This window comes from Oncorhynchus kisutch, linkage group LG5, assembly GCF_002021735.2.
Source record: "Oncorhynchus kisutch isolate 150728-3 linkage group LG5, Okis_V2, whole genome shotgun sequence".
NCBI lineage: Eukaryota > Metazoa > Chordata > Actinopteri > Salmoniformes > Salmonidae > Oncorhynchus > Oncorhynchus kisutch.
Genome location: NC_034178.2, coordinates 67,566,108 through 67,638,196, shown reverse-complemented (window position 1 = coordinate 67,638,196; position 72,089 = coordinate 67,566,108). Strand labels below are relative to the sequence as shown.

Below are 72,089 nucleotides of genomic sequence, written 5' to 3'. Positions count from 1 at the left end.
TAGCTGGTCTGTCATAATATAATAGAGACAGTAGATCTAGCTGGTCTGTCATAATATAATAGAGACAGTAGATCTAGCTGGTCTGTCATAATATAATAGAGACAGTAGATCTAGCTGGTCTGTCATAATATAATAGAGACAGTAGATCTAGCTGGTCTGTCATAATATAATAGAGACAGTAGATCTAGCTGGTCTGTCATAATATAATAGAGACAGTAGATCTAGCTGGTCTGTCATAATATAATAGAGACAGTAGATCTAGCTGGTCTGTCATAATATAATAGAGACAGTAGATCTAGCTGGTCTGTCATAATATAATAGAGACAGTAGATCTAGCTGGTCTGTCATAATATAATAGAGACAGTAGATCTAGCTGGCTGGTCTATAATTATAATAGAGACAGTAGATCTAGCTGGTCTGTCATAATAATAGAGACAGTAGATCTAGCTGGTCTGTCATAATATAATAGAGACAGTAGATCTAGCTGGTCTGTCATAATATAATAGAGACAGTAGATCTAGCTGGTCTGTCATAATATAATAGAGACAGTAGATCTAGCTGGTCTGTCATAATAATAGAGACAGTAGATCTAGCTGGTCTGTCATAATATAATAGAGACAGTAGATCTAGCTGGTCTGTCATAATATAATAGAGACAGTAGATCTAGCTGGTCTGTCAAATATAATAGAGACAGTAGATCTAGCTGGTCTGTCATAATATAATAGAGACAGTAGATCTAGCTGGTCTGTCATAATATAATAGAGACAGTAGATCTAGCTGGTCTGTCATAATATAATAGAGACAGTAGATCTAGCTGGTCTGTCATAATATAATAGAGACAGTAGATCTAGCTGGTCTGTCATAATATAATAGAGACAGTAGATCTAGCTGGTCTGTCATAATATAATAGAGACAGTAGATCTAGCTGGTCTGTCATAATATAATAGAGACAGTAGATCTAGCTGGTCTGTCATAATATAATAGAGACAGTAGATCTAGCTGGTCTGTCATATTAATAGAGACAGTAGATCTAGCTGGTCTAATATAATAGAGACAGTAGATCTAGCTGGTCTGTCATAATATATAGAGACAGTAGATCTAGCTGGTCTGTCATAATATAATAGAGACAGTAGATCTAGCTGGTCTGTCATAATATAATAGAGACAGTAGATCTAGCTGGTCTGTCATAATATAATAGAGACAGTAGATCTAGCTGGTCTGTCATAATATAATAGAGACAGTAGATCTAGCTGGTCTGTCATAAATATGAGACAGTAGATCTAGCTGGTCTGTCATAATATAATAGAGACAGTAGATCTAGCTGGTCTGTCATAATATAATAGAGACAGTAGATCTAGCTGGTCTGTCATAATATAATAGAGACAGTAGATCTAGCTGGTCTGTCATATATAATAGAGAGGTAGATCTAGCTGGTCTGTCATAATATAATAGAGACAGTAGATCTAGCTGGTCTGTCATAATATAATGAGACAGTAGATCTAGCTGGTCTGTCATAATATAATAGAGACAGTAGATCTAGCTGGTCTGTCATAATATAATAGAGACAGTAGATCTAGCTGGTCTGTCATAATATAATAGAGACAGAGATCTAGCTGGTCTGTCATAATATAATAGAGACAGTAGATCTAGCTGGTCTGTCATAATATAATAGAGACAGTAGATCTAGCTGGTCTGTCATAATATAATAGAGACAGTAGATCTAGCTGGTCTGTCATAATATAATAGAGACAGTAGATCTAGCTGGTCTGTCATAATATAATAGAGACAGTAGATCTAGCTGGTCTGTCATAATATAATAGAGACAGTAGATCTAGCTGGTCTGTCATATATAATAGAGACAGTAGATCTAGCTGGTCTGTCATAATATAATAGAGACAGTAGATCTAGCTGGTCTGTCATAATATATAGAGACAGTAGATCTAGCTGGTCTGTCATAATATAATAGAGACAGTAGATCTAGCTGGTCTGTCATAATATAATGAGACAGTAGATCTAGCTGGTCTGTCATAATATAATAGAGACAGTAGATCTAGCTGGTCTGTCATAATATAATAGAGACAGTAGATCTAGCTGGTCTGTCATAATATAATAGAGACAGTAGATCTAGCTGGTCTGTCATAATATAATAGAGACAGTAGATCTAGCTGGTCTGTCATAATATAATAGAGACAGTAGATCTAGCTGGTCTGTCATAATATAATAGAGACAGTAGATCTAGCTGGTCTGTCATAATATAATAGAGACAGTAGATCTAGCTGGTCTGTCATAATATAATAGAGACAGTAGATCTAGCTGGTCTGTCATAATATAATAGAGACAGTAGATCTAGCTGGTCTGTCATATATAATAGAGACAGTAGATCTAGCTGGTCTGTCATAATAATAGAGACAGTAGATCTAGCTGGTCTGTCATAATATAATAGAGACAGTAGATCTAGCTGGTCTGTCATAATATAATAGAGACAGTAGATCTAGCTGGTCTGTCATAATATAATAGAGACAGTAGATCTAGCTGGTCTGTCATAATATAATAGAGACAGTAGATCTAGCTGGTCTGTCATAATATAATAGAGACAGTAGATCTAGCTGGTCTGTCATAATATAATAGAGACAGTAGATCTAGCTGGTCTGTCAAATATAATAGAGACAGTAGATCTAGCTGGTCTGTCATAATATAATAGAGACAGTAGATCTACTGGTCTGTCATAATATAATGAGACAGTAGATCTAGCTGGTCTGTCATAATATAATGAGACAGTAGATCTAGCTGGTCTGTCATAATATAATAGAGACAGTAGATCTAGCTGGTCTGTCATAATATAATAGAGACAGTAGATCTAGCTGGTCTGTCATAATATAATAGAGACAGTAGATCTAGCTGGTCTGTCATAATATAATAGAGACAGTAGATCTAGCTGGTCTGTCATAATATAATAGAGACAGTAGATCTAGCTGGTCTGTCATAATAATTGAGACAGTAGATCTAGCTGGTCTGTCATAATATAATGAGACAGTTATCTAGCTGGTCTGTCATAATATAATAGAGACAGTAGATCTAGCTGGTCTGTCATAATATAATAGAGACAGTAGATCTAGCTGGTCTGTCATAATATATATAGAGACAGTAGATCTAGCTGGTCTGTCATAATATAATAGAGACAGTAGATCTAGCTGGTCTGTCATAATATATAGAGACAGTAGATCTAGCTGGTCTGTCATAATATAATAGAGACAGTAGATCTAGCTGGTCTGTCATAATATAATAGAGACAGTAGATCTAGCTGGTCTGTCATAATATAATAGAGACAGTAGATCTAGCTGGTCTGTCATATATAATAAAGTAGAGCTCTAGGCTGTCATAATATAATAAGAGAAGTAGATCTAGCTGGTCTGTCATAATATAATAGAGACAGTAGATCTAGCTGGTCTGTCATAATATAATAGAGACAGTAGATCTAGCTGGTCTGTCATAATATAATAGAGACAGTAGATCTAGCTGGTCTGTCATAATATAATAGAGACAGTAGATCTAGCTGGTCTGTCATAATATAATAGAGACAGTAGATCTAGCTGGTCTGTCATAATAATAGAGACAGTAGATCTAGCTGGTCTGTCATAATATAATAGAGACAGTAGATCTAGCTGGTCTGTCATAATATATAGAGACAGTAGATCTAGCTGGTCTGTCATAATATAATAGAGACAGTAGATCTAGCTGGTCTGTCATAATATAATAGAGACAGTAGATCTAGCTGGTCTGTCATAATATAATAGAGACAGTAGATCTAGCTGGTCTGTCATAATATAATAGAGACAGTAGATCTAGCTGGTCTGTCATAATATAATAGAGACAGTAGATCTAGCTGGTCTGTCATAATATAATAGAGACAGTAGATCTAGCTGGTCTGTCATAATATAATAGAGACAGTAGATCTAGCTGGTCTGTCATAATATAATAGAGACAGTAGATCTAGCTGGTCTGTCATAATATAATAGAGACAGTAGATCTAGCTGGTCTGTCATAATATAATAGAGACAGTAGATCTAGCTGGTCTGTCATAATATAATAGAGACAGTAGATCTAGCTGGTCTGTCATAATATAATAGAGACAGTAGATCTAGCTGGTCTGTCATAATTATAATAGAGACAGTAGATCTAGCTGGTCTGTCATAATATAATAGAGACAGTAGATCTAGCTGGTCTGTCATAATATAATAGAGACAGTAGATCTAGCTGGTCTGTCATAATAATAGAGACAGTAGATCTAGCTGGTCTGTCATAATAATAGAGACAGTAGATCTAGCTGGTCTGTCATAATATAATAGAGACAGTAGATCTAGCTGGTCTGTCTTAATATAATAGAGACAGTAGATCTAGCTGGTCTGTCATAATATAATAGAGACAGTAGATCTAGCTGGTCTGTCATAATATAATAGAGACAGTAGATCTAGCTGGTCTGTCATAATATAATAGAGACAGTAGATCTAGCTGGTCTGTCATAATATAGAGACAGTAGATCTAGCTGGTCTGTCATAATATAATAGAGACAGTAGATCTAGCTGGTCTGTCATAATATAATAGAGACAGTAGATCTAGCTGGTCTGTCATAATATAATAGAGACAGTAGATCTAGCTGGTCTGTCATAATATAATAGAGACAGTAGATCTAGCTGGTCTGTCATAATATAATAGAGACAGTAGATCTAGCTGGTCTGTCATAATATAATAGAGACAGTAGATCTAGCTGGTCTGTCATAATATAATAGAGACAGTAGATCTAGCTGGTCTGTCATAATATAATAGAGACAGTAGATCTAGCTGGTCTGTCATAATATAATAGAGACAGTAGATCTAGCTGGTCTGTCATAATATAATAGAGACAGTAGATCTAGCTGGTCTGTCATAATATAATAGAGACAGTAGATCTAGCTGGTCTGTCATAATATAAAAGACAGTAGATCTAGCTGGTCTGTCATAATATAATAGAGACAGTAGATCTAGCTGGTCTGTCATTATATAATTGACAGTAGATCTAGCTGGTCTGTCATAATATAATAGAGACAGTAGATCTAGCTGGTCTGTCATAATATAATAGAGACATTAGATCTAGCTGGTCTGTCATAATATATAGAGACAGTAGATCTAGCTGGTCTGTCATAATATAATAGAGACAGTAGATCTAGCTGGTCTGTCATAATATAATAGAGACAGTAGATCTAGCTGGTCTGTCATAATATAATAGAGACAGTAGATCTAGCTGGTCTGTCATAATATAATAGAGACAGTAGATCTAGCTGGTCTGTCATAATATAATAGAGACAGTAGATCTAGCTGGTCTGTCATAATATAGAGACAGTAGATCTAGCTGGTCTGTCATAATATAATAGAGACAGTAGATCTAGCTGGTCTGTCATATGTAATAGAGACAGTAGATCTAGCTGGTCTGTCATATATAATAGAGACAGTAGATCTAGCTGGTCCNCTAGCTGGTCTGTCATAATATAGTAGATCCCTGTAAGTTTCTAGCTGGTCTGTCATAATATAATAGAGACAGTAGATCTAGCTGGTCTGTCATAATATAATAGAGACAGTAGATCTAGCTGGTCTGTCATAATATAATAGAGACAGTAGATCTAGCTGGTCTGTCATAATATAATAGAGACAGTAGATCTAGATCTGGCTGTCATAATATAATAGAACAGTAGATCTAGCTGTCTGTCTATATAATTGAGACAGTTGATCTAGCTGTCTGTCATAATATAATAGAGACAGTAGATCTAGCTGGTCTGTCATAATATAATAGAGACAGTATATCTAGCTGGTCTGTCATATAAATACAAAAAGAAAAGAGGTATAATTAGCTGGATCTGTCATAATATAATAGAGACAGTAGATTCTAGCTGGTCTGTCATAAATATATAGAGACAGTAGATCTAGCGTCTGTCATAATATAATAGAGACGTAGATCTAGCTGGTCTGTCATATATAATAGAGACAGTAGATCTAGCTGGTCTGTCATAATATAATAGAGACAGTAGATCTAGCTGGTCTGTCATAATATAATAGAGACAGTAGATCTAGCTGGTCTGTCATAATATAATAGAGACAGTAGATCTAGCTGGTCTGTCATAATATAATAGAGACAGTAGATCTAGCTGGTCTGTCATAACATAATATAATAGAGACAGTAGATCTAGCTGGTCTGTCATAATATAATAGAGACAGTAGATCTAGCTGGTCTGTCATAATATAATAGAGACAGTAGATCTAGCTGGTCTGTCATAATTAATTAGACAGTAGATCTAGCTGGTCTGTCATAATATAATAGAGACAGTAGATCTAGCTGGTCTGTCATAATATAATAGAGACAGTAGATATCTGGTCTGTCATAATATAATAGAGACAGTAGATCTAGCTGGTCTGTCATAATATAATAGAGACAGTAGATCTAGCTGGTCTGTCATAATATAATAGAGACAGTAGATCTAGCTGGTCTGTCATAATATAATAGAGACAGTAGATCTAGCTGGTCTGTCATAATTAATAGAGACAGTAGATCTAGCTGGTCTGTCATAATATAATAGAGACAGTAGATCTAGCTGGTCTGTCATAATATAATAGACAGTAGATCTAGCTGGTCTGTCATAATATAATAGAGACAGTAGATCTAGCTGGTCTGTCATAATATAATAGAGACAGTAGATCTAGCTGGTCTGTCATAATATAATAGAGACAGTAGATCTAGCTGGTCTGTCATAATATAATAGAGACAGTAGATCTAGCTGGTCTGTCATAATATAATAGAGACAGTAGATCTAGCTGGTCTGTCATAATAAATAGAGACAGTAGATCTAGCTGGTCTGTCATAAATAATAAGACAGTAGATCTAGCTGGTCTGTCATAATATAATAGAGACAGTAGATCTAGCTGGTCTGTCAAATATAATAGAGACAGTAGATCTAGCTGGTCTGTCATAATATAATAGAGACAGTAGATCTAGCTGGTCTGTCATTATTAATAGAGACAGTAGATCTAGCTGGTCTGTCATAATATAATAGAGACAGTAGATCTAGCTGGTCTGTCATAATATAATAGAGACAGTAGATCTAGCTGGTCTGTCATAATATAATAGAGACAGTAGATCTAGCTGGTCTGTCATAATATAATAGAGACAGTAGATCTAGCTGGTCTGTCATAATATAATAGAGACAGTAGATCTAGCTGGTCTGTCATATATATAGAGACAGTAGATCTAGCTGGTCTGTCATATATAATAGAGACAGTAGATCTAGCTGGTCTGTCATAATATAATAGAGACAGTAGATCTAGCTGGTCTGTCATAATATAATAGAGACAGTAGATCTAGCTGGTCTGTCATATTAATAGAGACAGTAGATCTAGCTGGTCTGTCATAATATAATAGAGACAGTAGATCTAGCTGGTCTGTCATAATATAATAGAGACAGTAGATCTAGCTGGTCTGTCATAATATAATAAGACAGTAGATCTAGCTGGTCTGTCATAATATAATAGAGACAGTAGATCTAGCTGGTCTGTCATAATATAATAGAGACAGTAGATCTAGCTGGTCTGTCATAATATAATAGAGACAGTAGATCTAGCTGGTCTGTCATAATATAATAGAGACAGTAGATCTAGCTGGTCTGTCATAATATAATAGAGACAGTAGATCTAGCTGGTCTGTCATAATATAATAGAGACAGTAGATCTAGCTGGTCTGTCATAATATAATAGAGACAGTAGATCTAGCTGGTCTGTCATAATATAATAGAGACAGTAGATCTAGCTGGTCTGTCATAATATAATAGAGACAGTAGATCTAGCTGGTCTGTCATAATATAATAGAGACAGTAGATCTAGCTGGTCTGTCATAATATAATAGAGACAGTAGATCTAGCTGGTCTGTCATAATATAATAGAGACAGTAGATCTAGCTGGTCTGTCATAATATAATAGAGAGTAGATCTAGCTGGTCTGTCATAATATAATAGAGACAGTAGATCTAGCTGGTCTGTCATAATATAATAGAGACAGTAGATCTAGCTGGTCTGTCATATATAAGACAGTAGATCTAGCTGGTCTGTCATAATATAATAGAGACAGTAGATCTAGCTGGTCTGTCATAATATAATAGAGACAGTAGATCTAGCTGGTCTGTCATAATATAATAGAGACAGTAGATCTAGCTGGTCTGTCATAATATAATAGAGACAGTAGATCTAGCTGGTCTGTCATATATAATAGAGACAGTAGATCTAGCTGGTCTGTCATAATATAATAGAGACAGTAGATCTAGCTGGTCTGTCATATATAATAGAGACAGTAGATCTAGCTGGTCTGTCATAATATAATAGAGACAGTAGATCTAGCTGGTCTGTCATAATATAATAGAGACAGTAGATCTAGCTGGTCTGTCATAATATAATAGAGACAGTAGATCTAGCTGGTCTGTCATAATATAATAGAGACAGTAGATCTAGCTGGTCTGTCATAATATAATAGAGACAGTAGATCTAGCTGGTCTGTCATAATATAATAGAGACAGTAGATCTAGCTGGTCTGTCATAATATAATAGAGACAGTAGATCTAGCTGGTCTGTCATAATATAATAGAGACAGTAGATCTAGCTGGTCTGTCATAATATAATAGAGACAGTAGATCTAGCTGGTCTGTCATAATATAATAGAGACAGTAGATCTAGCTGGTCTGTCATAATAATAGAGACAGTAGATCTAGCTGGTCTGTCATAATATAATAGAGACAGTAGATCTAGCTGGTCTGTCATAATATAATAGAGACAGTAGATCTAGCTGGTCTGTCATAATATAATAGAGACAGTAGATCTAGCTGGTCTGTCATAATATAATAGAGACAGTAGATCTAGCTGGTCTGTCATAATATAATAGAGACAGTAGATCTAGCTGGTCTGTCATAATAATAGAGACAGTAGATCTAGCTGGTCTGTCATAATATAATAGAGACAGTAGATCTAGCTGGTCTGTCATAATATATCAGAGACAGTAGATCTAGCTGGTCTGTCATAATATAATAGAGACAGTAGATCTAGCTGGTCTGTCATAATATAATAGAGACAGTAGATCTAGCTGGTCTGTCATAATATAATAGAGACAGTAGATCTAGCTGGTCTGTCATAATATAATAGAGACAGTAGATCTAGCTGGTCTGTCATAATATAATAGAGACAGTAGATCTAGCTGGTCTGTCATATATAATAGAGACAGTAGATCTAGCTGGTCTGTCATAATATAATAGAGACAGTAGATCTAGCTGGTCTGTCATAATATAATAGAGACAGTAGATCTAGCTGGTCTGTCATAATATAATAGAGACAGTAGATCTAGCTGGTCTGTCATAATATAATAGAGACAGTAGATCTAGCTGGTCTGTCATAATATAATAGAGACAGTAGATCTAGCTGGTCTGTCATAATATAATAGAGACAGTAGATCTAGCTGGTCTGTCATAATATAATAGAGACAGTAGATCTAGCTGGTCTGTCATAATATAATAGAGACAGTAGATCTAGCTGGTCTGTCATAATATAATAGAGACAGTAGATCTAGCTGGTCTGTCATAATATAATAGAGACAGTAGATCTAGCTGGTCTGTCATAATATAATAGAGACAGTAGATCTAGCTGGTCTGTCATAATATAATAGAGACAGTAGATCTAGCTGGTCTGTCATAATATAATAGAGACAGTAGATCTAGCTGGTCTGTCATAATATAATAGAGACAGTAGATCTAGCTGGTCTGTCATAATATAATAGAGACAGTAGATCTAGCTGGTCTGTCATAATATAATAGAGACAGTAGATCTAGCTGGTCTGTCATAATATAATAGAGACAGTAGATCTAGCTGGTCTGTCATAATATAATAGAGACAGTAGATCTAGCTGGTCTGTCATAATAAATAGAGACAGTAGATCTAGCTGGTCTGTCATAATATAATAGAGACAGTAGATCTAGCTGGTCTGTCATAATATAATAGAGACAGTAGATCTAGCTGGTCTGTCATAATATAATAGAGACAGTAGATCTAGCTGGTCTGTCATAATATAATAGAGACAGTAGATCTAGCTGGTCTGTCATAATATAATAGAGACAGTAGATCTAGCTGGTCTGTCATAATATAATAGAGACAGTAGATCTAGCTGGTCTGTCATAATATAATAGAGACAGTAGATCTAGCTGGTCTGTCATAATATAATAGAGACAGTAGATCTAGCTGGTCTGTCATAATATAATAGAGACAGTAGATCTAGCTGGTCTGTCATAATATAATAGAGACAGTAGATCTAGCTGGTCTGTCATAATATAATAGAGACAGTAGATCTAGCTGGTCTGTCATAATATAATAGAGACAGTAGATCTAGCTGGTCTGTCATAATATAATAGAGACAGTAGATCTAGCTGGTCTGTCATAATATAATAGAGACAGTAGATCTAGCTGGTCTGTCATAATATAATAGAGACAGTAGATCTAGCTGGTCTGTCATAATATAATAGAGACAGTAGATCTAGCTGGTCTGTCATAATATAATAGAGACAGTAGATCTAGCTGGTCTGTCATAATATAATAGAGACAGTAGATCTAGCTGGTCTGTCATAATATAATAGAGACAGTAGATCTAGCTGGTCTGTCATAATATAATAGAGACAGTAGATCTAGCTGGTCTGTCATAATATAATAGAGACAGTAGATCTAGCTGGTCTGTCATAATATAATAGAGACAGTAGATCTAGCTGGTCTGTCATAATATAATAGAGACAGTAGATCTAGCTGGTCTGTCATAATATAATAGAGACAGTAGATCTAGCTGGTCTGTCATAATATAATAGAGACAGTAGATCTAGCTGGTCTGTCATAATATAATAGAGACAGTAGATCTAGCTGGTCTGTCATAATATAATAGAGACAGTAGATCTAGCTGGTCTGTCATAATATAATAGAGACAGTAGATCTAGCTGGTCTGTCATAATATAATAGAGACAGTAGATCTAGCTGGTCTGTCATAATAATAGAGACAGTAGATCTAGCTGGTCTGTCATAATATAATAGAGACAGTAGATCTAGCTGGTCTGTCATAATATAATAGAGACAGTAGATCTAGCTGGTCTGTCATAATATAATAGAGACAGTAGATCTAGCTGGTCTGTCATAATATAATAGAGACAGTAGATCTAGCTGGTCTGTCATAATATAATAGAGACAGTAGATCTAGCTGGTCTGTCATAATATAATAGAGACAGTAGATCTAGCTGGTCTGTCATAATATAATAGAGACAGTAGATCTAGCTGGTCTGTCATAATATAATAGAGACAGTAGATCTAGCTGGTCTGTCATAATATAATAGAGACAGTAGATCTAGCTGGTCTGTCATAATATAATAGAGACAGTAGATCTAGCTGGTCTGTCATAATATAATAGAGACAGTAGATCTAGCTGGTCTGTCATAATATAATAGAGACAGTAGATCTAGCTGGTCTGTCATAATATAATAGAGACAGTAGATCTAGCTGGTCTGTCATAATATAATAGAGACAGTAGATCTAGCTGGTCTGTCATAATATAATAGAGACAGTAGATCTAGCTGGTCTGTCATAATATAATAGAGACAGTAGATCTAGCTGGTCTGTCATAATATAATAGAGACAGTAGATCTAGCTGGTCTGTCATAATATAATAGAGACAGTAGATCTAGCTGGTCTGTCATAATATAATAGAGACAGTAGATCTAGCTGGTCTGTCATAATATAATAGAGACAGTAGATCTAGCTGGTCTGTCATAATATAATAGAGACAGTAGATCTAGCTGGTCTGTCATAATATAATAGAGACAGTAGATCTAGCTGGTCTGTCATAATATAATAGAGACAGTAGATCTAGCTGGTCTGTCATAATATAATAGAGACAGTAGATCTAGCTGGTCTGTCATAATATAATAGAGACAGTAGATCTAGCTGGTCTGTCATAATATAATAGAGACAGTAGATCTAGCTGGTCTGTCATAATATAATAGAGACAGTAGATCTAGCTGGTCTGTCATAATATAATAGAGACAGTAGATCTAGCTGGTCTGTCATAATATAATAGAGACAGTAGATCTAGCTGGTCTGTCATAATATAATAGAGACAGTAGATCTAGCTGGTCTGTCATAATATAATAGAGACAGTAGATCTAGCTGGTCTGTCATAATATAATAGAGACAGTAGATCTAGCTGGTCTGTCATAATATAATAGAGACAGTAGATCTAGCTGGTCTGTCATAATATAATAGAGACAGTAGATCTAGCTGGTCTGTCATAATATAATAGAGACAGTAGATCTAGCTGGTCTGTCATAATATAATAGAGACAGTAGATCTAGCTGGTCTGTCATAATATAATAGAGACAGTAGATCTAGCTGGTCTGTCATAATATAATAGAGACAGTAGATCTAGCTGGTCTGTCATAATATAATAGAGACAGTAGATCTAGCTGGTCTGTCATAATATAATAGAGACAGTAGATCTAGCTGGTCTGTCATAATATAATAGAGACAGTAGATCTAGCTGGTCTGTCATAATATAATAGAGACAGTAGATCTAGCTGGTCTGTCATAATATAATAGAGACAGTAGATCTAGCTGGTCTGTCATAATATAATAGAGACAGTAGATCTAGCTGGTCTGTCATAATATAATAGAGACAGTAGATCTAGCTGGTCTGTCATAATATAATAGAGACAGTAGATCTAGCTGGTCTGTCATAATATAATAGAGACAGTAGATCTAGCTGGTCTGTCATAATATAATAGAGACAGTAGATCTAGCTGGTCTGTCATAATATAATAGAGACAGTAGATCTAGCTGGTCTGTCATAATATAATAGAGACAGTAGATCTAGCTGGTCTGTCATAATATAATAGAGACAGTAGATCTAGCTGGTCTGTCATAATATAATAGAGACAGTAGATCTAGCTGGTCTGTCATAATATAATAGAGACAGTAGATCTAGCTGGTCTGTCATAATATAATAGAGACAGTAGATCTAGCTGGTCTGTCATAATATAATAGAGACAGTAGATCTAGCTGGTCTGTCATAATATAATAGAGACAGTAGATCTAGCTGGTCTGTCATAATATAATAGAGACAGTAGATCTAGCTGGTCTGTCATAATATAATAGAGACAGTAGATCTAGCTGGTCTGTCATAATATAATAGAGACAGTAGATCTAGCTGGTCTGTCATAATATAATAGAGACAGTAGATCTAGCTGGTCTGTCATAATATAATAGAGACAGTAGATCTAGCTGGTCTGTCATAATATAATAGAGACAGTAGATCTAGCTGGTCTGTCATAATATAATAGAGACAGTAGATCTAGCTGGTCTGTCATAATATAATAGAGACAGTAGATCTAGCTGGTCTGTCATAATATAATAGAGACAGTAGATCTAGCTGGTCTGTCATAATATAATAGAGACAGTAGATCTAGCTGGTCTGTCATAATATAATAGAGACAGTAGATCTAGCTGGTCTGTCATAATATAATAGAGACAGTAGATCTAGCTGGTCTGTCATAATATAATAGAGACAGTAGATCTAGCTGGTCTGTCATAATATAATAGAGACAGTAGATCTAGCTGGTCTGTCATAATATAATAGAGACAGTAGATCTAGCTGGTCTGTCATAATATAATAGAGACAGTAGATCTAGCTGGTCTGTCATAATATAATAGAGACAGTAGATCTAGCTGGTCTGTCATAATATAATAGAGACAGTAGATCTAGCTGGTCTGTCATAATATAATAGAGACAGTAGATCTAGCTGGTCTGTCATAATATAATAGAGACAGTAGATCTAGCTGGTCTGTCATAATATAATAGAGACAGTAGATCTAGCTGGTCTGTCATAATATAATAGAGACAGTAGATCTAGCTGGTCTGTCATAATATAATAGAGACAGTAGATCTAGCTGGTCTGTCATAATATAATAGAGACAGTAGATCTAGCTGGTCTGTCATAATATAATAGAGACAGTAGATCTAGCTGGTCTGTCATAATATAATAGAGACAGTAGATCTAGCTGGTCTGTCATAATATAATAGAGACAGTAGATCTAGCTGGTCTGTCATAATATAATAGAGACAGTAGATCTAGCTGGTCTGTCATAATATAATAGAGACAGTAGATCTAGCTGGTCTGTCATAATATAATAGAGACAGTAGATCTAGCTGGTCTGTCATAATATAATAGAGACAGTAGATCTAGCTGGTCTGTCATAATATAATAGAGACAGTAGATCTAGCTGGTCTGTCATAATATAATAGAGACAGTAGATCTAGCTGGTCTGTCATAATATAATAGAGACAGTAGATCTAGCTGGTCTGTCATAATATAATAGAGACAGTAGATCTAGCTGGTCTGTCATAATATAATAGAGACAGTAGATCTAGCTGGTCTGTCATAATATAATAGAGACAGTAGATCTAGCTGGTCTGTCATAATATAATAGAGACAGTAGATCTAGCTGGTCTGTCATAATATAATAGAGACAGTAGATCTAGCTGGTCTGTCATAATATAATAGAGACAGTAGATCTAGCTGGTCTGTCATATATAATAGAGACAGTAGATCTAGCTGGTCTGTCATAATATAATAGAGACAGTAGATCTAGCTGGTCTGTCATAATATAATAGAGACAGTAGATCTAGCTGGTCTGTCATAATATAATAGAGACAGTAGATCTAGCTGGTCTGTCATAATATAATAGAGACAGTAGATCTAGCTGGTCTGTCATAATATAATAGAGACAGTAGATCTAGCTGGTCTGTCATAATATAATAGAGACAGTAGATCTAGCTGGTCTGTCATAATATAATAGAGACAGTAGATCTAGCTGGTCTGTCATAATATAATAGAGACAGTAGATCTAGCTGGTCTGTCATAATATAATCGAGACAGTAGATCTAGCTGGTCTGTCATAATAAAGTAGAGACTGTAGATCTAGCTGGTCTGTCATAATATACTAGAGACAGGAGATCTAGCTGGTCTGTCATAATATAATAGAGACAGTAGATCTAGCTGGTCTGTCATAATATAATAGAGACAGTAGATCTAGCTGGTCTGTCATAATATAATAGAGACAGTAGATCTAGCTGGTCTGTCATAATATAATAGAGACAGTAGATCTAGCTGGTCTGTCATAATATAATAGAGACAGTAGATCTAGCTGGTCTGTCATAATATAATAGAGACAGTAGATCTAGCTGGTCTGTCATAATATAATAGAGACAGTAGATCTAGCTGGTCTGTCATAATATAATAGAGGACAGTTGATCTAGCTGGACTGTCCATAGATAATAAAGACAATATATAGAGTCTGTCATAATGTAATAGAGACAGGTAGCTCTAGATGGTCTGCATATATTAATCTAGACAGTAGATCTAGCGGTCTGTCCTAAGAAAAGAGAGACAGGTAAGATAAGCGGGTCTGTCATCTATACTAGAGGAAAGGAGATCTAGGGTCTGTCAAAAATAATAGAGGACAGTAGACCTAGGTCTTCATAATGTAATAGAGACAGTAAGATCTAGCTGGTCTGTCATAATATAATGAGAAACTTGATCTAGCTGGATGTTCATAAATATAATAAAGCTAAAATCAGCTGGTCTGTCAGACTGTTAATAGAGACAGTAGACCTAGCTGTTCTGTCATAATTGTAATAGAGACAGTAGATCTAGCTGGTTCTGTCATCAATAATTGAGACAGTGGTCTAGCTGGTCTGGCATAATATAATAACGACATATATTAGCTGTCTGTCATATTTAATAGAGACAGTAGATCTAGCTGGTCTGGTCATACTATAATAGAGAGGTAGATCTAGCTGGTATATGTATAAGTAATAGAGCCAGTAGATCGAGCTGTCTGTCATTAATATATAGAGACAGTTAGAACTAGCTGGTTTGTCAAATATACTAGATACAGTTGATCTAGCTTGGATATGTTCATATGTAATAGAGGACAGTAGATCTAGCTGGTCTGTCATAATATAATAGAGACAGTAGATCAGCTGGTCTGTCATAATATAGTAGAGACAGTAGAATCTAGCTGGTCTGTCATAATATAATAGAGACAGTAGATCTAGCTGGTCTGTCATAATATAATAGAGACAGTAGATCTAGCTGGTCTGTCATAATATAATAGAGACAGTAGATCTAGCTGGTCTGTCATAATATAATAGAGACATTAGATCTAGCTGGTGTGTCATAATATAATAAAGACAGTAGAACTAGCTGGTCTGTCATAATATAATAGAGACAGTTGATCTAGCTGGTCTGTCATAATGTAATAGAGACAGTAGATCTAGCTGGTCTGTCATAATGTAATAGAGACAGTAAATCTTGCTGGTCTGTCATAATATAATAGAGACAGTAGATCAAGCTGGTCTGTCATAATATAATAGAGACAGTTGATCTAGCTGGTCTGTCATAATGTAATAGAGACAGTAGATCTAGCTGGTCTGTCATAATGTAATAGAGACAGTAGATCTAGCTGGTCTGTCATAATGTAATAGAGACAGTAGATCAAGCTGGTCTGTCATAATATAATAGAGACAGTTGATCTAGCTGGTATGTCATAATGTAATAGCGACAGTAAATCTAGCTGGTCTGTCATAATATAATAGAGACAGGAGATCTAGCTGGTCTGTCATCATATAATAGAGACAGTAGATCTAGATGGTCTGTCATAATATAGTAGAGAAAGTAGATCTAGCTGGTCTGTCATCTTATAATAGAGACAGTAGATCTAGCTGGTCTGTCATAATATAGTAGAGACAGGAGATCTAGTTGGTCTGTCATAATGTAATAGAGACAGTAGATCTAGCTGGTCTGTCATAATATAATAGAGACAGTTGATCAAGCTGGTCCATCATAATATAATAGAGAAAGTAGATCTAGCTGGTCTGTCATAACATATTAAAGACAATAGATCTAGCTGGTCTATCATAATATAATTGAGACAGTAGATCTAGCTGGTCTGTCATAATATAATTGAGACAGTTGATCTGGCTGGTCTGTCATAATATAACAAAGACAATAGATCTAGCTGGTCTGTCACAATTTAATAGAGATAGTAGATCTAACTGGTGTGTCATCATATAATAGAGACTGTAGAACTAGCTGGTCTGTCATCATATAATAGAGACAGTAGATCAAGCTGGTCTATCATATTACAATAGAGAGGGTAGCTCTAGCTGGTCTGTCATAATATAGTAGAGTAGAGTAGAGAATAGTAGAGTAGAGACCAATAGAGACCATTTCAGTTTTAAGTTCAGTGAACTTGAAACTTTCCACCTTCTCAACGACTGTCCCAACGATGTGGATAGGGGGTGCTCCCTCTGCTGTTTCCTGAAGTCCATGATCATCTCCTTTGTTATGTTGATGTTGAGTTAGAGGTTCTTTTCCTGAAACCACACTCCGAGTGCCCTCACCTTCTCCCTGTAGGCTGTCTCGTCGTTGTTGGTAATCAAGCCCACTACTGTTGTGTCTTCTGAAAACTTGATGATTGAGTTGGAGGCGTGCATGGTCTTAAAGTCATGGGTGAACAGGGAGTACAGGAGGGGGCTGAGCACGCACGCTTGTGGGGCCCCAGCGTTTAGGATCAGTGAAGTGGAGATATTGTTTCCTACCTTCATCACCTAGGGGTGGCCCATCAGGAAGTCCAGGACCTAATTGAACAGGGCGGGTTTGAGACCCAGGGTCTCAAGCTTAATGATGAGCTTGGAGGGTACTATGGTGTTGTCATGACTTCCACCGAAGGTGGTTCCTCTCCTTGTTCGGGCGGTGCTCAGCGGTCGGAGTTGCTGGCCTACTAGCATCACCGATCCATGTTTCCTTTTCCGTTTGTTTTGTCATTCACACCTGGTTTTCAGTTGCTTTCATTTCTGTGTGTATATTTACCCCTGTTACTCCGCTTAGGTGTGTGCAGGATTATTTTTCTTGTTGCTTATGGAGGCTTTCCTCAGTGTATTTCGCGTGTGGTTATTATAGTTAGATCCGTTGGGTTTTTGCACCTTACTATTTGTACTATTAGTTTCCATTGCCTTGTTTTGGGGTATTGTACTGTACTGTGTTTGTGGACTTGCCCTGATTAAAATATACGCTACACTGACATCCCTCCTCTCCTGCGTTTGACTCCTCACCTACCTTCAGTGCATAAATGCAACAGGTGTTGAATGCTGAGCTGTGGTGAATGAACAGCATTCTTACATAGGTATTCTTCTTGTCCGGATGGGATAGGGCAGTGTGCAGTCTGATGGCGATTGCATCATCTATGGAACTGTTGGGGCGGTATGCAAACTGAAGTGGGTCAAGAGTGGCTGGTAAGGTGGAGGTGATATGGTCCTTAACTAGCCTCTCAAAGCACTTCAGGATGACAGAAATGAGTGCTATGGGGTGATAGTCATTTAGTTCAGTTATCTTTGCCTTCTTGGTACAGGAACAATGGTGGCCATCTTGAAGCATGTGGGGACAGTAGACTGGGATAGGGTGCAATTGAATATGTCCATAAACACACCAGCCAGGTCTGCGCATGCTCTGAGGACACGGCTAGGGATGCCGTCTGGGCCAGCAGCCTTGCGAGGGTTAACACGTCTAAATGTCTTATTCCTGTCGGCTACGAAGAAGGAGAGGGGGCCTGCAGTCCTTGGTAGCGGGCCGTGTCGGTGGCACTGTATTATCCTCAAAGCGGGCAAAGAAGGTGTTTAGTTTGTCTGGAAGCAAGATGTCGGCGTCTGCGACGTAGCTGGTTTTCTTTTTGTAGTCCGTAATTGCCTGTAGACCCTGCCACATACGTCTTGTATCTGAGCCGTTGAATTGCAACTCCACTTTGTCCCTAAACCGACAATTTGCTTGTTTGATTGCTTTGCGGAGAGAATAACTGCACTGTTTACTTTCCATGGTTGAAAGCGGTGGTTCACGCTTTCAGTTTTGTGCGAATACCGCCATCTACCCCCATGGTTTCTGGTTATGGTAGGTTTTAATAGTCACAGTGGGTACAACCTCTCCAATCTACTTCTTTATAAAGTCACTCACCGCGTCAGCGTATACATTTATGTTATTCTTAGAGGCTTCCCAGAACATTTCCCCATCCGCATGATCAAAATCATCTTGAAGCATGGATCCCGATTGGTCAGACCAGTGTTGAATGGTTCTAGTCACTGGTACATCCTGTTTGAGTTTCTGCCTATAGGACGGTAGGAGCAAAATGGAGTCGTGGTCAGATTTGCCGAAGGGAGGGCCTTGCATTGCGGAAGTTAGAATAGCAGTGGTCCAGTGTATTGCCCGCGCGAGTGCTACAGTCAAACCGCTTTGTTAAAATCCCCAGCTACAATAAATGCAGCCTCAGGATATATGGTTTCCAGTTTACATAGAGTCCAGTGATTTTCCTTGAGGGCCGTCGAGGTATCTGCTTGGGGGGGATATACACAGCTGTGCCTGTAATCGAAGAGAATTCTCTTAGGAGATAATGTGGTCGGCATTTGATTGTAAGCAATTCTAGGTCAGGTGAACAGAGGGACTTGAGTTCCTGTATGTTCTTATGATTAAAACATGAGTCGTTAATCATGATGCACACACCCCCGCATCTCTGTGCTGTCGCTGTCGTTGATAACCTCCATGTCTGTGCCTGTCGTGTTCTTCCATCCAAAGAACCTCTACATGTCTGTGTTCGTCCATCCAGATAACCTCTGCATGTTTGAGCCTGTCACGGTTCTCCATCCAGATAACCAGGCAGCAGTGCTGGGGCTCTTGGCCTCCCATATCGGGGTGGTGAAGGATGCCATAGAGGAGATGGAACTGGAGCCCTCACTCCCTCAATAATGACATCTTGATGTTACTTCTCACCAATTTTCCTTCAGGAAAATTACCCTTTTCTAGTTGTAGTTCTTGCTAGCTAAGAATGGCTGTACACTTTTGAAAATTTTTCATTTGTATTTTCACTGAGTTCCTCCTGTCATCTCATCTCTCCATATGTCCATTTGTATCCTACTGTTCTCATGAGCATCCCAATAATTTCTTCTATTGTCTGAAGTGTACACTCATTCACTACTACCCACATATCTTTAAGCATTGTATTGGTGGAGACAAAGGCTAGATGGAGTGTTCTTATACCAGTAATTTGATGCTGGTGAGTCTCTGATACACTTCTACGCAGACGACACCATTCTGTATACTTCTGGCCCTTCTTTGGACACTGTGTTAACAACCCTCCAGACGAGATTCAATGCCATACAACTCTTCTTCCGTGGCCTCCAACTGCTCTTAAATACAAGTAAAACTAAATACATGCTCTTCAACCGATCGCTGCCTGCACCTGCCCGCCCATCCAGCATCACTACTCTGGACGGTTCTGACTTAGAATATGTGGACAACTACAAATACCTAGGTGTCTGGTTAGACTGTAAACTCTCCTTCCAGACTCACATCAAACATCTCCAATCCAAAGTTAAATCTAGAATTGGCTTCCTATTTTGCAACAAAGCATCCTTCACTCATGCTGCCAAACATACCCTCGTAAAACTGACCATCCTACCGATCCTCGACTTCGGCGATGTAATTTACAAAATAGCCTCCAACACCCTACATGGATGCAGTCTATCACAGTGCCATCCGTTTTGTCACCAAAGCCCCATATACTACCCACCACTGCAACCTGTACGCTCTCATTGCCTGGCCCTCGCTTCATACTCGTTGCCAAACCCACTGGCTCCAGGTCATCTGCAAGACCCTGCTAGGTGAAAGCCCCCCCCCTTATCTCAACTCGCTGGTTACCATAGCAGCACCCACCTGTAGCACGCGCTCCAGCAGGTATATCTTTCTGGTCACCCCCAAAAACAATTCTTCCTTTGGCCGCCTCTCCTTCCAGTTCTCTGCTGACAATGACTGGAACGAACTACAAAAATCTCTGAAACTGGAAACACATCTCCCTCACTAGCTTTAAGCACCAGCTGTCAACAGCAGCTCACAGAATACTGCACCTGTACATAGCCCATCTATAATTTAGCCCAAACAACTACCTCTTCCCCTACTGTATTTATTTATTTTGCTCCTTTGCACCCCGTTATTTTTATTTCTACTTTGCACATTCTTCCACTGCAAATCAACCATTCCAGTGTTTTACTTGCTATATTGTATTTACTTCGCCACCATGGCCTTTTTTTTGCCTTTACCTCCCTTATCTCACCTCATTTGCTCACATCGTATATAGACTTATTTTTCTGTGTTTCTGTGTATGTGTATGTGTATGTGTATGTGTATGTGTATGTGTATGTGTATGTGTACGTGTGTGTGTGTGTGTGTGTGTTCGCAGGAGGGAAGATTTAGCTAAATAATTAGCTTCAGCCAGTTGGTGTGCAACCGTGGTAGAGTTGGTTTGCCTAGCTCCGGGGCAAGTTAGGGACCATCAATAAATTACACAATGGAAATTGGACAGTATTTTCATGTTGCACACCTTTTAGTTGTCTCATTAAATGCTTTCAATATTTGTATATAAATTTCTACAATTTATAGTTGGCTTAAGGTTTTTAAGTCTAAGTTTTTCAATTTGGAGTTATTGACATAAAAAACAATGGTACCATGTACATTGTGTAATTTACTGATGGTCCCTAACTTCAGTGGCTTGCGGAAGTATTCACCCCCTTGTCATTTTTCCTATTTTGTTGCCTTACAACCTGGAATTAAAATGGATTTTGGGGGGGTTTGTAACATTTGATTTACACAGCATGCCTACCACTTTGAAGATGTGGAGGTCCTGGATTGGCGTGGTTACACGTGGTCTGCAGTTGTAGGGCCGGTTGGACATACTTCCAAATTCTCTAAAACGACATTGGCGGTGGCTTATGGCAGAGAAATTAACATTCAATTTTCTGGCAACAACTCTGGTGGACAGTCCTGCAGTCAGCATACCAATTGTACGCTCCCTCAAAACTTGAGACATCTGTGACATTGTGTTGTGTGACAAAACTGCACATTTTAGAGTGGCTTTTTTTTGTCTCCAACACAAGGTGTACCTGTGTAATGATCATGCTATTTAATCAGCTTATTGATATGCCACACCTGTCAGGTGGATGGATTATCTTGGCGAAGGAGAATTGCTCACAAACAGGGATGTAAACCAATTTGACATCCCTGTATATTGTGGGATCTTTTATTTCAGCTCATGAAACCAACACTTTACACGTTGTGTTTATATTTTTGTTCAGTGTAGATTCTATTTCTATGACATGTCGATACACTCTGTCTGTTTGTCATCATTCCAGGTGTGTGAACTGGCTATGGTGCTGAAGGGAGTGTTGGGTATCATCAGGTGAGTACAGTAGTGCTGCTTAACACACCTGTTTGTCTGTGTGTCAGCCACACAGGGACTTATGTTTTCACCTGTCGCCTACTGAATAATCCACTTGGTAGGGCGTATCTATTAATTATCTTCAGGAAGGACATGACAGAACTGGCTTGTAGTGTCAGACAGTACGATGACAGACCCGACTTGTAGTGTCAGACAGTACGATGACAGAACTGGCTAGTAGTGTCGGACAGTACGATGACAGAACTGGCTAGTAGTGTCAGACAGTACGATGACAGAACTGGCTAGTAGTGTCAGACAGTACGATGACAGAACTGGCTAGTAGTGTCAGACAGTACGATGACAGAACTGGCTAGTAGTGTCAGACAGTACGATGACAGAACTGGCTAGTAGTGTCAGACAGTACGATGACAGAACTGGCTAGTGGTGTCAGACAGTACGATGACAGAACTGGCTAGTAGTGTCGGACAGTACGATGACAGAACTGGCTAGTAGTGTCGGACAGTACGATGACAGAACTGGCTTGTAGTGTCAGACAGTATGATGACAGAACTGGCTAGTAGTGTCAGACAGTACGATGACAGACTGGCTAGTAGTGTCAGACAGTACGATGACAGAACTGGCTAGTAGTGTCAGACAGTACGATGACAGAACTGGCTAGTAGTGTCAGACAGTACGATGACAGAACTGGCTAGTAGTGTCAGATAGTACGATGACAGAACTGGCTAGTAGTGTCAGACAGTACGATGACAGAACTGGCTACCAGTGGTGTAAAGTACTTAAGTAAACATACTTTACAATTTATATTTTTGACAACTTTTACTTCACTACATTCCTACAGAAAATAATGTACTTTTTACTCCATACATTTTCCCGTGACACCCAAAAGTACTCGTTACATTTTGAATGTAAAATGGTCCAATTCATGCACATCAAGAGAACAACCCTGGTCATCCCTACTGCATCTGATCTGGTTGACACACTAAACACAAATGCTTCATTTGTAAATTGTGTCTGAGTGTTGGAGTGTCCCCCTGGCTATGAGTTTTCTTTTAAATCATAAATATTATCCAGTCTGGTTTGAAATTATTTCAAATTTTACTTTTGATACTTAAGTATATTTAAAACCAAATACTTTTAGACTTTTACTCAAGTAGTATTTTACTGGGTGACTTTTACTTCAATCCTTTTCTATTAAGGTATCTTTACTTTTACTCAAGTATGACAATTGGGTACTTTTCCACCACTGCTGGCTACTACTGTCAGACAGTACAATGCCAAAACAGCTACTACTGTCACAGTACAATGGCAGGCCTTGGATGAACAACAGGCTACAGAAAGCCAGTAGTTCCTGTTGCATCATGGTTGTAGGCAGGAAGCCAGCCATTGCACCCTCATGAGCGAAATAATGACATCACATCACCTCTCACTTAAACTCTGGCTGTGTCTCAATGTAATTTTCCCCTTTTGTTCTCCTTCAAGGTGACGCTCTTCTCCTCCTTCCTCTACTGGTACACAGCCCTCTCCCTCTCTCTTCTCCTCCCTCTATTGGTACACATCCCTCTCTCTCTCTATTCTCCTCCCTCTACCGGTACACAGGCCTCTCCCTCTATCTTCTCCTCCCTCTACCGGTACACAGCCCTCTCCCTCTATCTTCTCCTCCCTCTACCGGTACACAGCCCTCTCCCTTTCTCTTCTCCTCCCTCTACCAGTACACAGCCCTCTCCCTCTTTCTTCTCCTCCCTCTACTGGTACACAGCCCTCTCCCTCGCTCTTCTCCTCCTTCCTCTACTGGTACACAGCTTTCTCCCTCGCTCTCTCCTCCTTCCTCTACTGGTACACCAGTGGAGGCTGGTGACATGAACAATTTAGGGGGATGGGACGGTATATCTACGGTATTGGTGCTGAATGCACAGAGATGTCAAAGTGTGTTTCAAAAATCATCAAAAAGTAATTATTTTAATCTAAAACATTTAATAAAGACATTTTATAGTACAATATTATTGGGATTGGGATGAGAGGGCTACTTACAGTGTTTGGAAGGGATCACAGCAGTGATTGAATGAGGGTATGAGGCATGAGTTGAGGTGTTCAGAGGCTTGACTTCAGTGCAGGACATGATTTGTCTGGGAATACAAATACAAACAATAACACAACACAGTTAGACAAGAGCTAAGAATGAGTTAGTCCAAGCAAGGAATAAAATCATTGACGTATAAGACTGTGATTGTGTTTGTGTATGTGATGGACTCTACATACAGTAATGAGAGAAAATTGACAGGGGTACTCATAGTGCTTGGAGGGGAAACATTCAATGTGCCAGTGGATGAGCGGGGCACATGAGACGTGGCTTCAGTTCTTGTCAGGAGGTAGTTGACAATGGTAGTGGAGTGGTCATCACCTCTTAAATCAGGGAACAGGAGGGGACTTAGCTGGAAATACAAATAGCTGATACGTCCCATTACAAATGCGCCATCATAGGTTTGGACAAGTTTCTCCGTGAAGTTCAACACAGAGTTGGCATCTTGCCCACTTGACACATCAAATTAGCCCAATAAACGTTCCTGAATAATGCCCTGACCAACACCCTGATCATTCACATACCTGATGATAACTGACAACTGCAAGCAGGCTGATGGCACCATAGGTCCCAGATTGGGGGGGGGTTCCTTATCTGGTAACCTAACCAGGAAAACTCTGGACCCTATGACAGTGATTAATCAGTTGTAAAAAGGTTTTATATGGGCTATGATTGGACCAGTTTTTCCTAATCCCGTCACATGGTTTTAAAAGACTGAAGAAAAAAAACTCCTGGCCTTTCATCCTGGAGGGCTGAAAAACCTGTCAAACAGCACCAACCTTATACTTGTTCATATTAATAATATTTAGACTAGATTAGGAAGGGGATTTCCTCTTCACAGACACAGAGACAACAACTGATAGACAATACAACTCACAGGGCTGAGCTTGCTTTATGCATGTTGCAATCATGCAGTTCTATGCAATTCTAGGCCTTATTTTTAAAAAATGTTATTGATGTTGATTGATTCATTCCAGTAAATAATTTTGGATTGAAAACGTATAGGCAGCCTAGCCAGCCCAATTTTGAATATAAACCAAATTTGATCACATTCACATTTTCTCCTGACACACAAATGGACTATAAATGCATAATGTTACCAATTAGTTTACCCTGAGCAAATGGACAGCGCACATAGGCTGTATGCATCTGCTCTTATTAGTAACCTACAGTTGATCAGACTGAAAAATTGTCGTGTTTTCATCCCATACAGAATGTCAGATCATGAGTTTTTGCGTTTTCATCTTTGTTAAATACATACCTGAGGAAAGTGGAAAGCCTACTTGAGCGCACACGGAAAAAATGCCACGCATCAACCTCTTTTTAATCTAACTTTTAATGGATAATGCGATGGAAGCTATAAAATCATTCATAATTGATTTCGACATCCCAGAAAAGACAGTAGAAAAATTGATATGTTCAGCAAGTAAAGTTACGTGCAATTACTTCTGCAAGCTCATTGTAGTTTCCCTTGTCGGCGGAACGTTCCCTCTCATAGTGTCCTCTAAAAGCACGTTCCTTCAGGCCCCAGAAAAACGCAGTGGTGTTGATAAACCGCTTGAGAACATCCCTGTTTCTTCTAACTTTCTCATTGTGTCGCACAGTTTGAAAATGCAAGACCTCCGTCATGATCGATGCAGTTTTTACCCAAAAACTTGAATCAGATGTGGGCATTTATATGCTGCCTGCTGAGCGATCGATGTTCTTCAGGTCACTGTACCCCTCCTTCGCCCAAGGCTCAGCAAAGCAATAAAGGTGGGTTGATGGAAGACTTCTTGTTTAGAAACTAACGTTATACTTTTGATACCAGTTGGTATTGAACGCCTTCACCTTTTCATCCTTCTTCAGGAAACTGATCGCAGACCAGAGATCAGACCCTCGCTTTTTAATTTGCACCGCGTATCCCAGAGAATGAACTGGGTTTTTGTTTAGTAGAACCCCCATAATGCTCTGTGGCACAATCCCAAAACAACTCACTAGGTTCATTCTTTGATCCAAATTCTATGATTGGATGGACAACATGTCAGTTTATACTGCAACAGTTTTGATTGGTTGGAGGACGTCCTCCGGAAGTGGTCATAATTACCATGTTTGTCTATGGAAAGGGGTGAGGCCTTCAAAAGGTTTTGTATTGAAGTCAATGTGGCCAGAGGAGGACTGAAGATAGCTGTCACCCGGCTACACCATGGTGTTTCCCCAGCTGTTAAAGTTACTGCCGACCTTCATTGCAAAACAGTGTATTTTAATCAATTATTTGGTGACATATGAAAATATTTATTACAGTTTCATCTAAAAAGGATAACTTTTTTAATGCCAAACATACATTTTGTTTCATGAGTGTATGTATATTTACAGATTCATTTTGTCCTTTTATTTTGTATTTTAGTGGGACATACAGCCAGATGCTTTGTATTTTAGTGGGACATACAGCCAGATGCTTTGTATTTTAATGGGACATACAGCCAGATGCTTTGTATTTTAGTGGGACATACAGCCAGATGCTTTGTATTTTAGTGGGACATACAGCCAGATGCTTTGTATTTTAGTGGGACATACAGCCAGATGCTTTGTATTTTAGTGGGACATACAGCCAGATGCTTTGTATTTTAGTGGGACATACAGCCAGATGCTTTGTATTTTAATGGGACATACAGCCAGATGCTTTGTATTTTAGTGGGACATACAGCCAGATGCTTTGTATTTTAGTGGGACATACAGCCAGATGCTTTGTATTTTAGTCGGACATACAGCCAGATGCTTTGTATTTTAGTGGGACATACAGCCAGATGCTTTGTATTTTAGTGGGACATACAGCCAGATGCTTTGTATTTTAGTGGGACATACAGCCAGATGCTTTGTATTTTAGTGGGACATACAGCCAGATGCTTTGTATTTTAGTGGGACATACAGCCAGATGCTTTGTATTTTAGTGGGACATACAGCCAGATGCTTTGTATTTTAGTGGGACATACAGCCAGATGCTTTGTATTTTAGTGGGACATACAGACAGATGCTTTGTATTTTAGTGGAACATACAGCCAGATGCTTTGTATTTTAGTGGGACATACAGCCAGATGCTTTGTATTTTAATGGGACATACAGCCAGATGCTAACAGTGGCATAAGCCTGTTTGGAAATCTTTCTTTGAGTGACAGACTTGAATTCGGAAAGAACAATAAGTTAATCAGGATATTTAAGCAAATTATGCATTTTATTTTATTTGACAATTTAAAATGCATGAAGAAGCCACACCAGTCAACAATACATGTACCACAATTACAGAGGATTACATAGACCAAGTCAAGCCTTGTTCCCATTGTGGTCCATTATGAAGGAAAGAGATACTTCTGCTGCCCACACTTGAATCATTTGACTTTTTGCAGATTATTGTTCAACAATTTGACTATCAACAGTAATAAAAACCATGCTATATAAAGTGATTTTATTAAATCTCAATGAAATGCACAATGTATCAACAACAACAAATATGTACTGGCCTTAGCCTTACACTCAAACATAGTGGGTGGAGGATATAACAGAATTAAACAGCATATAATTAAAGGACATGGATTCGTGAACTTTTTCAGCCTGGGATCCAAATGAGAAATTCTGTGTTTTCCTAGGAGCCAAGCTTATGAAAACATGCTATACGTAAATATCGGTACATTTAATTTCCCTTATGCCTAAAACAAATGCAATATAGACAAAAACAAATAACAATGAAATTAAATACCCATATAAATAGCCATTCGTGTTTATTTCTCTTACATATCTGTCCTGGTTGGATATGTTGCTGTTAAAATACAATAAATACAATAAAACTCATTGATCACATCACACAGATGAATAACAGAACACACACACAGGCGTTTTGATAGTGCAACCCTAAGTAACAGTACAGATGAAAAATGATCAGGCCTTCTGTACATCTTACTGTAGAAAGTACAGTTGAAAAAAAAGGTCTAGGTTGGAACTGTTGCTGTTAAAATACAAGAAATCATTTTTATTCTGAACAGATGTAGACCAGAAAAAATACACAGTCCTAATGAGAGGTTTTCAGCAATCATGTCTATTCTGGGATAAGTTTTTGACTGTGCAACCCTGAGGTCAGACTCAGCATTGAGTCTGTTTCTGAGTTGAGATATGTGGTGCTGGATCAGAGCTGGATCAGAACTGGATCAGAACTGGATCAGAACTGGATCAGAACATCTACTGCTTTCTCAGTCAGGCAGGAAACCTCGTCCTGCTATCGATGTGCAACCCAGAACTGTGTTTGCCTCAAAAAGCATCTTGCTTCAATCAGTTTATTCCAGTTAAGAAGAAAAATGATTACTTGTATTTTAACAGCAACAGTTCCAACCTAACCTTGTTTTCAACAATAATTTATACAGTAGGATGTACAGTAGGCCTGATCATTTTTAATCTTCTTAGTGAAACTCGGCATTGTAAGCAATAATGTCTTTATACTGAATGTAAGTGTCATTTTAACACCTCAAAGAAGAGGATTTCACTTCAGGTACCGAGACCCAAAAGTGCAGTTTACCGTGACCCGTCGAAGAAAGTCAAGTTCAGTCTTGGTGCCAGGCTGCGTGAAACGGGAGAGATGTTCGTTGTGTCCGACTGCCACCACAATATGAGAATCAGAGAGCTAAAAAACACCATGGAATTAGTGGTTGGGATTCCCACAGACTTCCAGAGAGTATGCTACCTGGATAATGGTAAAATAAATACCTTTGATGTCATTTGCTGGTTTAACTGTTGACATATTTTAATGAGAACTGGGGAGATGTTGTTGATTAAATGATTAGATATGTATTCATAGATTTTTATTGGGTTTAATGAAGTTAGAATCACGGACCTTATGAATCTCAAAAGTAGGCTAGCAGTGACAGGCCCGTCATGGTGAACATTTTATTGAGGGTGTTTTCCAGTTAGAATAATTATTTAATGATATGCTTCTCTGACCAAAAAGAATGGGAGAAACTCCCCAAATACAGGTGTGCCAAGCTTGTAGCATGATACCCAATGATAATCGTGGCTGTAATTCCTGCCAAAGGTGCTTCAACAATGTACTGGTTTCTTTCTTCCTGCCTAACAAATGTGACCCTGTTATCTCTGTCGGGACCCATGTTAAGGGCCAGACTCCCCCGGGGCCGCCACCGAGGGCCAGTTGCAGTCCATCCAGGAGCTACTGGTGCCCCACACCAACCAGAGGACACTGAGGGCATGACAGCTCTGAGAACCGCCATGCGCTGGGACCAGAGGAAGAGCACCCGGCAGCTCTTCCTCTTCCACTGGCAGGAGCGTGACTCCCAGCTACGCACCTGGCACCGCGGTGCCCACGCTCAGAGACACACCTGGGGCTCTGTAGCTGTGGGGTGGAGGGCAGGGTGGAAGTGAGGCAGAACACGGCCATGAGGGCCCAGGCAAGGAGGGCGTGGATGGGGGATGCGTGACCAGAGCTGCATGTCAAGAACAGGGCAGATGACCAAGAGCCTGGTCCTGGAGAGCCGTGTACACAGGATTTTATTCCAGCCCAGCACCAACACACCAGTTCCTAACTACTCTGGATTGAATCGCATGAGCAGTCGGATCATTTGCATCAGATGTGTTAGTGTTGGGTTGGAACAAAAACCTGATAACAGACTATGTTTCCCCCTTCATCATTAAGTCAGAAGTTTGCCTACCTCTCCCACATCGGACATTGAGTAAGTGCTCTCGCAATGGTTCCGAGCAGCAAGACTCCCTTCATGAAGTCATCAAGAGGCAGAAAAGTAGATTAACTGACATTTATAATCAAGATAAACCAGTGAAAAAAAAGGTGCAGCTAAAAGGTGTAATCACATGAGTCAGAGATGGGGAAATAAGATGTCTTGAGCAACCTGGATGATAGAATGTGACACTGCTTATTGGTGAATAAAAGTAGAAACCAGAGAGATGAGAACAAAGTACCTTTAAAGTTGAAATGATTGTGAACATGTGAACTGTTCTATCAAACAAATGTATTGCCGTTGCACCATGGCACATTCAGTGCCTTCGGAAAGTATTCAGACACCTTTACTGTTTTTCACAGCCTTTTTCTAAAATGTTTTTTTATTTTTTATTCCACATCAATCTACACACAATACTTAATAATGACAAAGCAAATTTTTGCAAATGTATTAAAAAAATCTACAGTACATAGTTATTCAGACTCTTTGCTAGGAGACTCAAAATTGAGCTCAGGTGCATCCTGTTTCCATTGATCATCCTTCAGATGTTTTTACAACTTGAATGGAGTCCCCCTGTGGTAAATTCAATTGGACATGATTTGGAAAGGCAGACACCTGTTTATATAAAGTCCCACAGTTGACAGTGCATGTCAGAGCAAAAACCAAGCTATGAGGTAGAATGAATTATCCATAGAACTCTGAGACAGGATTGTGTCGAGGCACAGATCTGGGAAAGGCTACCAAAACATTTCTGCAGCATATAATGTCCCCAAGAACACAGTGGCCTGCATTATTCTTAAATGGAAGAAGTTTGGAACCACCAAGACTCTTCCTAGAGCTGGCCACCCGGCCAAATTGTGCAATCGGGGGAGAAGAAGCCGATGGTCACTCTGACACAGCTCCAGAGTTCCTCTCTGGAGATGGGTGAACCTTCCAGAAGGACAACCATCTCTGCAGCATTCCACCAATCAGGCCTTTATGGTAGAGTGGCCAGACAAAAGCCACTCCTCAGTAAAATGCACATGACAGCCTGCTTGGAGTTTTCCAAAAGGCACCGAAAGGACTCTGACCATGACAAACAAGATTCTCTGGTCTATTGAAACCAAGATTGAACTCTTTGGCCTGAATGCCAAGCGTCACATCTGGAAAAAACCTGGCACCATCCCTACGGTGAAGCATGGTGGTGGCAGCATCATGCTGTGGGGATGTTTTTCAGCGGTCGGGACTGGGAGACTGGTCAGGATCGTGGCAAAGATGAATGGATTAAAGTACAGAGAGATCCTTTATGAAAACCTGCTCCAGAGCGCTCAGGACCTCAGACTGGGGGTGAATGTTCACCTTCCAACAGGACAACCACCCTAAGCACAGCCAAGACAATGCAGGAGTGGCTTCAAGACAAGTCTCTGAATGTCCTTGAGTGGCCCAGCCACAGCCCAGACTTGAACCTGATCAAACATCTCTGGAGAGACCTGAAAATAGCTGTGCAGAGACGCTCCCCATCCAACTTGACAGAGCTTGAGAGGATCTGCAGAGAAGAATGGGAGAAACTCCCCAAATACAGGTGTGCCAAGCTTGTAGCGTCATACCCAAGAAGACTCAAGGCTGTAATCACTGTGAAAGGTGCATCAACAAAGTACTGAGTAAATTGCTAAATACTTATGTAAATGTGACATTTCAGTTTTTATTTATTTATACATTTGCCCCCCCAAAAAATGTTCAACTGTTTTTGCTTTGTCACTATGTGGCATTGCTTGTAGATTGATGAGGGGGAAAACAATTTAATCCATTTTAGATTAAGGCTGTAACGTAACAGAATGTGGAAAAAGTCAAGGGGTCTAAATGCTTTCCGAATGCACTGTATACAGGGGACTGAGACTAGTATTCATCTTTGATGTGTCATTTGCCCTGCATAGAAATCAATATGTATATAGATTTCAATAGTGTCTATTTCTGATAGTCACAATACTCTTGCATACATCAATGCATTGTACTTTAAAAAATGTTTTGTGTGTTTTTATTTTATATGACATAGTAGCTAGCACTGCAACGTTGAGGAAGAGAATCCAAGCAAGCATTTCACTGTACTGTTTACAACTGTTGTATTCTGGACAGATACACTGATTGGATCTGAAATAGATGCCAATTTGGCAAATAGGAGGTCTAAATGTCCATTTGAACCAGAATCATTGAAGGGGAATGGCATTAAGGTCTGGAAGGCATGAAGATTATGATCACTTGCTCAACCATTTAAAATAGCTATTTTCACCTATACACAGGGGAGGAACCAGAAAGACCAGACTACTGCAATTATTTGTGTTTCGGTTATCAGTAAATACAAATCCCCTCCCCAATGGGGCAACCTCAGAGCAGGCTCAAATTGTGTGACTGCTCAAGTCTCTTAGCCTGGGCAATAGCGTAACCCTTAATATCAATCCCAAATGTACGATGACTGTATCCTGTTTTCTATCAGTGTACTGTGGGATAACCACCTTTGAACCTCAAGATGACACTCATGATAGTATTAGTCACTGGTGCTGGTTCACTGCCATGCTGATTGTCTGTGGTTAAAGGCACCACATGACAGAAACACACACTGAACAATGTAATACAACTCAAACAGTCAAGAGGGTACTAACTACAGCAGTTCAATCTCAACGCAGCACATAAACTCACATTTCTGGTTTAATGTAGATGCTGATGTGGTGATGACTATCTAATGACACATTTTCCTTAAAGTAAGAAAAGGTGTGTACATTTGTAACTGTGTGAAATTTGAGACATTCTTATGACACGGGTAGGGCTCCTTTTAAAAGCCCTGTCATCCTTTCATTACTTACAGTACTGCAGTACTACAACAAGCAACTGAATCTACTTACCAACACAACCACGTGAGAGACAGCTTCAATGGATTTTGGTAAGTCAATTAACACTGCTCATTGCAAGATTTTTCAGATGCGGAAAAATGTGGATATTGCATTGTCAAGGTAGCCTATGTCATGTTTAGTGACAGAGGGTAATTTAGTACAGTGAATGGGTAATTGGGTGACTTGACTTGTAGAATGGAACTTTTTTCTTACAATGGAAGATCATCCGTGTTGGTGTTTGTTCTTCTGTTAAATTAATATGATTTATGACAGCTTTTATTATTTATGAGTCATTAAAGAAAATATGCAAAGTTGGCCTGTAATGTAATGCATAGATCAGGTATTCCCAAATTGGGGTACGCCCCAAAAAAAATGTGATTCACATAAAAAAGAAAAACAGAACATTTTCAAACAGTACATTTATGTTTTCCAAAGGTGCTATTCATTTGGGTGAGGTTTTTTTCTCGGCTGAGTAGCCTCGTTTCACTGCCAAAAATAAAAATTCAAACCATCTAGTGTTCAGCGAAATAACAACACAATGTCAAATACAGGTAGCCTAGTCAAATAATTAACATCCAATCATATTAACTGTTAGTCTCTCGCGGGAAACCTTCACTCTTGTGCAGACATTTAGAAACGAAACATGACAATTTGAAAAATAAGCCACAGGAGTTTTTTTGAGTAGTTAGACATGTATAAAAGTAACAGATACGATGAATAAGAAGAGGCTAGAAGCGTCTTATATGGTGAGCTACCGAGTGGCTAGGACAGGCTAGCCCCATACTATTGTGTAGGACTTCATTCTTCCTGCTTCCGCGGATATGGCTGGGACAATGCTGGGGGGAAAAAGCCCAAAAACCATACAGACAATCACTTTATCAACCAATACTGTTTCACAACGCATCAGTGACATGGCTGGAGATGTTTTGAAACAATTACTGTTTCACATACAAGCCAGTGAATTATATGCGTTACAGCTGGATGAGTCCACTGATGTAGCGGGCCTGGCACAGCTCCTGGTATATGTTCATTACGTTTATGGGGGTTCGATTAAGGAAGACATCCTCTTCTGCAAACCACTGGAAACCAGGACAACATGAGACGAAATGGTTAACTGTGTTAAAGCAAGGCCCCTGAACTCTTGTGTATTTTTTGCATTATGCAATGATATGAGCAGCGACCATGTAACGCTTTTACACCATACAGAAGTGCGCTGGTTATCAAGGGGCAAAGTATTGACATGTTTTTTTTAAATTGAGAGACAAGCACTGCAAGATTTCTGGATAGGGCTGAGCTCAGAGTTTCTTGCCTTGGCAAATCGTGCTGTTAAGACACTGATGCCCTTTGCAACCACGTACCTATGTGAGAGTGGATTCTCGGCCCTCACTAGCATGAAAACTAACTACAGGCACAGACCGTGTGTGGAAAATGATTTAAGACTGAGGCTCTCTCCAATACAATCCAACATTGCAGAGTTATGTGCATCCTTTCAAGCACACCCTTCTCATTAACCTGTGGTAAGTTATTCACAGATTTTGATGAACAAATAAGGTTTTATATGTACGATGGCTAAATAAAGAGCACAATTATTGATAATGATTATATTATTATTTGTGCCCTAGTCCTATAAGAGCTCTTTGTTACTTCCCACGAGCTGGTTTGTGACAACTCACAATCATTCTTATGTTTAATAAATGTATCATATAGTGTGTATGTGGCAGGCTTACAGTGATGGCAAAAAACAACATTTGAGAGTGCGCTGCCCTTGGTGCTAGAGGGGGTAACAGATGGAGGTTGAATGTTTGAAAGGATACGGGAATATAAAAAGTTTGGGAACCACTGGCAAAGATAACACATAAGCAAACTAGAAAAATAGATGTTTCACTTGAATTATTGTCCTAGGTTCCTCATACCATTTCATACTGGCCCATCGTTGTCTTTTACATAGAGATCATATTACATTCTAATTCCTAAGTCTATGGTCTTTCGCCTATTTCTTTCTGCATATTTATTATGCATTCTGCATGGTGAAAGGCTACAAGTGTTTTTTCTATCGAGTGATCTAAACTAGCCCAACTGACAGTCTGTTTTTGCTATGTTGCTGTCAGGCAAAAATGTGACAACATTGGGCAAGACAACGGCAACAAATGCAGAAACAGACACCCACACCAGAGCAACAAAAAAAGTTAAATTAATCAGGAAAAATTTAAAATCAGGATTTTGACTAAGGGATAATTCAGTTTCAAATCTATATATTTATTCATTTCTTTCTTTCTTGCAGACGTTGGTAAAATAGATCTCAACTGTGAGAAGAACAACACAGCCCACAACACCAATGACATCTCAGTGAACAGACTGATAGTCAGGAGAGGCCAGTCCTTCCTGGTCACCTTTGAACTCCATGACCCCTCCAGGCCCACAACAGACTTACTGGAGCTGACGGTGGAGACAGGTGAGCTATCTAGAATATAACATTTTATTTATCGCTGCTATTTATTAGGGCTGTTTGTATTTGTTTCCCAGTCCTGGACTAAAACACACTAGGATGAATCTAGGCTTTGACAAGACAGACATGTGCAGTAATAATGACATTAGAACAAATCCTTGTATATGTTGTACATACCTGAGTTGGGGTCCATTCAATCTAATCTAAAGACTGAATTGCACCACTGACAGGATTTGAGATACCTCCACTTGTACTGTATATGTACTCCTGACATCAAAGTTACACTGACAGAAAATATTGAATCTTATTGGACAAATACACAGTGTACAAAACATTAGGAACACCTGCTCTTTCCATGACACAGACTGACCAGGTGAATCCAGGTGAAAGCTATGATCCCTAATTTAATCCACTTCAATCTGTGTAGATGAATGGGAGGAGACGGGTTAAACAAGGATTTTTAAGCCGTGAGACAACTGAGACATGGATTGTGTATGTGTGCCATTCAGAGGGTGAATGGGCAAGACAATAGATTTAAGTGCCTTTGAACAGGGTATGGTAGTAGGTGCCAAGCGCACCGGTTTGAGTGCGTCAAGAACTGCAGTGCTGCTGGGCTTTTTCACGTTCACACCCTCAACAACTCAATATTAGGAAGGTGTTCCTAATTTTTTGTACTCCCAGTGTATAGCCTAGTGGTTAGAGCATTGGACTAGTAACCGGAAGGTTGCAAGTTCAAACCCCCGAGCTGACAAGGTACAAATCTGTCGTTCTGCCCCTGAACAGGCAGTTAACCCACTGTTCCTAGGCCGTCATTGAAAATAAGAATTTGTTCTTAACTGACTTGCCTAGTTAAATAAAGGTAAAATAAAATAAATAGTACATCACTGTTTCTGAAAGTTTTCATCAATTTCATTCCTACTGAACACAACCCACAACATTCTCCCTTCTCCATCCAGGGCCCCAGCCTTCAGAGGCATTGGGGACCAGGTCAGTGTTCGGGCTACCTGAGCGCTGTGGGAAGGGTTCCTCCTGGAAGGTCAAGGTTCACCAGGGCTCAGTGCTCCCGGCGGGTTCAATCACCCTGGACATCACCAGCCCAGCAGACGCCCCAGTGGGAGAGTACAGCCTGTCTGTAAAGACCAGCGCCACTGCCTCAGTGGGCAGCAGCCTTGGCAAGCTCCTTCTGCTGTTTAATCCCTGGTGCCAAGGTAAAGACAATTCAATTCAAAACAACTTTATTATCCCGCATGGGGCATTCTGGGACATATAATGAAGTATAAAGCATTCCTAAAAATGTTAACTAGAACTGTGATAAATTAATCTTTTTAATCACATAAAGGACAACAATGGTAACACACTGTCATTATTTGATACAGTATCCAGGGGGTGTCAAATGCTGCATTCCTGAATGTTCTTATCAGTTTAACAGCTGGAAATGGCTAACTTTACAGAGATTGTTGTAACCCATGTCTCTGTATGGGTTGGAAAGACACCTCATAACTGTTTTGGGACATAATAGACACACAGATACAAACAATGGGCCACAACATCCAGAGCCACATTATATGAATAACAATCTGTGGTTATGAATGCTGTTCTCTAATATCAAAATGGTTGCATTGCTGTTGAAACCATGTGATGAGGTCATTGGTAGCACAGCCTATTAGCACAGCTTGGTAGCACAGCCTGGTAGCACTGCCTTGCAGCACACCCTGGCACCACAGCTTGGTAGCACAGCCTGGTAGCACACCCAAGTAGAACAGCTTGGTAGCACAGCCTGGTAGCACAGCTTGGTAGCACTGCCTTGCAGCACAGCTTGGTAGCACAGTCTGGTAGCACAGACTGGTAGCACAGTCTGGTAGCACAGACTGGTAGCACAGCCTATTAGCACGGCTTGGTAGCACAGCTTGGTAACACATCCTGGTAACAGCTTGGTAGCACAGCCTATTAGCACAGCTTGGTAGCACATCCTAATATAAAGGCTTGGCAGCACAGCTTGGTAGTACAGCTTGGTAGCACAGCGTGGTAACACATCCTGGAAACAGCCTGCTAACATCCTGCTAACATCCTGGTAACACAGCTTGGTAACATTCTGGTAACACAGCCTGATAACACAGTCTGGTAACAGCCTGGTAACATCCTGGTAATATCCTGGTAACACAGCTTGGTAACACTACATTCTAGCATGGGAGACAGTGGTCACAACACAGTAACAGCATGATAACATGTTAAAGACACTCGCAATTAAAACATTGTCCAGATACCCTTTCATTTAATAATAACAAATAACAATGTATTTTTTATTTATCCTTTATTTAACCATTCAAGTCAGTGGAACAAATTCTTATAATTGATGTTTTAAAACGTCTGTATTTTGTTGCGGGCTGTAGAGGACTGGGTGCATCTACCTGAGGAGGAGGAGAGGCAGGAGTATGTGATGAGAGAACAAGGCCTGGTGTACAAAGGTTCTAACAAATACATCAGCTCTATGGCGTGGAACTTCGGACAGGTACACAGAACAAACAAAACACTATTGTACCGTTGAAAAGTACTAGCTAGCTGCTCATAACATATAGGGCTTGTTTCCTGGATACAGATTAAATATATTCCTCAACTAAAAAAAAAAGTATTTTTACTCTGGAGGAGTCCAGGACTAATCTGTTGTCCAGGAAAGCGACCAAGTGTCACACAATATCTTAGTCTTAGTCTACATGATTGGCTAGAGTCCTGTGTGGCTCCATTGGTAAAGCATCTGTTATGTGGCTAAATTGTAAGTTAGTATAGACAAGACATTTTAGAAATGGTTGTAGGTTGCTAGCTAACCTGCCCTAATGTATTGTTTCTCCAGTTTGAAGACGATATAGTGGACATTTGCCTGAAGCTGCTTGACGTGAATCCCAAGTGTTTGAGTGACCCCGCCAAGGACTTCTCTGCTCGTTGTAACCCCATCTATGTCAGTAGGGTGGTCAGTGCCATGGTAAGATTGGAGATCTGACGGACACTAGTAACAACATTATTGAACCCCACTAGTAACAGTAAACAGGTTTCCATCCAACCTTTTTATGCAAGTAAAGTACATGTGAGATAAAACATTTTATGACATTTCATGAAAGTGCTGATGTAAAATGTGTCAGTCAACTTTACGAAGGTACACACAGACTACATTACACACATGTTCATTAAATACAATTGATGGCCATAATCACCCCCAGACACACCTGCTAATTTGATGGGTCATGTAATAATCTGGCCGAAGTGGAGACTTTTGTTTAGACATGTAGCTAGCTAGGTGGCTTGCTAAACAATGCACTAGGATAACCCCAACTCAAACTACTACCAATACAAACATTGTCATAGCTGTAGAATGAATCTGCAGGTAGCTAAAGCTAACAAAATAGGTTCAATGTTAGCTAGCTAAAAAATAGGGTATAATTAGCAATGCAAATGGATTTCTGATTTTAATAAATTTACTATGCAGATCATATACATAGCGTTGCTAGCGAGCCAGCAAGCTAATGTTTAGTAGCTAACTAACAGAACGCTTTAACTTGCAACGACAACAACTTTATTACAAAATTAGAAAACTTTTTCTGGGAAATGTAGCTAGACTCTCACCCATATATATGGATGAATGCTTCACGGCAGACCCGAGACATTTAACTCGGTTATGTTTTTAGCTACATCTTGTTTGGCCAGATTTGTGTCAAGTCACTCCAGTTCACACTGACGGTGGCGTATACAGTAAGTAGCCCATCACTTTTCCTACTGACCTGTCGATAGCGCCTGATAAATTCAGGACATCAATGTTGTTGAGATTTGTAGTTCTCAAAGGCTAACATTATATGTATCAAAAACGGCGCAGTAGAAATGACTGTCAACACATTCTGAACAGCTCATGTCATAGACAGAAGCATGCTACATGGCAGACCAATCCAAGCTCAGGTCCAACCCATATATTATCTAAGCCAATCATGGCTAGCGTGAAGGTTCCTGACTTTTTCCATGGCTAAACCAACTGGGCTCATAAATTAACAATTTTATTCGTATTTATGGATGGAATACAAGTTTCTAATTAAGGCAAATGAAAGTTCACATGTTCTAGAAGTAATTTCTGCCCCAAAAAACGAATTTTGATAAAACAAATTATGTTTATGTTGAAATGCTGCTCCTGTGAAGTAGTGACGTGCGACATACACCTAGTTTCCTGAAACGAGTCACAATGAATTTAACAGCGTAAGTTTTTTTATTTATCTCATCACACACAGTCTCTTATCTGAAAGAAAAGTCAATTTAATGGAAACATCATCACTGGTGGGAAAATGCGCACTTATTGTTTTTATGCTTTTAGGATTTAAAAAAAATTGCATTAATATCTGTCGCCACTTGGATGGAAAGCCTAGCTAATGACAACATTATTGTTAACATTGACAATATTATTGACCCCCACTAGTAACAGTGACAACATTATTGACCCCCACTAGTAACAGTGACAACATTATTGACCACCACTAGTAACAGTGACAACATTATTGACCCCCACTAGTAACAGTGACAACATTATTGACCCCCACTAGTAACAGTGACAACATTATTGACCCCCACTAGTAACAGTGACAACATTATTGACCCCCACTAGTAACAGTGACAACATTATTGACCCCCACTAGTAAAAGTGACAATATTATTGACCCCCACTAGTAACAGTGACAACATTATTGAACAGCACTAGTAACAGTGACATTAATGAACCCCACTAGTAACAGTGACAGCATTATTGTACCAAAGTAGTCAGTGACAACATTAATGAACCCCACTAGTAACCGTGACAACATTATTGAACCCCACTAGTAACCGTGACAACATTATTGAACCCCACTAGTAACAGTGACAACATTATTGGACCCCACTAGTAACCGTGACAACATTATTGGACCCCACTAGTAACAGTGACAACATTAATGAACCCCACTAGTAACCATGACAACATTATTGAACCCCACTAATAACAGTGACTGTAACGGTGTTCTTCGTTTGTTGAAAGAGAGTCGGACCGAAATGCAGCGTGATGGTTACTCATGTCTTTAATGAAGAAAAGTGACGATACATGAAATAACTATAATAAATACGAAAACAACAAACGGAACGTGAAACCTAATTACAGCCTATCTGGTGAACACTACACAGAGACAGGAACAATCACCCACGAAATACAAAGCGAAACTCAGGCTACCTAACTACGGTTCCCAATCAGAGGCAACGAGAATCACCTGACTCCAGATTGAGAACCGCCTCAGGCAGCCAAGCCTACACTCGACACACCCCTAATCAACCACAATCCCAATGCCTACAAAAAAAAACAATACGACAACACAATAACCCATGTCACACCCTGGCCTGAACAAATAATTAAAGAAAACACAAAATACTAAGACCAAGGCGTGTGACATTCTTTAAATCAGTGACATTCTTTAAATCATCATCAGCTCATAGTTCTGTTTAAACAGCACAAGAAAACCCATTGGTTCATTTCTGGCCCTGTTCACTATAAATGGGTCCAGTGCCACTAATTAAGGTGTTGTTACACATATAGGACTGGTTTCCCGGACCCAGATTAAATCTAGTCCTAGACTAAAAATAACTTTCCACACTGAACATGCTTTTTAGTCCAAGGCTATGCTCAATCTAGATCCAGGAAAGCAACTACATTTTAGATTGTACAAAAACACATTCACTCAGCCCAATGACAGTTCTGGAATCTAATTTGAACATTATTTTCCTTGCCCAGATCAACGCTAACGATGACGGAGGTGTCCTGATGGGGCGGTGGGATGGTCAATACCATGGTGGCATGTCCCCCACTCACTGGAACGGCAGTGTGGAGGTACTAAGGAGGTGGCTCAAATATGGTGGTAATCCAGTCAAGTATGGCCAGTGTTGGGTGTTCGCCGCTGTAATGTGCACAGGTAGGATATAACTGTCCAATCTCTCTTCAATTATTATTTTAGTCAATCAATCAATACAATGTTATTTAAATAGCACTGACTATTGCATGCACTCAGACCCAGGGCTGTGATTGGTTTTTGAGAGGGATGGCAAGATTACCCACCATTTGTGTCCGATTCACCTCTGACCAGAGGAGAGAGGCTGATGTCAATACCTTTGATGTGTTTATTTTAGTTAACAAATATGCTTTGAACATGTTGTTTTAGTTAACCAGTATGCCTGAAATGTATTTCCATGTCAGTACTGAGGTGTTTGGGAATCCCATGTCGAGTGGTTACCAACTTCCAGTCAGCCCACGACACCGACAAAAACCTGACAATTGACGACTTCTTCTCCGACTATGGAGTCAGACCCAAACAGAGCCCCGACAGTGTATGGTAAGTGTAACGTGAGGTAATTGTGGCTACAGTATGAAGAGTGATGCCGATAGGATGAGGTTTTGAAGACTGGTTTTTCTGCTCAGGAACTACCATGTGTGGGTGGAGGCCTGGATGACACGGCCCGATTTCTCAGCAGGCTCCTTATACGACGGCTGGCAGGCTGTGGACCCCACCCCCCAGGAGAAAAGCACTGGTACGGTCCAACTTCCATCTCATCTCACACCATCTTACATAATAACACACTACTGGAGGTTGTATGTACTGTATGTTGTGTTATTGTGCAGATGGTTCTGAGTTCGTGTCCTGGGTCTGGGAGACATGAAGGGAACTCCCTGTTATACGCTCATGTTGTTTTCTCTTCCCCTCCCCCAGGTGTTTACTGCTGCGGCCCTGCTCCAGTCAAGGCCATACTGCAGGGTCACGTTGACCTCAAACACGATGTGCCCTTTGTCTTCGCCGAAGTCAACGCCGACCGTGTAACATGGATGGTGTTCGCTGACGGCTCCAAGAAAAAGATCTCCACAGACAGTGTGTCCGTTGGTCAGAACATCAGCACCAAGGCAGTGGGCAGCGACAAGAGAGTGGACATCACGGCCAACTATAAACATGCAGAGGGTTGGTATTGAATGAACCGAGAGTCTGACTATATCAAGATTGAACTGTTATCAGTTGATTTCAGAAATAATGCAGCGTTACAAGGGTTATGCCTATCATAAGGGTATAAGTGTATTTTATATATTTGAGAACTACGGTTGGTCTGGGAAAAAGTTCTGTACTTTTTTAAGAGATGAGTCAGAAAGGTGCTGTGTCCACCTGTCACGATAATTATCCCAGGTGAGTGAGAGCAACTGCTTGAGTCACCAGGTACTCATCCAAAATGTCACATTTCAAACAGGCACGGAAAAGGAGAGGGATGTGTACAATCAAGCTGTGAAAAGAGTCAATATACCCGAAGAGAATTCAAACGGGATCCATGACGACAAACCTGGCGTTTCCATGAAGATCGTGGAGCTGACCAAGCCGATCAGCGGCAAAGACATTGACCTCGAGCTGGTACTGAACAGCAACGACAGTGTGACTCGGACACTAGTGATCAATGTCAACGTTCAGGCCATGAGATACAACGGGATCCCATCCTCCCAGATACAGACCGAATTGAAAGAACAGAAGCTCCTTCCCAACCAAGGTAGAGTGAAAATGTTTCAAAGTCTTTCCATCAGTAGGCCTACAATGTTTAACTAACACAGTAGTGCACACAAGGAGGGATTTACATCACAAAACAAAGAGAACTGAAACACTTAACAAAACCAAGAGCACATTGCAGCGATTCACCTTCATGATTCTTGGTCAACATCCTTGGTATGACGTGTATATCAGTCTCAATGATGTTAGTGTGTTTCAGGAGTGCATATAGTTAGAGTTTAACTGATCAATTTAACAAAGCTGTAAAGTCTCATGTATAGCTGCCATAGCGTTGTAGCAAATCGACTGACACTAACTCTTATGGCTGTCAGGTTGCTAATGTTGAACTGAGGACGATACGGAATGTTAGGGTTGCTAACGTTGTACTGAGGATGATACAGAATGTTAGGGTTGCTAACATGGTACTGAGGATGATACAGAATGTTAGGGTTGCTAACGTGGTACTGAGGATGATACAGAATGTTAGGGTTGCTAACGTGGTACTGAGGATGATACAAAATGTTAGGGTTGCTAATGTTGTACTGAGGATGATACAGAATGTTAGGGTTTCTAACGTTGTACTGAGGATGATACAGAATGTTAGGGTTGCTAACGTTGTACTGAGGATGATACAGAATGTTAGGGTTGCTAATGTTGTGCTGTGGACACCACAGAATGTTAGCATTTGTGATACCTTGACAATCAAATGCATTGTCTCTGTTGGCAGATCTGATTATACCCATCCACATCCCCTTCTCTGTGTATGGTGAGAAAATGCGGGAGAGCAACAGCATCAAGGTTTCGGCTGTGGTCACAGACAAGGACAAGAGTGGGGCAGTGTACATCACAGAGAAAGACCTTGTGCCAGAGAGCCCTTCGCTCACCATCAAAGTGAGTACAGCATATTCCCAACATTGTCTGTCAGATCCTTAAGCCACTCCAAAACCCCACTTAGAACAGCTCTTTCTCTGAGTGACATTCTTTGGGGTCATTAGTGAACAAGCCCCGATTGTCTTTACATATTCTTGGGTTACCATTTTAATTTAAAGGTGGCAAACACACTAGTAGCGAGAATAGCAATTTGCAAGGATATTAACGGTTGGCCTGTGAATAAACGTGTTGTGAAGATGAAAATCTAAAGTGTTAGATTGTCATCTGAACAGTTGATCTATTAAATACAACGCCAATATCAGTAACAGCCATTAAACTGGAGATGGTGTTTATTCAGTGTGATAGTTCCAATATAATATACTATTTAACAAATGCTTTTATTTGAATGTGTGTTCTCTTTTAGGCCATTGGATCTGAATTGCAGTATAGTGACATGATGGCAGAGGTTGTGTTTGACAACCCTCTATCCGAAGGTCTAAGAGACTGCTTCATAACAGTGACCGGCAGTGGCTTGCTGACTGAAACAATGGAAGCCAGGTAGGCACTGACATTTCTCTGATGTCTTACAAGCAAGGTTTTAGTTTGTCATAAAACCTGAATCCATCCCACTGTGCTAAAACTGGTTGAATCAACATTATTTCCATGCAATTTCAACCAAAAAAATCAGTGTGATGATGTTGAATCAACATGGAAAACTGATTGGATTTACAAAAAGTCAACTTTTAACCTTTTTTGTTGGTTTTTAATTCACATTAGTTGATAACTCAACCAAATGTAAATCAGAACTAGACGTTGAACTGATGTCTGTGCCCTGTGAAATGTGTCCAGATTTGAATCCTGGATGTGGACCCAGTTTTTGCCAAGTGGGATGGATTCAGGTTTTTATTACAAACCAGAACTTTGCTCGTCAAGTTGACAATTTAGCTCTTACTCTCAGAAACCCAGACCTAACATCTCAGGTAATTGTGTAAAATGCTTGATTAGGTTCTGGAGGAAAGATTTTGACAAAAGATACTAATGAGACTAGTGAAGTCACCAGCCCCCTAAACAGAAACTCTCAGCCAAGCCCCCCTTCTGAAAACTTTCAGCTTGAAACAATTGCTTGAAACCCCCCCCCCCCCCCCCCCCCACACCCACTTTCAGCACCACCTCCACCCGATCCTGATATGTCCAGATATCTAGTGAGGACACCAAAGCACCGGAAATATGGTTCCTTGTTTGTTGTGGCATCAGTCTTTTGACAGATGATTCAATACAATTTATGTTACGTAGTCTGTCCACAAGAGATTATTTAGCTCTTGGCTAAACTAGAAAATACATGCATTCATGGGCTGTTCATGTGGTTAAAGCTTAGGGATTTTTCATCTGAAATATTTTATACTACCTTGTGTGTTGAAGTTTAGAGATCTAAAGCTTCCTTGAGGTATAATTTGTTTCACGTGTCTCCTCAGAATGCCTTTCCTAAAACAAGGTCAACGACTACGTGTGAAGATGCCCTTCACTCCATACAGACCCGGTCCTAAGAAGCTAGTGGCAGGCTTCAATTGTGATCAATTCAGGGACATTAAAGCAAGCTGCAATGTGTACATCAAACCCTTCACCGGTGTTGTCCCCCCACTGCCGTAGATAGTAAAGCCCTTGTGAGAATAACTCTAACTCAAATAAGTTCTCCAATTTATACCTTATTTTCAAATGAGGATATAACGTTAGGCCAACGAGACAGTGTCCGAGTTCTATAATTCTCTGGTAGAATGTCCTGCTTCTATTTCGTCACACTCAACCGTTAGCTATTTTCTAGTTATGCTATTTTTTACCCCCAGTCTGTTGACAGGTAATGCCTGTAGTTTTTGTGTTTATAGATTTTCATAAAGCCAATAACAAATTTGATATCGGACGACAATTGAATGTTCATGATTTCACCGCAACAACTGTCGATACACGTAGTATAAACCAGCCTTTAGTCTTGAAATCGTTGGTTGTTTAGTACATGGCCTCACATGTGAATCCTAAAGAGATAGGTGGGACTAAGGCTTAAGAGGGTGTGAACGATGCTGAATGGGTGCAGACAAAGAAGAGCTCCTCAATAGTAGTACTGAGGAGGGTCATTTTCTCAAAAGTGAGATTACAAGTTTATCAACTTTCAAAGCAGAATTACTTTCCCATTGTTCTTCAACTGTAGTGTATGATATACAATTTTCTAATTATGAGTCTCTAGTTTTATCTATGTCCCCCCCCCAAAAAATTGGTTTCTGAGCTGGTCACGGGTGCACCTCAGCCATGCTCAAGGTCCTTAACAATATCATAACCGCCATCGATAAAAGACAGTACTGTGCAGCCGTCTTCATTGACCTGGCCAAGGCTTTCGACTCTGTCAATCACCGTATTCTTATCGGCAGACTCAACAGCCTTGGGTTCTCTAATGACTGCCTCGCCTGGTTCACTAACTACTTCTCTGACAGAGTTCAGTGTGTCAAATCGGAGGGCCTGTTGTCCGGACCTCTGGCAGTCTCTATGGGGGTGCTACAGTGTTCAATTCTCGGGCCGACTTTTTTCTCTGTATATATCAATGATGTTGCTTTTGCTGCATGTGATTCTTTGATCCACCTCTATGCAGACGACACCATTCTGTATACATCTGGCCCTTCTTTGGACACTGTGTTAACAAACCTCCAGACGAGCTTCAATGCCATACAACACTCCTTCCATGGCCTCCAACTGCTCTTAAACGCTAGTAAAACTAAATGCATCCTCTTCAACCGATAGCTGCCCGCACCCGCCAGCCTATCTTGCATCACTACTCTGGACGGTTCTGACTTAGAATATGTGGACAATTATAAATACCTAGCTGTCTGGATAGATTGTAAACTCTCCTTCCAGACTCACATTAAGCATCTCCAATCCAAAAGTAAATATTTTGGAAATCAGCTTCCTATTTCGCAACAAAGCCTCCTTCACTCATAATGCCAAACATACCCTCGTAAAACTGACTATCTTGCCGATCCTTGACTTCGGCAATGTCATTTACAAAATAGCCTCCAACACTCTACTTAGCAAATTGGATGCAGTCTATCACAGTGCCATTCATTTTGTCACCAAAGCCCCATGTACTACCCACCATTGTGATCTGTATGCTCTCGTTAGCTGGTCCTCACTACATATTCATTGCCAAACCCACTGGCTCCAGATCATCTATAAGTGTTTCCTAGGTAAAGCTCCTCCTTATCTCAGCTCACTGGTCAACATAGCAACACCCACCCGTAGCACACGCTCCAGCAGGATATTTCACTGGTCATCCCCAAAACCAACACCTCCTGTGGCCGCCTTTCCTTCCTTCCAGTTCTCTGCTGCCAATGACTGGAACGAATTGCAAAAGTTGGAGACTTATATCTCCCTCACTAACTTTAAGCGTTAGCTGTCAGAGCAGCTTACCGATCGCTGCAGCTGTACACAGCCCATCTGTAAATAGCCCATCCAACCAACTACTTACCTTATCTTTCTGTTCTTTTTCACACCAGTATTTTTACTTGCACATTCTATTCTGCACATATATCACTCCAGTGTAAATTGCTGAATTGTAATTACTTCGCCACTATAGGCCTATTTTTTGCCTTACCTCCTTACATCACGTATACAGATTGTTCCATTGTGTTATTGACTGTACTTTTGTTCATCCCATGTGTAACTCTGTGTTGATTTTGTCGCACTGGCCAGGTTGCAGTTTTACCTGGTTAAATAAAGGTGAAATAAATCACATGAAAATGTTTTAAAAAATTCCACTGAAATACGAAGTGTCTGGCTGTATGATGTCCCACTAAAATACAAAATAAAAGTGGTAAAGGATAAATGAATCTGTAAATATTCATGCCCTCATGAAGCAAAATGTTTGTTTGTCAAATATTTGTCTTGCAGTAATGTAATATATCTGCTGTTAAAATGATATAGAGCATGTGTGTACACAAGAGGGAAGAACACACACTTCAGTAACATTCAACAAAGTCCCAGTCCATTGAGCTCAGGGTCAGAGAAAAGACCCCCAGTCCTCTTCACACACCTCTTTGTTTTCATTCACCTCATACACACGTACCCACACTGCCACTCATCGTCTAGCTGGACCCTTGAATCAGAGCTTTGATCTTCTGTAGGTTGTGATCCACAGCAATGTCCAAAAACTGCACCCAGTTCAAGTCTGCTTCTAAACACACGTGACTGGCCCTGAGGAGGAAGGAGGAGGAGAAGAGAGAGGGAGAGGGCTGTGTACCAGTAGAGGAAGGAGAAGAGAGAGAGGGCTGTGTACCAGTAGAGGAAGGAGAAGAGAGGGAGAGGGCTGTGTACCAGTAGAGGAAGGAGAAGAGAGAGAGAGAGGGCTGTGTACTAGTAGAGGAAGGCAAACCTGCCAAGAGAGGGCCACCCACCAAAACTCACGGACCAGGCAAGGAGGGCATTAATCAGATATGCAACAAAGAGACCAAAGATAACCCTGAAGGAGCTGCAAAGCTCCACAGCGGAGATTGGAGTGTCTGTCCATAGGACCACTTGAAGCTGAACACACGACAGAGCTAGGCTTTACGGAAGAGTGGCCATAAAAAATCAATTTCTTTAATTTAAGAAGAAATAAGCAAACACGTTTGGTGTTCGCCAAAAGGAATGTGTGAGACTCCCCAAACATCTGGTCAGATGAGACTAAAATTTTGCCCTTTGGCCATCAAGGAAAACGTTATGTCTGGCACAAACATCTCCCATCACCCCAAGAACAAAACAATGTTTTTCATCGGCAGGGACTGGGATCTGGTCAGAATTGAAGGAATGATGGATGGCGCTAAATACATGGGAGTTCTTGAGGGAAACCTGTTTCAGTCTTCCAAAGATTTGAGACTGGGACGGAGGTTCACCTTCCAGCAGGACAATGACCTTAAGCATACTGCTAAATCAACACTCGAGTGGTTTAATGGGAAACATTTAAATGTCTTGGAATGGCATAGTCCAAAGCTCAGACCTCAATCCAATTGAGAATCTGTGGTATGACTTAAAGATTGCTGTACACAAGCGGAACCCATCCAAATTGAAGGAGCTGGAGCAGTTTTGCCTTCGAGAATGGGCAAAAATCACAATGGCTAAACGTGCCAAGCTTAGAGACATACCCAAAGAGACTTGCAGCTGCAATTCCTGCAAAAGGTGGCTCTAACAAAGTATTGACTTTGGTGGGGTGGTTAGTTATGCACACTCAAGTTTTTTGTCTTATTACTTGTTTGTTTCACAATCAAAAATATTTTTGCATCTTCATAGTGGTAGTTGTGTAAATGTGTAAATCAAATGAAAGAAACCCCCCATAATCCATTTGAATTCCAAGTTGTAAGGCAACAAAATAGGAAAAATGCCAAGTGGGTGAATACTTGGCAAAATAGAATGTATGTAACAATTGTGTACAATCCACCAAAATATTTGAGCTAACCAATAACCAAGCGAAGAAGGTGTTCAGCCTGTCAGGAAGCCAGACGTTGTTGTCCTCGACGTGGCTGGTTTTCCTTTTATAATCCGTGATTGTCTGTAGACCCTGCCACATACGTCTCATGTCTGAGCCGTTGAACTGGGACTCAACTTTGTCCCTATACCAACGTTTAGCCTACATGATTGTTTTGCGGAGGGAAGAACTACACTGTTTGTATTCTTCCATATTCCCAGTCTTCTTGCCCTGGTTAAATGTGGTGGTTTGCGCTTTCAGTTTTGTGCGAATTCTCCCATCTATCCACAGTTTTTGGTTTGGGTAGGTTTTAATAGTCACTGTGGGTACAACCCTGAAAAATGTATTCACCGTATGTGTCTATTATATTCTGAAGCTACACTGAACATATCCCAGTGATCAAAACAATCTTGAAGCATGACTTCCGATTGGTCAGACCAGCGTTGAATAGTCCTCACCCCAGGTGCTTCCTGTTTGAGTTTCTGCCAATAGGAGGGGAGGAGCAAGATGGAATCGTGGTCTGATTTGCTGAATGGAGGGCGGGGGAGGGCATTATATGCATTCCGGAAGGTAGAATAACAATGGTTGAGAGTTTTAGCAGCTGTTATTCCTTGTCCAAACAGTTGACACAATTTTGGTAACGTTCACTTGCTTGACACTTTGTCATACCTTTGTTTGGTTGTAGTGCGTAACAGTCTACGGTTCTCTTTTTGTTCCCATCTTCTTGACATTTTTCAGCACTGTTGTACTCCACCATGGCTGTGTAGGTGCTGAATTTTGCGCAGAGGGAGATATCTCCTGTTTCACTTTGTTCATGGTGCGACCAGACTTGTTTTCTTTACAAGCCAACTTATTTGCCAATGACAGTGAAGTGAAGAAATTGTCCATGGTGACATTCGTCCCCTTGCCAGCATAAGGTTCCATAAGCCTCATCACCACATTCTCCCACACTCTCTCACCTGCTGCCTCATGTGGATATCTTTCCAGATATTGAAAGCAGTTCAACAAGTACATTTGCGCACGCTCTCGCTGTCTAGCCTGTATTCCCTGTAGGCCAGAGTAGACTGATAAGACCGCTCATCAACTCACCCATTCTCCCCCTTTCTCCCCAACATACTTTACTTAATTTATTTCATCTGTTGTTATATTTGTGAAATTAGTTTAGATTCAGTTTCATTATCTGGGTGATTATCAGCTGGGCACTGCACTTTCAACAGTTGGAAGTGGGAGTGGAGAAGGACCTACTGTTGGGAAGAGTGGAGCAGGCCCAATTGTTGGGAGGAGCGGAGCAGGCCGTACTGTTGGGAGAAGGAGGAGCGGAGCAGGCCCTACTGTTGGGAGAAGGAGGAGCGGAGCAGGCCCTACTGTTGGGAGAGGGAGGAGAGGAGCAGGCCCTACTGTTGGGAGGAGAGGAGCAGGCCCTACTGTTGGGAGGAAAGGAGCAGGACCTACTGTTGAGAGGAGTGGAGCAGGCCCTACTGTTGGGAGAAGAAGGAGCGGAGCAGGCCCTACTGTTTGGAGAAGGAGGAGTGGAGCAGGCCCTACTGTTGGGAGAAGGAGCAGAGCAGGCCCTACTGTTGGGAGAAGAAGGAGAGGAGCAGGCCCTACTGGTGGGAGGAGAAGGAGCGGAGCAGGCCCTACTGTTGGTAGAAGAAGGTGCAGAGCAGGCCCTACTGTTGTGAGAAGGTGCGGAGCAGACCCTACTGACCCCGTGCTTCTACACCTGCATTGCTTGCTGTTTGGGGTTTTAGGCTGGGTTTCTGTACAGCACTTTGAGATATCAGCTGATGTACGAAGGGCTATATAAATACATTTGATTGGATTTGATTTGATTTGATTTGTTGGGAGAAGGAGAGGAGCAGGCCCTACTGTTGGGAGGAGAAGGAGCGGAGCAGGCCCTACTGGTGGGAGAAGAAGGAGAGGAGCAGGTCCTACTGTTGGGAGAAGAAGGAGAGGAGCAGGCTCTACTGTTGGGAGAAGAAGGAGCGGAGCAGGCCCTACTGTTGGGAGAAGGAGAGGAGCAGGCACTACTTTTGGTAGAAGAAGGAGCGGAGCAGGCCCTACTGTTGGGAGAAGAAGGAGAGGAGCAGGTCCTACTGTTGGGAGAAGAAGGAGCAGAGCAGGCTCTACTGTTGGGAGGAGAAGGAGCGTAACAGGCCCTACTGTTGAGAGAAGGAGCGGAGCAGGCCCTACAGTTGGGAGAAGCAGGAGCGGAGCAGGCCCTACTGTTGGGAGAAAGAGGAGCGGAGCAGGCGTTACTGTTGGAAACCATATATCCTGAGGCTGCATTCATTGTAGCTGGGGATTTTAACAAGGCTAATCTGAAAACAAGACTCCCTAAACTGTATCAGCATATTGATTGCGCAACCAGGGCTGGTAAAACCCTGGATCATTGCTATTCTAACTTCCGCGACGCATATAAGGACCTCCCCCGCCCTCCTTTCGGAAAAGCTGAACACGACTCCATTTTGTTGCTCCCAGCCTACAGAGAGAAACTAAAACAAGAAGCTCCCACGCTCAGGTCTGTTCAACGCTGGTCCGACCAATCTGATTCCACGCTTCAAGACTGCTTCGATCACGTGGATTGGGATATGTTCCGCATTGCGTCAAACAACAACATTGATGAATACGCTGATTCGGTGAGCGAGTTCATTAGAAAGTGCGTTGACGATGTCGTACCCATAGCAACGATTAAAACATTCCCAAACCAGAAACCGTGGATTGATGGCAGCATTCGCGTGAAACTGAAAGCACAAACCACTGCTTTTAACCAGTGCAAGGTGACCGGAAACATGATCGAATACAAACAGTGTAGCTATTCCCTCCGCAAGGCAATCAAACAAGCTAAGCATCAGTATAGAGACAAAGTAGAGTCACAATTCAACGGCTCAGACACAAGAGGTATGTGGCAGGGGCTACAGTCAATCATGGATTTCAAAAAGAAAACCAGCCCCGTCGCGGACCAGGATGTCTTGCTCCCAGACAGACTAAGTAACTTTTTTGCCAGCTTTGAGGACAATACAGTGCCACTGACACGGCCTGCAACAAAAACCTGTGGACTCTCCTTCACTGCAGCCGAAGTGAGTAAAACATTTAAACGTGTTAACCGTCGCAAGGCTGCAGGCCCAGACGGCATCCCCAGCCGCGTTCTCAGAGCATGCACAGACCAGCTGGCTGGTGTGTTAATGGACATATTCAATCAATCCTTATCCCAGTCTGCTGTTCCCACATGCTTCAAGAGGGCCACCATTGTCCCTGTTCCCAAGAAAGCTAAGGTAACTGAGCTAAACGACTACCGCCCCGTAGCATTCACTTCCGTCATCATGACGTGCTTTGAGAGACTAGTCAAGGACCATATCACCTCCACCCCACCCCACCTGACACCCTAGACCCACTCCAATTTGGTTGGCCCTCTTGAAGCATGATTGCGTCGTCTGTGGACCTATTTGGGCAATAGGTCCACAGACGACGCAATCGCAACCACACTGCACACTGCCCTAACCCATCTGGACAAGAGGAATACCTATGTGAGAATGCTGTTCATCGACTACAGCTCAGCATTTAACATCATAGTACCCTCCAAACTCGTCATCAAGCTCGAGACACCTGGGTCTCGACCCAGCCCTGTGCAACTGTGTACTGGACTTCCTGACGGGCCGCCCCCAGGTGGTGAGGGTAGGTAACAACATCTCCACCCCGCTGATCATCAACACTGGGGCCCCGCAAGGGTGCGTTCTGAGCCCTCTCCTGTACTCCCTGTTCACCCACGACTGCGTGGCCATGCACGCCTCCAACTCAATCATCAAGTTTGCGGACGACACTACAGTGGTAGGCTTGATTACCAACAACGACGAGACGGCCTGCAAGGAGGAGGTGAGGGCCCTCGGAGTGTGGTGTCAGTAAAATAACCTCACACTCAATGTCAACAAAACAAAGGTGATGATTGTGGCCTTCAGGGAACAGCAGAGGGAGCACCCCCCTATCCACATCGATGGGACAGTAGTGGAGAGGGTAGTAAGTTTTAAGTTCCTCGGCGTACACATCACGGACAAACTGAATTGGTCCACCCACACAGACAGCATTGTGAAAAATGTGCAGCAGCGCCTCTTCAACCTCAGGAGGCTGAAGAAATTTGGCTTGTCACCAAAAGCTCTCACAAACTTCTACAGATGCACAATCGAGAGCATCCTGGCGGGCTGTATCACCGCCTGGTACGGCAACTGCTCCGCCCACAACCGTAAGGCTCACCAGAGGGAAGTGAGGTCTGCACAACGCATCACCGGGGGCAAACTACCTGCCCTCACGCACACTCACACCAATTGATGTCACAGGAAGGTCATAAAGATCATCAAGGACAACAACCATCCGAGCCACTGCCTGTTCACCCCGCTATCATCAAGAAGGCGAAGTCAGTACAGGTGCATCAAAGCAGGGACCGAGAGACTGAAAAACAGCTTCTATCTCAAGGCCATCAGACTGTTAAACAGCCACCACTAACATTGAGTGGCTGCTGCCAACACACTGACTCAACTCCAGCCACTTTAATAATGGAAATTGATGGAAATTGATGGAAAAATATATCACTAGCCACTTTAAACAATGCTACTTAATATGATGTTTACACACCCTACATTACTCATCTCATATGTATATGTATATACTGTACTCTATATCATCTACTGCATCTTTATGTAATACATGTATCACTAGCCACTTTAAACTATGCCACTTAGTTTACATACCCTACATTACTCATCTCATATGTATATACTGTACTCGATACCATCTACTGCATCTTGCCTATGCCGTTCTGTACCATCACTCATTCATACATCTTCATGTACATAATCTTTATCCCTTTACACTTGTGTGTATAAGGTAGTAGTTTTGGAATTGTTAGGTTAGATTACTCGTTGGTTATTACTGCATTGTCGGAACTAGAAGCACAAGCATTTCGCTACACTCGCATTAACATCTGCTAACCATGTGTATGTGACAAATAAGATTTGATTTGATTTGTTGGAAGAAGTAGGAGTGGAGCGGTCCCTAATGTTGGAAGAAGTAGGAGTGGAGCAGTCCCTAATGTTGGGAGGAGGAGCAGAGCAGGCCCTACTATTGGGAGTAGGAGCGGAGCAGGCCCTACTGTTGGAAGAAGAAGGAGCAATGGGGGAAATTCATTCAAATAATGACATTCCTTCATTAACATTTCTTCGGGCTAGGCATCCCGCCAACGGAACACCTGTCGACAACTTCCAGTGAAATTGGAGGGTGCGCAATTCAAATAAATAATCATAAAAATTATGGATATTAAACATTTAGCTACATACAATGTCTTATATCGGTTAAAAGCTTAAATTCTTGTACATCTATCTGATGGGTTTTACAGCAAAAGCATGCCATGCGATTGTTTGAGGACGGCGCCCCACATCAACATATTCCACCGGCACAGGCTTCATAAAATCACAAATAGCAATTAAATATTCACTTACTTTTTAAAAATCTTCTTCTGATTTGCAATCCAAAGGGTCCCAACTACTACATGTAGTGTCGTTTTGTTGGATAAAATCCTTCTTTATATCCCAAAAAGTCAGTTTAGTTGGTGCCATCGATTTGAGTAATCCACTCGTTCAACACGCAGAGAAAGGAATCCAAAAAGCTATCGCTAAACTATGTTAAAACAAGTCAAAATACATTTCTACCTAATCCTCAGGTACCCTAAAATGTAATTAAACTATAATATTTCATACGGAAAGAATTATGTTCAATAGGAAAATGATATTAGCAGGCGCGCGCACAGACTGCTTTCCAACTAAAACTAGTTTTTCTTCCTCATTTGGGAAGAAACAAGCCTGAAACTTTGAACAAAGACTGGTGACATCTAGTGGAAGCCATAGGAATTGCAATCTGGGAGCTGGATTTGAATATGCCCCTATATCTTCCATTGTAAGAGCATGTGCTCTCAAAAAAAAAGGAATTCCGGTTGGTATTTCTTTGGATTTTCTCCTAACATATCTATTGTGTCATACATTAATTTTTATAAATGCCAAAGTGTTTTCTATCCAATGGTTCCAATTATATGCATATCCTGGCTTCTGGGCCTGAGTAACAGGCAGTTTACTTTGGGCATGTCAGCCAGGTGGAAATTCAGAAATACGTATCACATGGTAAATCTAGAGTGGATTTTCTGACTGACTTGACCTGTGTACTGAGTTCATATGGTTGTCATAGAACCAATCTTTCTTTCTCAATAACAACATTTTTAGTTTACAGGTACTCTTGTTACTCTTATTTCATTTGTCTCCACTTCTTTTGATACTTGTGCCTTGCGTCACTAATAAATGATAATTTGTTGTCCAGGGGTTTTGTAATGATGAATAATGGTAACTTTGGGGAAACATGATGAGGGTGTTTCCACCAATTCGGTGCCTTTTGAGACGCGTAACTTTTGGTTTCACCCAATTTGAGCATTCTGTCATAACGAACTCATTTCCCCATTCATTTAGATACCAGCTGGCCGGGTGAGTCTCCCATTAATTTAGATACCAGCTGGCCGGGTGAGTTTCCCATTCATTTAGATCAGGGCTAGTCTTTCTCATTCATCTAGGATCGAGGCCTCCAGATTTCTCCCAATAGAGGGCGCAATTGCCACCAGACTGTGATGGCATGCACAATTTTAGTATTCCACTTGGATGGGCCTTCCAATGATCACAGGGTTTCATCCAGGTCAGCAGGGTGGATCAGCCAATGAATGATGCTCCTGAGCAGGATGGCATATGACAATAAATCACTAACATTGGGCCCGTATCCTCAGTATCTCGGCGTAGGAGTGCTGAACTAGAACCAGTTTTGCCTTTTAGATCGTAATAAGATTATATGGACAGATCCTAGATCAGCACTCCTACTCTGAGACAGTTTGTGGATTCAGGTCCTGGCCCCGTATCTGTTTGTGCTCTTGTCTACTCCATCAAGCCAAACACAACAATGAGTGACAGGGACTTGGCATGATGGCACAAACAGACACTCAGGTTAACATGGCGCTCCATGCTGTCACAAAAGCAGTCGCCCTCTTGGTTTTATTTACTCTGCTCTCCCAATGCATATTGAAGTATTGTTGGACTTCTTTGTTGGACTTCTTTGTGGAGTGAAGATATCAGAGATATCAGAGAAAGAAAATGTACTTTTTTTTTTTAAAGAGCCAGTGTGTGTTGAACAGAACGTCTTCATGTGTGTGTCCACAGGCAGCTGATCTTGATCATGGAGTTGTACAGCCACGATGATGTGTATAACTACCTCAGACAAATAGCACTAACCCTCTGCTCAGACAAAGTGTCAGAGGTCCGGTGGATCTCTTACCAGCTGGTAGGAATGCCATTTGTACTTTAATTGTTTGGGGGAATGATGTCACAATGTTTTCTTTATTATTGTTTAACAGCCTCAAGTACTCATATTGTCCTCAATGATATGAGGTGTGCTTGTGTGCGCATGTCTGTATTGTGACAAACTTCTGTGGAAGTGACAGTCATCTCATCAGTGACCTGCCTTTCTTAAAGAATGGGAAGCATCCAAACATGGTTTGCCTCACAAATGGCTGAAAATATTCCATTGTCTGTGTCAGGTCCACATTAGGTAGACATCAATAGAAAAACAGGAAACGACTATGAAATATCAAAATATTTCAGTTGTGTATATTACTTCGTTTTTATTTGATCATCTCATCTCCGCTCAGGCAGTAGCAGCCAGCCAACCATCTAACGGTATCTCTGTGCTTCCCATACTCAACAGTCTTTTAGTCCTCCTACATAGCTAGGCTAGTGGCTAGCTGGTAGCTGCCTAAGTATGCTGCAGAGCTGTCTGACAAAATCATTTGACTAGTTCTTTAAAGAAGACGTGGCATACTTTCTAGACTGCTTATATCCAGCTCCTATAACTATCAATCGGGTAGAGCTACTTCACGTACTGTCTCTATCCCTCTCGTCATGTTGTGTACATTCCTCTCATGCAGTCTGTTGTGCGGGCTCTGTCCGAGCCAGGAAGAACAGGCGCAATGAATTGTGGTCATTGTATTTAATTACCACGTTTATGCGCTGAACTAGGTTGAATATTTGTTTCATGAAAACTACAACTCCCTTCAGCCCAGCATGCCACATACACTATATATACAAAAGTATGTGGACACCACTTCAAATGAGTGGATTTGGATATTTGAGCCACACCTATTGCTAAAAGGTTTATAAAATAGAGCACACAGCCATGCAATCTCCATAGCCAAACATTGACAGTAGAATGGACTTACTGAAGAGCTCAGTGACTTTTAGCGTGGCACCGTCATAGGATGCCACATTTTCTACAAGTCAGTTTGTCCCGATCAACTATAAGTACTGTTATTGTGAAGTGGCAACGTCTAGGTGCAACAACAGCTCAGCCGCGAAGTGGTAGGCCACACAAGCTCACAGAACGGGACCGCCGAGTATTGTAGCGTGTTAAAATCTGTCTAAAAATAATTGTGAGGAAGACCTAGGAGACACTATTGATGATGAATGGATACAGATATGTTTGAATGCCGTCATGTTCATATAATCTCAGACATAAATTACTGCAGTTTAAGATCATCAGTAGAATGTACTATATGCCAGTGAAACTGAATATCATGCACTCAGAAATGTAATTCCTCTGCTAGAAGTGTAAAACACAAAAGGGGACATATTTTCATATGTTATGCTATCGTGAAGGCTGACTGAATTCTGGCAAAGAGTATGTACTTTTATCTCAGCATGTCTACAGATTATCCCTTCTCCCTGGTTTTGTTTGCTTGGAAATGTTGATACTGGAGACTGTTATCAGAAGAAACTGTGTAACTTAGCATTTATAACGGCTAAGACATGCATTGACATTAATTGGAAGGTTGGTTATCCTCCTACAATGTCATAATAAATGACAGAAATGTCAAGTTATGTATCACTAGATTTGATTTATTACAAGATTCAAAAGTATACTGTGCGACAAAGTACACTGTATTGAAAACATGTGCGTCTATAACTTTCTCACTCATCATTATTCATAATTCATTCAGGATTATCCATAATCATGGTAGCATCCACATTCACGGAGAAGTGTTTAGAAACAGATTATATTCTTATTTACAATCAAAGTAACCCCCCAAATTACCCCAAAAGTGTCATATTACATTGTGTAGAAACGCAGGAAATGGGCCTCCCGACTGGTACAGCGGTCTAAGGCACTGCATCACACTCCTCCGACACATATGTGCGGCTGGCTTCCTGGTTAAGCGAGCAGTGTGTCAAGAAGCAGCGTGGATTAGAAGGGTCGTGTTTCGGAGACAGCGGAAACAGTGATGGGACAAGAGGATAACTACCAATTGAGGAGGAAAAAGGGGTAAAAATAATAATAGTGCACATTTTTTAAATGCCAGAAATGAGCTTTAGATGGCCAACATAATTCTGAGGGAGGACCCCCACTGACAGCGCATTGAGCAAACAAAACAACCCTCGAAATAAGAACTGGAATTTCATTGCTCTATTACTGAACTCTCTGTTGAACACAAATATCTGAATGGGAAGAGACTGTCACTGGCAACCATGGTTATAAAGAGGGGATACTATAATATAATGTTGATTGGTCTGTAACTTACCACCCTCCTCGTAGCAAAAAACACCTGAGCTAATTATAACACACAAAGAAAGCAATCTAATTAAATGCATCCTTATAACATTGCCTAAAATGATGAATAACATACTAATGTGATACACCTATATGAGCAATATAACAATGCCGATGTACAAACTATGTCATACTGTATGTAAGGATAAGCGATTAACCTCTCTGGTACAAGTGGGAAGGTAGCGTCCCACCTCGACAACAGCCAGTGAAATTGCAAGGCGCCAAATTCAAAACAACAGAAATCCCATAATTAAAATTCCTCAAACATACAATTATTATATACCATTTTAAAGATAAACGTCTTGTAAATGCAATGACAGTATCCGATTTCAAAAAGGCTTTACTGCGAAAGCACACCATGCGATTATGTTAGGTCAGCGCCTAGTCACAGAAAACCATACAGCCATTTTCCAGCCAAGGAGAGGGCTCACAAAAGTCAGAAATAACTATTAAATTAATCACTAACCTTTGATTATCTTCATCAGATGGCACTCATAGGACCTCATGTTATACAATACATTTATGTGTTGTTCGATAAAGTTCATATTTATACCCAAAAATCTCAGTTTACATTGGCGCGTTAAGTTCAGAAATGCATTGTCTCAAACAAAGATCCGGTGAAAGTGCAGAGAGCCACATCAAATTACAGAAATACTCATCATAAACATTGATCTAAGATACAAGAGCTTAACATGCATTTAAAGATAAACTTCTCCTTCATGCAACCGCTGTGTCAGATTTCAAAAAGGCGAAAGCACACTTTGCGATTATGTTTTGTCAGCGCCTAGCCACAAAAACCATACAGCCATTTTCCAACCAAGGAGAGGTGTCACAAAAGTCAGAAATAGTGTTAAAATTAATCACTTACCTTTGATGATCTTCATCTGGTGGCACTCCCAGGTCTCCATGTTAGAGAATAAACGTTTGTTTTGTTTCGATAATGTCCCTCTTCATCTCCAAAAACCTCTGTTTTGTTGGTGCGTTTAGTTCAGAAATCCAAAGGCACAATGCGCTTTCTGTCAAAAAAGTCAAAAAAGTTCAATAAAAGATAGTACAAACATGTCAAATGATGTTTAAAATCAATCCTCAGGTTGTTTTGTCATAAATAATGAATAATATTTAAACCGGACAAAAGCTTCGTCAATAGAAAAGGAGAAACAAGAAAGGCTCATGTCTGGAAATTTCCACTGGCCTCTCATTGAAAGTGCTGTATCTCCCTCATTTGTCACAGTAAAAGCCTGAAACAATGCCTAAAGACTGGCTTCTCCGCCTGAGTAGCAGGCAGTTTAATTTGGGCACGCTTTTCATCCAAAATTCCGAATGCTGCCCCCTACCCTAGTGAAGTTTTAAGAGGCAACCCGTCATTTTGATTAAGACATGAGTGAGCTGAGGCGGATGTTGCCTGTATGCCGCTTATTCCTTCAGCACTTTTGAAATGGACAGCGACATAATTCAGAGCATGGGTCATTCTTACAGTATTTTCCCCGTATTCCAAGTCAGAACCGAAGGATAAATAACGGGGGCACATAAGCAGACAATGAAAGCTCTTACAATGAGGATACGTAAGCAGACAATGAAAGCTCTTACAATGGAGGTACGTAAAGCAGCTGTTATAATATTAGATGATGGCATTTCTCTAAAACAGGCTATAGGCTATATGTGGACCACCAAGTCAGAACAGTTGTACAAACAGGCCCTGCAGTGTATCACACAATTGCCACACTATTTAATGCATGATAATTCTGGCAAGCACGTACCTTTTTTCTTCCATTTGTTTGTTGTAAAGGTCGATGGCTCGTATATATAAGGTGTCTAGCTGAGCCAAAACGTTTGATTTCCACAGGAGTCCGAGTTTAACAGCGTTGTCTATATGTGATGCACAATTCACATGTTTAGAGACAGACAGATGTTTTAAATCCTTAAACCCAGACTTGGACCACACACACGCTCCATTGAATAGCAGGCAGAGGAATCAAATAGTGATTGCTTTGAGATCCTTAGTTAGCCACTGCTTCCTTCCAAACCACTCATAGTTGAGTTTGTGAGTTCCAACTTGTTGCGTAATGTTTATGGCAAATGAGCACAGAGACGTTTTATCTATAATTTCTCTTCATATGTTAAGGATGGAAAAGGATTTGCCAGTAGATCGTCAACGTGATTCATGATGACGACTGCTTGTCTAGCTTGATTGCTAAGATTTTGAAAGTATGATGTTGACATTATCAGTCCAATCAAAGCTAAGGTAGAAAAAAACGTGATTTGACTAAATTGTATCTGTGGCCAATGACCTTCAGCCTTCTTGGACAGGCACTTCAAAGGGGCTTGAATGTTCTAGCTCTAACCACTAGGCAGGTAGCCTAGCCACTAGATAGGTAGCCTAGCCACTAGGTAGGTAGCCAAGTACCTAGGAAGGTAGCCTAGCACAGCCTAGCACCTAGGAAGGTAGCCTAGCACAGCACCTAGGAAGGTAGCCTAGCACCTAGGAAGGTAGCCTAGCACCTAGGAAGGTAGCCTAGTGGTTAGACCATTGGGCTAGTAACCGAAAGGTTGCTAGATTAAATCCCCAGGCTGACACATTCAAATTCTGTCGTTCTGCCCCTGAACAAGGTAGTTTCTAGGCCGTAATTGAAAATAAGAATATGTTCTTAACGGACTTGCCTAGTTAAATGAATACACAGATTTTGTGTTGATGTATTGTTCCCATGAGTGACAGAACACTGAGCCAATCACAAAGCAACTGGAGAACATTACCAACCCCTACATTCTATATTTTCCGCTGGCTGCCCCACCACAGAAAGCACGGAGCAAGGCTGAAACACCTGCATTTCGGAGCTGCCTTACTCCAGAAAGCAAAAAAAGAGGCCATGTTTGTATGCAGCTTAATTAACTCAATATATATTTATTTTTTTACATTCTTTGCAAACTTATATGTGACACCAAAAAATATTATAGATTATTTTTATTTAGTAGGTGTGGCTCAACCACTGGTCGGTAAAGCTGAGAAAATGATGAGATCAAACTGTTGCGCTCCCTCACCTAAAAATCTCCACTTCACCACTGACTATGTAGGCTATTTCATTTATCACTGCTGAGACAATCACGTTACAAAGTCAGAAATAAATTGTTCAGAATTTAAAGTGCGACTGCTGTCGCAAATCCATTAAAAAAGTGTGCCTACCTCCTGACCATAATACACCAGGTACATCCAAGTCAATATAACTAAACTGATACTAAGTATCAGTTGTTCATGAAAGATTTGATTTTTTTCAACTGTGTGTATTATTATATTTTTTTTTTCATAATACAGAAATCAACTTACATTGCTCCATCAAACATGTCTAACAAAACAAAACACAGGTATTAAAAAGAAAATACTCAAAAATACACTAAATATAAATAAAATAATACAAAAAATAAACTATTTGAATTTGAATAAGATAATTAAATTTTATCAGAAAAATGTGTAATTTTGGAAATTTTGTTTGTGTATAAAGTATTTGGCAACAAGAATTTAAAAAAAAACAATCATTTCAGTGGTCTTATCATCATTGCAATAGTAACATATAATATCTTTCATGCCAAAAACATAGGCATTTTGTCGCACATCAGCCGAAAGCGCAACAATGGGACTCTAATGTCTATCACCATAGCAACAGTTATAGTCAGACAACATTCCAAACTGAAGAGAATTCATTCATTCATTCTTTTAGAATTCTAAACCCTTTGCAATCTGCAAAAATTATTGAGCATGTTTCTATGAGCAATCCAATGGCATATTTTTACACCACAACGAAGAGGATTTCACTTCAGGTACCGAGACGCAAAAGTGCAGTTTACCGTGACCCTTCGAAGAAAGTCAAGTTCAGTCTTGGTGCCAGGCTGCGTGAAACGGGAGAGATGTTCGTTGTGTCCGACTGCCACCACAATATGAGAATCAGAGAGCTAAAAAACACCATGGAATTAGTGGTTGGGATTCCCACAGACTTCCAGAGAGTATGCTACCTGGATAATGGTCAAATAAATACCTTTGATCTCATTTGCTGGTTTAACTGTTGATATATGTTAATGAGAAATGGGGAGATGTTGTTGATTAATTGATTAGATATGTATTCATAGATTTTTACTGGGTTTAATGAAGTTAGAATCACGGACCTTCTAAATCTCAAACGTAGGCTAGCAGTGACAGGCCCGTCATGGTGAACATTTTATTGAGGGTGTTTTCCAGTCAGACTAATTATCTAATGATATGCTTCTCTGACCAGACCTAATGTATACTCTCTCCACCCAACAGGTGACATATGTGATGACACCCCTATTCACTGTAATGACATCATACCTGGAACTACTGTCACCCTGATGATCTGGCCTTATGATGGATGGGCTGAGCTTGTGATCGCTGCAGCTACTGGCAATGTATTCAAGGTGATGTGGCATGAAAGAAGAACCTAGAATAGTCTACAGCAGTCCTACACGGAGACTCTCTATGTCTCAGGTCATTATTGATCATAGTAAAAAAAAGTAAGGTTCTGAGTGGTGCAGCGGTCTAAGGCACTGCATCTCAGTGCAAGAGGTGTCACTACAGACCCTGGTTCGATTCCAGGCTGTATCACAACCGGCCGTGATTGGAAGTACCATAGGGCGGCGCACAATTGGCCCAGCGTCGTCCGGGTTAGGGATTTTGCCGGGGTAGGCCGTCATTGTAAATAAGAATTGGTTCTTAACTGTCTTGCCTAGTTAAATAAAGGTTAAAAACCATCATCACCTAATAGCAATACTGCATTTCTTTACCAGACTTGCTGAAAGATCCACCTCCTTATTTGATCTAATGTGGCTAGTCTGTAATTACTGCACATCTAAACAGCATCTCACAGCTGTTATTACAACCTGTAGACCTTATTTACTTCACTCTTCCCTTTTTTTAGGATGAACATTTCCATCGAATTTTCACACATATAAATTCTCTTTATTTCATGTAGCTCAAGAGTGTGATGTCCAAACCAGCACCGCCACGTTCCTCCCATCTCAGTGCTATGGGTTCTATGAGTGGAGCTCCTTCCTGGCTCTCTCACCGTCTCTTCTCTGCTCTGTTCATCAGTGCCCACCGTGGACACATGCATGCTGTGTCGAACGGTTTATTATTTTAAACAATTTATTATTTTTAATTCCTGAAGATGTAACTTTTTGTAGATACCGAGTTTTTCTGGCAATATCTGTGTCATGTTAATTCGGTCACGGAAAACATTTGGCAGAAGAAAGCAAAAGTCAAGCCAGTATCTCCTTGTTTCAGTCCGTTTTCTTTCTGTCTGCCTAACGAACTTGACCCTGTTATCTTTGTAGGGGCCAATGTTAAGGGCCAGACTCCCCCGGGGCGCGGGGCCCTCCACGTGGCCACCACCGAGGGCCAGTTGCAGTCCATCCAGGAGCTACTGGTGCCCCACACCAACTGGAGGACGCTGAGGGCATGACAGCTCTGAGAACCGCCATGCGCTGGGGCCAGAGGAAGAGCACCCGGCAGCTCTTCCTCTTCCACTGGCAGGAGCGTGACTCCCAGCTACGTACCTGGCACTGGGGTGCCCACGCCCAGAGATACAGCACCTCCCTGGGGCGCTGTAGCCGTGGGGTGGAGGGCAGGGTGGAAGTGAGGCAGAACACGCCCATGAAGGCCCAGGCAAGGAGGGCGTGGATGGGGGATGCGTGACCAGAGCTGCATGTCAAGAACAGGGCAGATGGCCAAGAGCCTGGTCCTGGAGAGCCGTGTACGCAGGATTTTATTCCATCCCAGCACCAACACACCAGTTCCTAACTACTCTGGATTGAATCGCATGAGCAGTCGGATCATTTGAATTAGATGTGTTAGTGTTGGGTTGGAACAAAAGCTTGCTAACAGACAATGTTTCCCCCTTGTTCATTTAGTCAGAAGTTTGCCTACCTCTCCTACGTCGGACGTTGAGTAAGCACTTTCGCAATGGTTCCGAGCAGCAAAACTCCCTTCATGAAATTATCAAGATGCAGAAAAGTAGATGAACTGACATTTATAATCAAGATAAACCAGTGAAAAAAAAGGTGCAACTAAAAGGTGTAATCACATGAGTCAGAGATGGGGAAATAAGATGTCTTGAGCAACCTGGATGATAGAATGTGACACTGCTTATTGGTGAATAAAAGTAGAAACCAGAGAGATGAGAACAAAGTACCTTTAATGTTTAAAGTACCTTTAAAAAAAGTTTTACCAGAGAGATAAATCAGAACAATATTGTAAAAATATATAAATACTAGAAAAAATATATATAAATACTGTATGATAAAAGCCAATTCAAAAGGAGTTGACAACTGTTAAATGGGGAATAAAGTACCTTTAAATCTTAAATGATTGCATTGCCGTCGCACCATCGCAGCAGTGCCTTCGGAAACCCCTCGTCGTTTCCACATTTTGTTACTTTACAGCCTTATTCTGAAATTGATTACATCATTTCCCACAACATCAATCTACATACAATACCCCATAAAGACAAAGTGAAAAAAGGGTTTTAGATTTTTTGCAAATAAACATTTAAAAAATCTGACCCTTTGCTATGAGACTCTAAATTTAACTCAGGTGCATCCTGTTTCCATTGATCATCCTTGATACATTTTTACAACTTGATTTGAGTCCACCTGTGGTAAATTCAATTGATTGTAAATTATTTGGAAAGGCACACACCGGTCTATATAAGGTCCCACAGTTGACATTGCGTGTCAGAGCAAAAACCAAACTATGAGGTTGAAGGAATTGTTCCATAGAGCTCCAAGACAGGATTGTGTCAAGGCAAAGATCTGGGGAAGGGTACCAAAACATTTCTGCAGCATTGAAGGTCCCCAAGAACAGTGGCCTCCATCATTCTTAAATGGAAAAGGTTTGGAACCACCAAGACTCTTAGAGCTGGCCACCCGGCCAAACTGAGCAATCGGGGTAGAAGGGCCTTGGTCAGGGAGGTGACCAAGAACCCGATGGTCACTCTGACAGAGCTCCAGAGTTCTGCAGCACTCTACTAATCAGGCCTTTATGCTAGAGTTGCCAGACGGAAGCCATTCCTCAGTAAAAGGCACATGACAGCCCGCTTGGAGTTAGCCAAAAGGCTATCTTATTAGATATTTTATTGTCATGTTGCGCGAGTTGGAACTGGTGTTTTTCTGAATCAAATGCGCCAAATAAATGGACATTTTGGAGATATAACGACGGAATTAATCAAACAAAAGGACCATTTGTGATGTTTATGGGACATATTGGAGTGCCAACAGAAGAAGCTCTTCAAAGGTAAGGCATGAATTATATCGTTATTTCTGAGTTTTGTGTCACGCCTGGCGGGATGAAATATGATTGTCTGTGTTTGTTTGATGGAGTGCTGTCCTCAGATAATAGCATGGTTTGCTTTCACTTTAAAGCGTTTTTGAAATCTGACACGGTGGCTCGAATAACAAGAAGTTAAGCTTCAATTGGGTGTACTGCACTTGTGATTGTATGAAAGTTAAGTATTTCTAATAATTTAATTTGAATTTGGTGCTCTGCCATTTCACCGGATGTTGTCAAATCGATCCTGTTAACGGGATTTGATCCCTAAGACGTTTTAAGAGGATCTGCAGAGAATAATCGGAGAAACTCTCCAAATACATATGTGCCAAGCTTGTAGCGTCATACCCAAGAAGACTTGAGGCTGTAATCACTCCCAAAGGTGCTTCAACAAAGTACAGAGTAAAGGGTCTGAATACTTATGTAAATGTGATGTTTAAGTTTTTATTTATTTATACTTTTTTGAAAACCTTTTTTTGCTTTGTCATTATGGGACATTGTGTGTAGATTGATGAGATAAAAAAATACTATTTAATACATTTTAGAATAAAGCTGTAATGTAAAAAAAATTGGAAAAGTGAAGGGGTCTGAATACTTTCCAAATGCACTGTACACAGGGGAGTGATGGTCATATTAATATTTGATGTATCATTTGCCCTGCATCAAGATATTTTCCATGTCAATATATTATCCATGTCAATATATTATCCATGTCAATATATTATGCATGTCAATATATTATCCATGTCAATATATTCTACTTGTCAATATATTTTCCATGTCAATATATTATCCATGTCAATATATTATCCATGTCAATATATTCTACTTGTCAATATATTATCCATGTCAATATATTCTACTTGTCAATATATTATCCATGTCAATATATTCTACTTCAAATCAAATGTATTTATATAGCCCTTCGTACATCAGCTGATATCTCAAAGAGCTGTACAGAAACCCAGCCTAAAACCCCAAACAGCAAGCAATGCAGGTGTAGAAGCACGGTGGCTAGGAAAAACTACCTAGAAAGGCCAAAACCTAGGAAGAAACCTAGAGAGGAACCAGGCTATGTGGGGTGGCCAGTCCTCTTCTGGCTGTGCCGGGTGGAGATTATAACAGAACATGGCCAAGATGTTCAAATGTTCATAAATGACCAGCATGGTCGTATAATAATAAGGCAGAACAGTTGAAACTAGAGCAGCAGCACGGTCAGATGGACTGGGGACAGCAAGGAGTCATCATGTCAGGTAGTCCTGGGGCATGGTCCTAGGGCTCAGGTCCTCCGAGAGAGAGAAAGAAAGAGAGAAGGAGAGAATTAGAGAACGCACACTTAGATTCACACAGGACACCGAATAGGACAGGAGAAGTACTCCAGATATAACAAACTGACCCTAGCCCCCCGACACATAAACTACTGCAGCATAAATACTGGAGGCTGAGACACTTGTCAATATATTATCCATGTCGATATATTCTACTTGTCAATATATTATCCATGTCAATATATTCTACTTGTCAATATATTATCCATGTCAATATATCATCCATGTCAATATATCATCCATGTCAATATATTCTACTTGTCAATATATTATCCATATCAATATATTATACTTGTCAATATGTTATCCATGTCAATATATTCTACTTGTCAATATATCATCCATGTCAATATATTATACTTGTCAATATGTTATCCATGTCAATATATCATCCATGTCAATATATTATACTTGTCAATATGTTATCCATGTCAATATATCATCCATGTCAATATATTCTACTTGTCAATATATCATCCTTGTCAATATATTATACTTGTCAATATATCATCCATGTCAATATATTCTACTTGTCAATATGTTATCCATGTCAATATATTATACTTGTCAATATGTTATCCATGTCAATATATCATCCATGTCAATATATTCTACTTGTCAATATGTTATCCATGTCAATATATTCTACTTGTCGATATATTCTACTTGTCAATATGTTATCCATGTCAATATATTATACTTGTCAATATGTTATCCATGTCAATATATCATCCATGTCATTATATTCTACATGTCAATATTTTCCTGTGTATTTCCTTCATTCTTGTGTACCTTTTTTCATTTCTCGTGTGTATTTATTTTATATAACATAGTATTACTGCAACGTTGAGGAAGAGCTTGCAAGCAAGCAAGCATTTTACTATACTGTTTACACCTGCTGTAGTCTGTGCAACTGACATTAAGGTCTGAAAGGCATGAAGATTATGATCACTTGCCCAAAAATGTAAAGTAGCTATTGTTACCAACACACGGGGGAGGAACCAGGAAGACCATTCTAGTGAAAGGGTGTGTATTTTTCAGTGTGATGTTTGAGACATTCTTATGACCTGGGTAGGGCTCCCTTTAAAAGCCCTGTCATCCTTGCATTACTTACAGTACTGCAGTACTACAACAAGCAACTGCATCTACTTACCAACACAACCACATGAGAGACAGCTTCAATGGGTTTTGGTAAGTCAATTAACACTGCTCGTTGCAAGATTTTTGATCAAATTCAGATGCTGAAAAATGTGGATATTGCATTGTCAAGGTAGCCTATGTCATGTTTAGTGACAGAGGGTAATTTAGTACAGTGAATGGGTAATTGGGTGACTTGACTTGTAAAATGGAACATTTTCTTACAAAGGAAAATCATCCTTGTTGTTGTTTGTTCTTCTGTTAAATTAATATGATTTCTGACAGCTTTTATTACTTATGAGCCATTAGAGAAAATATGCAAAGTTGGCCTGTAGTGTATTGCATAGATAACACGTCAGCAAATTATATAGAAATGTACAGATAGGGGCAGATCAGCAAATGTTACAGCTGGACTTGAAGATCTGCTGCTGTCTTTGTACATACAGTATTTGTATACAGGTATACTGTAGTTTACTATAATGTGTTACCTGTGCAATATACAGGCTTACTTTTTTTGGGGGGGGGGGGGGGGCTGTTTTCATCACTAATCTTCTGCCATGTTGCACTTGAATTATTGTCATAGGTTCCTCATACCATTTCATACTGGCCCAAGGCTGTCTTTTACATAGAGAACATATTCAATTATAGTCTAATTCCTAAGTCTATGGTCTTTCGCCTATTTGTTTCTGCATTGTTGTAGTGTAGAGGCTTGTAAATAATTACATGGAATATGTTATTGTACTTACCTGCAGTATAGCATGATTACTCTTCATGTGTTCATGGTTATTATTGGCATTGGCCTTGACCGTGACCTTTCCCCGTTGATGTTATCACCCAGAGTTGTACCTGTTCAATGCAACTCTACCAAAGGAAAACCATATTGAATTACGTGTGGGCATTCCTTGTCAAGTTACTACATATTTTTGGCGACGAGGGTAATACTTGATCGGTATGTACAGGGCAATGTGCTAGCTAGCTAAGAAACAGACTGCGTATGTACACCGGGGAGACCATACCATTGCTGGGGCTCTGGTGGTGGACATTGCATACAACAGCCAGGAAGCGAGAGCACGGCTCCTGGTGGTAAAAGGCCTAGTTTACTAGTGCGTGACTAGCTCACCAAAATAAAACTGAACTGGGGTGAGATAAAACACACACGAGTGACTGAGGATGTCACTTAAAAGTACCCTGAGATTTTCAAAAGATTAACTGGACACACTGCAGGGCACTGCAGTTAAGCTGTTCGTGGATCCTCAGGCCGAGCCCCACTTTTTCAAGCCCAGGACAGTGCCATACGCCATGAAAAAGAAAGTTGAGGATGAGTTGGAGCGGCTGCAGGAAACAAACATCATTACTCCCATTCAGTTCTCCCGCTTGTGAGCTCCAATCGTTCCCGTTCTGAAAAGTGATGGCACGGTGCGTATATCAAATCAAATTAATTTATATAGCCCTTCTTACATCAGCTGATATATCAAAGTGCTGTACAGAAACCCAGACTAAAACCCCAAACAGCAAGCAATGCAGGTGTAGAAGCACGGTGGCTAGGAAAAACCAAGAATATGTGTGGACTACAACCTAACCATCAACAGGGCCTCTAAGCTGGATGCTTACCCACTGCCGGGGGTGGAGGGCCTGTTTGCGATGCTTGCTGGAGGCAAGACGTTCTCAGAGCTTGACATGAGTCACGCCTACCAACAGCTCACATCTACTGCGTCCGGACATCAAAGCACGGGTGGAACGGAAGCAGGAGAAACAAAAAGAGAGACATGACCACCACGCAAGGGAGAGAACGTTAAAACCCAATGACACGGTCTGCATCCGCAACTTCACAAGCAGCCAACATTGGTTTCCAGGTACCATTCTTTGTCAGAGTGGCCCAGTCTCCTTCGTGGTCAAACTGACTGATGGTCTAGTCATAAGCAGACACCAGGACCACATTTGCCTGCTCTATGACAAAGAAAATTCCACGTTTTCAGACGGAACAAGTGCGGGTGGTAGTATACAAGTGGAAACCCCACAGGAAACAGTATTTGAGAAACAGAGCATTCAGTGGTTCCTGCAGAGGGTGATGGACTTCCTCTCACAAACACCCAACCCGCTCCTGTGCCCTCAGACCCAGCTCCACTGGGACCCGACTTACCTGTGTCTTGTGACACACCAGGAGTACAGCGCAGATCACAGCGTAGTCGCAAGCCTCCTGAAAGACTAACTCTGTAGTTGAGACTGAGAGCCTTGTGGTGTTAGTGTTTGTTTGGAACAGCAGACTTAGTTGAAAATAAATAAGGACTGTCATTTTCTGTTTGTTTACATTTACAGTAACACTAGTAGAAGTTCTAAAGTGTTGAAAAGAAAACACTGATGTGGTTTACTTGTTAATCTTATGTTCTTTTCTCACAGGATGATTGAAATTAAGGGGGAGAAGTGTTATAGTGTGGACACTACATAAATAATTACATAGAATATGTTATTGTACTTACCTGCAGTATAGCATGATTACTATTCATGTGGCTGTATCACTTTGCTGTGTGTGTTTGTACATGGCTGTGCGCCTTTTATTAGGTTGAAAGTAAAGGAAAGTAATATTGCGTTGCGTGTGGGCATTCCTTGTCAAGTTACTACATGTATGGTGATAGGCTACAAGAGTTTTCTCTATCGAGTGATCTAAACTAGCCCAACTGACAGTCTGTATCTGTAAGTTGCTGTCAGGCATAAATGTGACAAACATTGGGCAAGACAACGTCAAACACAGAAACAGACACCCACACTAAAATACTTTTTTTTTTCTTTCTAAATGTGGATTTTGGCGAAAGGATCATTCATTTTCAAATGAAAAATATAAATATAGTATCTATATATTTATACATTTCTTTCTTTCTTGAAGACGTTGGTAAAGTAGAGCTCCACTGTGAGAAGAACAACACAGCCCACAACACCAATGACATCTCAGTGAACAGACTGATAGTCAGGAGAGGCCAGTCCTTCCTGGTCACCTTTGACTTTCATGGCCCCTTCAGATCCACAACAGACTTACTGGAGCTGACGGTGGAGACAGGTGAGTTAGAATAGAAAATAGAATAACTTTATTTATCTCTGCTATTTATTAGTGCTGTTTGTATTAGTTTCCCAGACTCAGATTATGCTAGTCCTGGACTAAAACACTAGGATGAATCTAGGCTAGGGCAGGGAAAC

At 40.5% G+C, this 72,089-nt stretch overlaps 2 protein-coding genes across 2 annotated transcripts in view; both read left to right on the top strand.

Annotated features, from left to right (window-relative positions):
* Positions 1 to 35,357: 35,357 nt before the first annotated feature.
* On the top strand, positions 35,358 to 45,598 carry LOC116374120 (protein-glutamine gamma-glutamyltransferase 2-like). Its single transcript, XM_031823918.1, has 12 exons — positions 35,358 to 35,522; positions 36,473 to 36,724; positions 37,907 to 38,025; positions 38,365 to 38,493; positions 41,302 to 41,479; positions 41,761 to 41,896; positions 41,983 to 42,092; positions 42,272 to 42,514; positions 42,795 to 43,085; positions 43,809 to 43,972; positions 44,376 to 44,509; positions 45,424 to 45,598. The coding sequence occupies exons 3-12, from the start codon at positions 37,954 to 37,956 to the stop codon at positions 45,596 to 45,598; spliced, it is 1,632 nt and encodes a 543-aa protein (XP_031679778.1). The 5' UTR covers positions 35,358 to 35,522; positions 36,473 to 36,724; positions 37,907 to 37,953.
* Positions 45,599 to 68,821: 23,223 nt separating this feature from the next.
* LOC109891447 (protein-glutamine gamma-glutamyltransferase 2) overlaps positions 68,822 to 72,089 on the top strand; it is a 15,484-nt gene continuing 12,216 nt past the window's right edge. Inside the window, exons 1-2 of the mRNA XM_020484001.2 lie at positions 68,822 to 68,954; positions 71,782 to 71,952. Of these exons, the coding sequence (XP_020339590.2) occupies positions 68,945 to 68,954; positions 71,782 to 71,952 (181 nt within the window). The 5' untranslated portion in view covers positions 68,822 to 68,944. The remainder of the gene's footprint in view (positions 68,955 to 71,781; positions 71,953 to 72,089) is intronic.

Excerpts from the sequence above, each read along its gene's own strand:
- LOC116374120 (XM_031823918.1), top strand. The coding sequence starts at position 37,954 with ATGAGAGAACAAGGCCTGGTGTACAAAGGTTCTAACAAATACATCAGC. Across the intron at positions 41,897-41,982 it reads CAGAGCCCCGACAGTGTATG|GAACTACCATGTGTGGGTGG; the intron begins GTAAGTGTAACG and ends TTTTCTGCTCAG. Across the intron at positions 44,510-45,423 it reads ACTGAAACAATGGAAGCCAG|AATGCCTTTCCTAAAACAAG; the intron begins GTAGGCACTGAC and ends GTGTCTCCTCAG.